Below are 72,089 nucleotides of genomic sequence, written 5' to 3'. Positions count from 1 at the left end.
GGGTGAAACACAGCCTTTCCCCTCATGCCTTTCTATCGAATTGGGCCAATGTAAGGCGGAGTTTCAACAAATGTTGAGTTGGTTACCCCAAACTCCCAGGGAAAAACGGGGGTGGGGGTGGGCAGAAGACATCCAACTGGAAAAAAAGTGACTATGGCCAACATTTCAAGGGAGAGAATGAATCAGGAGGGTGGGGTGGGCAGAGAAAGTTTCTGCCACTGCAAGGCTAGTATTTGAGGCTTGCAAGTATTGTAGTGCCTAAAATAATTAAGGACTAAGTGTCCTTGTCTCACTGCAAGATGAAGAACTCGAACTCCCAGCTCTGTGTTGTTGTTTTTTGCCACAGGTTTTAATTTGTAAATCAGATTGGGTATGCAGGCCAGACACAGGTTACAAAGTGTGGCAGGTACACAAGAGGTGGCTAAGTGCAAAGTAAGACATTGATCCAACAAGCAACACACTCTGTCTGCACCTTCCGCTTGAAGAGCAGGACAGGCCCAGCTCTTAAGGTGGCAAGCAGCCAGAGCCCCAGAACTGGTCAAGGGAACAGGCACGCGTTGAGTGGGTTGGATCTGTGAGCTTGTTCATGCCATCACTGGCGTCTCTGCGTCCCTGGAGGCAGAGGGGTGTCGGCCTCAGCAACTGATTTACTCTGTCACCTCTTTGAACACATAGACTGCCTATGTTAATCTGTATGTTTAAGTTAGGATTGATGCAATGCTTTTAATTGCTGTCGTCAGTGTTTATTTGCCCCCTGTTATATTTGCAAAAACAAAGTGTGTAAGACAGAGCTTGATAGTAGCTGCTAGTTTGTTTACCTGTGAGATGCTGATTTGGGAATAGCTTATGATTGTATAACTCAAGTGATCACACCACACGGTGCATGCACACCATTTGAATGGCAATGCTCATTGACTTTGGGGGCAGTGGCCCCCTCAAATATTTTCGGGGGTGAGCGAAGGGACCTCCGCCCCAAGGAGCTGGCCCCTATGTTTGGGGCCATACAGCACTGGGAAAACCCAGCCCGTCCAACCTGGGCAGAGTGGATGATATCCAGGGTGGAAGTAACAGCTCATGAAATGTGACTTGTAGTCGAATTAGATCGCTTGTAATAAAACATGGAGCAGTTTCTTATAACTTTGAGTAAGGGACGTTTTCACTTAAATGTCTGTGTCTCCCAGCACCTGTGAAAAATAACCACTACAGTTTGACTGTAACACTGTGTCAAAGCACGGAGCAAAGGTTTGCAGGAGGCCAGAGTGGGATTTTATTTTATTTTGCACGCTTGCATTGTCACAGGATTGAAAACCAATAAAAATATATGCTTTAAAAAACTGAACTGGAATGCACGGAGCTGCAAAGCATAAGGGGAGGGGGTTTGACCAGAAGCCTGCGCCAGCTGGCATTCCCTAGCAAGCGCTGAAAGCCACGCGGAGGGCAGTGCGAGCTCCCGGGTTACGTAACTCCGCGCTCCGGCAGCCTTACCAGCCGCGTCGGCTCAAAAGGAGCACAGTGCCCTCTGGTGGTTGCTCTGGATAACTGAGCATTTAGCAAGAGGAAAGCGCTCCACATTCCTCTCTGCCCGACCGTTTCTGTACATTACTAGATGCTCAACGGGCCACGCAGCCAGATCTGACGCTGGTGAGAGCAAGGCGGGGTAATGTAAGTGTCAGGACCCAGTGGAGCCTTAATGCAGGCAGAGGCTCATGTTGACAAGGAGCTTGTTGCAGGAATCCTCAGGCACCTGGGAATCCAAGAAGAGGTGTCAACAGGGCCCCTTCAGCCAAGCACTTCTGGTTGCCAGTTCTTGGAAAATCAAGACAAACATTGATTGATTGATTTGATTTGATTTGATTGAATTTAACTTCTTCCCTCTCAAAGGAGCCCAGGGCGGCCAATACATCAGTGTTAAAACCGTACAGTTTTTAAAAGAATAACTTATTAAATAATAAACATCTAAAACAATTGCATACTTCCACAGCAACTGCTTCCAGGTTGCAAGGAACAGAAAATGTTGACCTTCCCATTCCCCCATATGTAGCCTACGATACCAAGATCCCTAATTCCCAGACAACTGTATACGGAAATTCATTTCTTAATGCAAACCTCTGTAGGAGAAACATGCCAGTTGCACAATCTGAGCGTGTGGCCATGTTTTTCCTTTGCTATTTGCCCAGTGTTACAGCTCTGATCAGATTACAAATTGAAGGCTGAGATTATTAAGCCATGGGTATCACACTTGTACGCACGCACATGGAGAAGCAGGCCGGCCTCACCCTTAGGAAACATTTGCCTTTGGGCACCAGAGTCCACAGGGCAGTGATAATTCCCAGCTCTCCCTTGCTGCCTGATGTTCACATTTGGTGCTATCAGATCTTAAGCTGCACTCAAATAGAGACTGCCCTATGGATGGTCACATCATAGCCTTCCTCTGCCTTGCTAGCGTCACATCACAATTTGCACCCAGTCTCCTCTGCTAGCAGGGCAGAGGTCTCAACTTGGGGAGGCATGTTAAAGACCCCAGCAGAGAAAGAAGATACTTTGAGCCCAGTGAGGGTAGCTAGTGCAACACCCCAACGACTTCAGCCTACCCTTGCCCAGCCCCACCTGCCTGTTTACTTACCAGCAGGCCAGAGGGTGGACCTAGCTGCTAGCTTCCTCCTTCATAGGGTCTCTCCAGACTGTTTTCTCTGTGTGGGGGAGTGTATTCTACAACATATAATTAATAGTATATTAGTGGTAGATTTATACTGGACCACCTGCATATCATTCCACTTTACTAGTAGCTCTGCAGTGCTTCCCCCATGTTATTGCATTATTGACATCTTGAAGGACACCCTTGCACTATAGTGCAACAAAAGTGAGACAAAAATATTTTTCCCAGAACCTTTGGCATCATAAAGGTATAGGATTCCATCAGTAAGTACAGGACATGCACCGACTGGAAATGAAATAGTATGTCCACCACAAAACCTGTGCTAAAAGCAGGTTTCTGCATAGCTATCCCAAGACCTTCATGAGTGCACATAATCACGAATGCACAAAAAAGGACATCTAAAGGAGCCATATAGTGTTGCCATTATAGATGTCTATATAGGAATGCAGGCAAAATGAGAATTAGTTGGTTCCGCCTCTCATTGACTCCAGCTCCATGTATCATTGGCCTTTTGACCTGTCAGTTCCAATAGGCACCAGGCACCAGGCACCAGTGTCTGAGCCAACACTTCAGTCTAAACAGCTGCACAATGCAGAGCCTAACAGGAGTCAGGGAAAGATAAAGAAATGTCTGAGGTAACAGCCCACAGAACTTACAGAAATACATGATCTAATTTCACTGTCAAACAGGTCATAACTCCTTTTAGAGGGCAATCTGTTAACCATTACTGAGGATAGTAATTTAGTGTCCTGATTGATACGCTCTATTGGGCAGCAAGAGCCCACTAGAAGAGAGCATTTACCTGGTGTCCGTAGCGCCACGATTTTTGATTTCTGCCATATATCAGCTATGGTACCTCCATCTAGCATGCTGTTGAATTTCGTGAGCCATGGTGTGGCTTTATAGAAGTTGCTAGTGAACCCATGTTCCCTGGGTGATTCACCACTTGTGAGGTGTTTCATAGTGTTAATAAGACTTGCTTCTGAGTTGACATTGTCAGGATTGTGCTGTTTGTCACCTCCCCCCCCCAAAAAAAATTAGAAAGCTACAGACATCATAGTCTTTCCTCCCATGCAAGGTGCTGATAATTTTGGTTGCCCATTCCTGCACCAAACTCTAAGATATCCTTTTTGAGCTACAGCAACTAGAACTGTACACAGTATTCCAAGTGTGCTTGTATAAGGGCATTGTGCTACAGGCAGTTTTGTTTTTTATTCCCATCCTAATAATCCCTGGCATAGAATTCACCACCTTCACAGCACACTGGGTGAACATTTCATTGAGTTGTCCACCAAGTTCCCTTTCATTGTGAGCCACTGCCTTTTTGGATCAAATTGGCCTATGTGTGAAGCTATTCCCCCCCCCCCCCATCACTTTATTAAATTGACTCTCATTTGCCATCTTGCTGCTCAGTTCAGCCAGCCAGAGAGGTCTTTTGAATCCTTTGTAGCCTGCTTGCGTTTTCAGTATCCCGAATAATGTGAAAATTGAGATGCCACAGATGAAACTGTGTGGCCAGATGACTCATGGAATTTGGAAGCTAGGGCTATCATGATGACTATGTATTACCTCCAGGACCAGAGTCCGTAAGCCTCTGAATCCTCAGTGTTGCTGGGGAACACAAGCAGGAGATGGCTGTGGTGTGCTCATGTCCTGCTTGTGGACTTCTCAAAGGCACCTGGTTGAGCTTTGGAGGAACAGAATGCTGATGGAGATGGGCCTTTGGCCTGATCCAGCCCAACCTTGTTGATTATGTCTCTTTACTCCCCTACCTAGGGTGTATGGGGTGTTCAGGGAAGGGTAGTACCTCTGGTGGGGGACATGTCATGTTCCTTTTGGGGTAGTTTGTCCACCTTTGGTTCCCATCCAACGCAGCTCTCACCTTGTGGGTCCTGGAAGCTGTCAGCAAGTGACAGCAGCCACACCCTGGTAAACAGTTTTGACTGGCCGGCTATACCAGGTAACGGTAGCCAATGGATCTTAAACCCTCAGTGATTAAGGGACTTACCCATGCATGTGAAGACAGGCTCCAGCAGATTGAGTGGACAAGATCAACAGTGGGCCCAACACTCAAGAATGTGGTTTCTGCACGTGCTGTAGAGGGAAGCGAGGGGCAGAGGGGCTTCTCAACCTCAGAACATAACCCATCTAGGAGGAGGAAAACTCTGATCCTAAACCTCCGCTGCCTTGTGCAATATCTTCGGGAGAAGAAAAGGCTAAGGAGTAAACCCTACACAAATCTGAAGCGTTGTCCCTAAGATGGTTGGATGGTGCCTTGTATGCCTCCTTCCAGCAACTCTTACAGCCAAGCTGATGCCAAAAGCACTGCTCTGCTTTCTTTTGGACCACTTCAGTGAGACTGAGGGGGGTGGGTCTTGTCATCTGTGCAGCCCAGGACCTCCATCTATACTGCTCAGGCTTGTGCCCCAGGGAGGTCACCGGTGCTTCTAATGCAGTGGTTTGACTTCAACCCCAGAGGTGCACTCCAAGGTCTCTTGAGACAGGCGGGTGCCAACAAACTCCCCTATGTGAATTTCTTATTCCATTTCAGGACAGTTATTTACAGGGCAATCCTATACATGACTACTCAGAAGAACTAAGGCTGTCAGAATTAAATAGGGCTTGCTCCCAGGCAACTGGGGTAATGCACTGCCGACTTGTTTCTGGAAAGAAGAAATACATATGATTCTAGCATTCTTATCGAGCTGTGTTGATAGTACACTATACAAAGTCTTCACAAGGGGGCATAGTTCTACTTTGGAAATGTAATTGAAGTTAGGACAAGATACAGTACAGCCTCTTTGCATCAAGACCTACCAGCGACTGAGTTCTTCTGAGAACTCTGACCCTAGCTTTTGTTCTACAAGTGCTGCTCCCTGGAGGCTACCTGGCATGCAGGCATACAGAACTGCCACACTAACTCCACCCAAAGCAGCTCATGTTTGTGATTTTTACAAAGCTAACACAGAGAACACCAGCCACTTCATGATTTGCACTGAGGGCCTCATTCACTTCCAATGGTTGGACCATCACGTAACGTATGCAAGCAGGCAGGATGAGCTGGTTCCACTCGAATTACACACCCCCAGCAGTTCAGTGAGCAACACCTCAGAGGCCAAGTATTGTGATTCTTTCTGCCCTGTTTATAGGATCAAGGCCTCATCACAATATCCAGGTGATTCATGTTTTCTGTCATCTTAGGGCATTGCTGTACTAGTTGCGTTTTCATTTTCCCTTACCCCACAGAACAGGAGCTTATATTATCACCAAAGATGGACATGAGGAGCCTGTAGGCCCTTCCTCTTGGTACCATCTTCTTTCCCCTCCATCTTTCACATTTTGCATAGCTGTACTCAGTCCACCCCCCTCCATCCCAACACATAACATTCCCATTAGTACTGCTTTTTCTTTAGATGCCATCTGAGCATTAGACTTGTATCCTATTTCCACGTGTTGAATAGTCTCTTTAAATGTGAAGGTTCATTATTGTTCCACAAGATGTGTATGTCTTTAAGGGCCAGAGCAAATAACGAGACCCAGTTTTACAGCTGTGAAACAGTATAGCAGGTGCTGCTAAGTTGTGTTAATTAAGCTGTGTCAGCAATTGGTTATAGTATATAAAGAGCAGCACCTAGCTCTCTCAGTACCCTGGGGGATGGGTTGGTGGTTGGGTCATGCTTGTTGATATATTTAGTGTAAAAGGAGTTTTTGTTTTTATTATTAAAACCTTGTTAAAGTTATTTTTGAGTTCCTTGTAATGCGTGGTCGCCCCAGCAAGCTTTCTGCAGCGCAACTAAACTGCAAATAGCCAACACCAGGGGCATACCTAGGGGTTGGCAAAACCAGCCCCAACCAGGGACTCAAGCCAGGGGTGGGACAAGAATCACTTATCAGATCATGGAGTGTATGATGTATATATGCAAGATCAAATGCGAGAGAAGTTTCCCGTCCTTGTTGCACCATGGCACAAAGGTGTGCATTTTATTTATTTATTTGCCCTTTCTACTCACCTCACCCTCACTCTGAATGCTTTGAGTACTTGAATCACGTAAAATGTAGTAATTTCTACAGTAGCTATTGTGGTAAAGTGTTTTTTTCTGGCACCAGTGCAGATACAGCTCCTTGCCAAAGGTGCAAAGGACCCTAGGTAAACCTCTGCCTATTTCAGTTTTAGAAGCTGTATAAGGAGTTTCAGAACAATAGACGCTCCAGCAGCCAAAGCTTAGGGAGTTTTCACCTGACCATCTTGCCTAAAACAGTAAATATTTGTATCCCACTCATTTTCGGTTTTGTTTGGTACACCACCTTCTCTCTAGTAAGCTATAAACACTATGGGAACAAATGCTTTATTCCCTCTTGCAAAATATATGAACAGAGCAATACACCACCAAAGATCTAAGTAACAGTGCTGTGGAAAGTAGGGTGTTGTACTCATCTTCAAAATGAGGGGAAATTAAAGCTCATTTAACTACCAACTGGTAAGCTTGACACTGATACCAGGAAAGGTCCTAGAACAGTTAATTCAACAGTTGGTCTGTGCACACTTAGAAAAGGATGCTGTGATTATAAAGACCCAATGTGGGTTTCTCAAAAACAACTCATGCCAGATCATGGGTGTAGTCAAGCCGGGGCAGGGAGGGGCAGCGGCCCTCCCCCCAAATCAATAAAAAATACATAGGAAAGGTTCTTCCCTGCTCCCCTACGAAAAGGCTTGCTTCCCCCAACAAAAATCCTGACTATGCCCCTGTGCCAGATGAATCTCATTTCTTTCTTCTTTTATAGTTACAAGCTTGGTAGATCAGGGGAATGCTGTAGACATAGTACGGTATATCTTGATTTAAGTAAGGCTTTTGGCAAGGGCCCCCATGATAGTCTTGTGGAGAAGCTGGTAAATGTGGATTAAACAAGGTAATTGTTAGGTAGATTTGTAGCTGGTTGGCTGACCAAACCCAAACAGTGCTCAGTAATGGTTCCTCATCATCCTGGGGGGGAAAGTGACAAGTGGGGTGCCACAAGGTTGTCCTGGGCCTGTTGTTGTTCAACATCTTTATAAATGACTTAGATGAAGGTATTCAAGGGATGCTTATCAAATCTGCAGTTGACACCAAACTGGGAGGGGTAGTCAATGCCGCTAAAGACAGAATCAGGATTCAAGATTACCTTAACAGATGGGAGAACTGAACCAAAACTAAGAAAAAGAATTTCAACAGGGACAAATGTAAGGTTCTACACTTAGGCAGGAAGAACGAGCTCCACAAATTATAAGATGAGGAACACTTGGCTAGCCAGTAGTAGATGTGAAAAGGATCTAGGGGTCATAGTAGACCACTAGCTTAACAATGTGATGCAGAAACAAACAAACAAACAAAGCTAATGTTATTCTAGGCTGCATCAACAGAACTATAGTGTCCAGATCAAGGGAAGTAATAGTTCCGTTCTATTCTGCCTTGGTCAGACCACACCTGGAATACTGGGTCCAATTCTGGGCACAATTTCAGAAGGAGAGCAACCAAGATGATCAAGGGTCTAGAAACCAAGCCTTGTGAGTAGTGGCTGAAGGAGCTAGGGATGTTTAGCCTGGAAAAGAGGAGACTGAGAGGAAGTATGATAGCCATCTTCAAGCATCTGAAGGGCTGTCACATGGAAGATGGAGGAAGCTTGTTTTCTCCTGCTCTGGAAGGTAGGACTTGAACCAATAGCTTCAAGTTACAAAAAAGGGTATTTCGACTAAACATCAGGAAGAACTTTCCGACAGTAAGAGCTGTTAGACATTGGAGTGGTCTCCGTTAGGAGGTTGTAGACGCTCCATTTGAGGCTTTTAAGCAGAGATTGGATGGTCATCTGTCATGGATGCTTTAGATGAGATTCCTGCATTGCAGGGGGTTGGACTATATGACCCTTGGGGTCCCTTCCAACCCTAAGATTTTATTATTCTATTATCTGTCATTCCACATAATTTCCCCCCCACAATAATCGCAGGCTGTGGATATTTGCTGAGAGCAGGGGAGGTAAACTCTGAATCCAGCTTTTCCAGTGTTACAGGATGTTTGTAGGAACTAAGAGGCTTAACAATATCAAGAGCAGTGGTGCTCTCTCTCTTTCTTTCACAAACACACACATACATACATACACTTGCCTGATTAATCAGGTATTCAGCTTATCCCACACCTCTTTCTCTGGTCTGTAAACAAAGACACTCCTTAGAGAAGTATCACACACACAAACCTGGATCTATTAGAAAATCTAATTTGAGGCCAAGATCATCTTCCATTTATCCAGCCAGACAAGCATATTTCAAAATTCAAGCAGAGGCGGCCAACCTTCACACAAGGGACCAAATTAGTTTATCAACACACAAGTATAAAACCAGCCATCTGCACACCAAACTAGCTAGTTTGAAATCAGGTTATGCACTAGCGATTAACCAAATCCAAAATCATGTCAGCACTAGATTTAGTGAGTCACAACTAGTTCAAAGGCTTCCAGCAGGGCGAAATAAGATTTACACCGTCAGCATGAGCAGAATCTAGCTCTCTCTGTTACAGCAAAGAAGTGAATAAAAGTTATCCTTTCTGGTAAGATGCACACAACTAACTGCATGCTTTCTTCAGATCTCGCTACCAACCAGCTACCCTAGAATACCCCCCACAGGATAGCTGCCCTTACTTTTAAACCCCTTAGTAAGTCTGCAAAGTTCTCAGGACAGATCGCTATGTACACCCTCCCACTCTGCACCTAGCTAAGTAGTCTATAACAGAAAAGCTCCCTCCACCAGATGACTGAGTGAATGGCCAGAGCCCATCATCCCTACAGATTCCTCTGTTCAGATGTGGCCTCCAGTTCCAGCCCGAGCTCATGAAACCCATCTTGTTTGGGACAGTCATTTTGCCTGTGCTAATAGCTCCGCATCAAGTTTGCACAAGCCCAGCCCTTAAAATGAGTATGAGTGCCTGTGGGAGGGAGGGAGAAAGACCTGCTTGTTGGGCTTGGGACCTGCCAGAACTTAGTCACCCTTATTAATTTAAAGAGGAAGCCTTCGTGCCTAGCAAGGAGTGAAACTACCAGTAGATCCAGTGCGGGAGCTCAGCTGAGCCAGAGGGATGGGTCATGCCCAGCCTTGATAGAATTTGTGGAGGAACCTGTCCTCTAGCCACCTGGCATCACAGAGACTCAGAAGTCCTTGCTTCCTTTTAATACAGCTGCAAACACAATCCTGGTTCCTGAGTAGGGTGGCCAGCTACAGACAATGATGGGACTCCTGTGCCTTTAACAAGTGTGTAAAAGTGGGGATTTTAGCAGGTACATAAACACCACTTACTTCCACACAACTATTAATGGCATAGGAACCCTATCCCTCTTTGCACCTGGCCACCTCATACCTGAATTTCCGTCTGTGTTAGGCACCCAAGCAAAATGGGGAGAAAACTGAAACTGGCACATCTGCAGGTTTCGTTAGTCCAAGTGTTACTGAACTCCCAACTCGTATCAGCCACAAGGGATTGGGAATGACAAGAGCTGCAGTCCAACCACTTCTGGAGGGCCACAGGTCCCCCACGCTTGTTTTTAAACCTAACTTGTGAAACAAAGAGCAGTTTCCTATTTTAAAAGATGTCTACCTCGCCATTTCAGATGCCGTCCTCCTGCCCACATTTTTTTTGCAGTTAAATTAGAAATAAACTACTTTAGTTCAGATTTTTATTATTTGTCTGCATCAGATCAACAATCTTTAAAAGGTATGCATATAGAGAAAACTAACATTTTGCACGGTAGATTGCTCGATGGGCCCAAGCCAAACACACACACAATATTAATAATATAATACAGACAGGTGCAGTGCACATACCAGGGCTGAGGTCATTTACCCAGCCTATAAAAAAACAACAACAAAAAACAACAACAATACATTTACATCATTTTTAAAAAGAATTACAACTTGTTTGCAGGAGCTACATATTGAGAGGGTCCTTTTCTCTTTGGAAAGAAAGTTTCAAGTATAGCAGAAATGGACAAAAATGCCCTTTACAAAAAAATGAAAAGTAAAAAAGCTGCCATGGCAGTTGTAGGAGAGGGATTGCAGCTGCAGCAGTACCTGGCTTCATGATCATCCTTTGGAAGGAGACACCAAAACAGATTTTAAAAGGTTATCAGTTAATCAACCAAATCATTAGCCTTGTAGAACAGATTGCTTTCATGATCCAAACAGCATCTTTGCTTTGAGCAAAGGAATGGGCAGTTCAGGACAAATGATTGCAAGAACAGAACCATAGTTTTCAGTTGTACTTTTACAAAAATGTCACTAGTTAAATTCATAAATCTACAAGAGTCTTGGAGCATTCCTTGCCTTACACATTTGTTTAAGAAGCAAGCAAAGATGGCTTTCTTTCCCATTTACGAAGACAAGAGGTTGAAAATCATGTTACATTCTCACAAAGCACCTAGAGGTATTGCAACTAAGCAGATGTATGGACATCTTCTTGTCAGTTAAAAGCTAAGACAGTTTGGTTGCAGTACTATGCACACTTATCTGCGAGTAAGCCCTGCTGAAAAAAAGTGGGATTTATTTTTCAGTAAACGTATAGGATTGTACAGTTAGCCAGCCAAAGCACAATTCTATATAAACTTATTTAAAAGTGGCTCCCACTGCTTTCAGTGTGCCCTTGAAAGCAAAGATCGCATCCACAATAAATTTAGCTGGTTGACAGCACCGAAGTAGTACACATTTATACGGCAACTTTTTCAAGGTTTTACCTATAAATATGCGATATCTCAATTTTGCAGGAAAAAAGTGTATTTGAATGTTAAGGCCTTTTTGGCAATGCTTTAGCAGCATCCCTGAGCAGGACAAGGGGGAGGGGGAATTAACAATGCAAATCTAGGCATACTTTGGGGTTAATGGCTGGAAAAAAAGACAGGATTCCTCTGCTTAATAAAAGTTGTGTAGAAGATGTAAGCCTGCGTGACAACTTACAACTATTAAACTATACAACTAATTAAAGGTGCCGGAGTCCTGTCCTCATTTTCAGCTTGGCCACCTTAGAACACTTGCTAAACTCAATGGTGCTTTTTTTGAATGCATGGATTGTGCTGTTAGTCCCATTAAACTCAAATGGGACTTGCTTCTGAGTTAAGTATCAACAGGATTGTCTTGCACTACATTGGTCCTTGAAACCCTTCAGCTCATGCGATCTCCCAGAGTAAGTTTTGCCTTTTGTTCAGGGTTTATATTTTGGTTTTACAGCCTGTTCCAGAAGTGACCATTTTAGAAAAAAGAAAAAAGTTGACTTCCCCCTAGTCCCTTCCCTGGTCATTATATACATTGGCAAAACATGAGGTAACACCCACCCCCCAATCTATCTTTGATTAAAAAAATTTAGTATGAGATGCAGATGTTTTAATTCACTGGGGTAACTTAGTTCAAGCCAACCTTTTTGGATCTGTCCCTTTTGGCACCATCCCTTTGAACAAAAGGAGCCAGCAAGTTTAAATTTGTCCCTCTTTTCCTCAAGGATACCTACTACAAAAAGGTAGTTCGACAAGAGCAAGCATTTTACATTACAAGATAAAAAATAAAGACCATTGTACAGAGCAAAACATTAAAAAGTTAAACTCGCTTGAGGCAATTGACATAGTCTTTGAACTATGGCTGTGTGCACACTGAAGATTTGGAATGGGAATGGCAGAGATATGCTGCCACAATTATAGTGCCCACACACAAATATTTCCAGTGCAATTTTTCATATACTCTGCTGCAGTTAGATCTGTGTAACTATTCACTCTTAAATACACAAACGTTTTCCATATTGCCATGGATGAACCAACTGGGTTTCCTCTTTAAATATTAAAATGTTTTACTAATATATACATAATTTACCTCTTCCAATAAGAAAATATTCCATCCCTTCATAAATAGAGTTCAGAGTCTCTTTGCGTCCCTGCCCTGTTGTCCTGTCCCATCCCCCTCTTCTTCATCCCTACCACATCCCACCCAGGTGCCCCAGGGAGCAGGCCATGCTTCACACATGCCTCTTCATGTGCAGGGCCAGGTGATCTGATCGGGAGAAGGCACGGTCACAGAGGTGGCACTGGAAGGGCCGGACACCAGTGTGTTTGCGGTAATGGCGTGTTAGTTCATCTGACCGTGCAAATTTCCAGCCACAGCCTTCCCAGTTACAGTGATAAGGCTTCTCACCTGGAAAAACAGAAAAGGAGAGAAAGGTGAACTTTCTGGCCTGGTGAAAAGGAGTGCAAATGGCCCTGTCTCCACCCACCCTGGGGCAAACACTCGCCCAAATAAAAGACCAAGTGAGTCTATTCCAGGGAATGTGCTCTCCACTGATCTCACATCCCTGGTGAAAACTGGCCCCAACGATGTCCTACATTGGACATAACCGCTTTACATCAAACTAGCATTAGTTCAAACCTAGTCAGCGGTCTTAACTGGAGAGTTCTGTAAACAAACTTCCGGGCAAACAACAGGCCCAGGATTGTACTGCATGCGCCTTTCCAGAAACAATTTAATTCGCGGAATAAAGCAACAAGGCGCACTGGCGCTGTCCTGCCAAGCTCTGCTCCTGCAGCGTCCCCTGTACACAAGCCGCACATTCCTGGGAAGACAGGATTGGCCAAAGCACGCCCAAGTGTCATATAAGATCAGCCTGGCAGAGTTTGCTGCCAGTTTTCGCACACTCGGCGAGTCTGCCCCGCGTCCAGTTCTCCACATTGCTACACTCTTGTGCGCCCACAAAACACCTCCGCGCTTCCCCCGCCCCGCTCCTCCTCTTGGGGAGCCCTTCTCCGCGAGCCCGCTTCCCCACATCCACCCACCCGAGGCGGTCCGCACCCCCCACCCCCCTAAACTCCACTCCCAGCCCCGCGCCCTCCTGCCCGGGCCCTGCGCCCTCCTTACCCGTGTGGGTCCGCATGTGCGCCTTGAGATGTGAGCTCTTCGTGTAGGTCTTGCCGCAGCCGGCGAACTCGCAGTTGTGGGTGGCCGTGCGCTTGCGCGCCCAGGACCTGCGGCCCCTCTTCGGCTTGCACTCCTCCGGGGGCCCCATCGGGGCATAGTAATCCAAGACGGGCGAGTTGGGCGGCGTTACCAGCAGCCCGTGCAGGCCCTGGGCGTGCGCGTTCAAGGACTCCCGGAAGACGCTGAAGTGTCCACGGAACTGGGGCTGCATCTGCCCGGCAAAGTTGGGCGGGAAGAGGTGGGCCCCCCGGGGGTAGTGCTGGGGGGCTCCCATCTGCGCGTGCATGTCGCCGGCCACCTGGCACTGGGCCGCGGGGCTCATCTGCTCGCTGGGGAAGCCGGAGGGCGCGTGCTGCGGGAGGGGCGGCTGCTGGTGTTGCTGCATCATGGCCTGCATCAGGAGGGGCTTGTGGTCCAGAGGAGCAGGCCCCAGGCAATCGGGGCTGCCGCTCATCATGCACGACTGCCCGTCCATCGGCTCCTGCTTGACGCGCAGGTGCTCCATGGATAGGCCCCGAGCTAAGCCTGGGGGAGCGTGGGCCAAGCCAGGGGCGCGCAGCTCCGTGTATTCCCGCCGCTGCAGCTCGCAAGGGCCCGGCCCTGCTGCCGGGTGCTGTTGCATGTCCTGCGTGAAGAGCTCGGCCATGTAGCTGTGGCCCGGGCTGGGCATGTAGGACGCGGCGAACTTGTTGGAGGGCTGCTGGTAGTTGGAGCTGTCGCTGTCGTAGGTGGTGCCGCAGCTCTCGGGAGTCTCGGGCAACGGGTAGTTGGGGTTGGGGTGCGGGGGCGCCGCCACCCCCGTGGGCTGCCCGTTCGTGGTGTGCGCCAGGATGAACTCCAGGTCGACGAAGTTCCCTAACTCGTCCGCTTCCCTCTTGATGGTCGCGGCGCCCTCCACGTGGGTGGGGATCCTCTGCTGCTGCTGCTGCTGCGTGGATAGGAGCAGCGGGGTTATGGCGGGGAAAGAGTTAAGGTGCCAGGCGCAAACATGCTACTGGGGAGCCAAATCCAGACACTATTTATAGCACCCCCTAACCTGAAAAACGGGTTGCGCGCACCTTCCCTCTCCGATGAGTTTAAGGGCAGGGCGCGCCTGGCACTCAAATCACTTCGAATTAATACCAATCTGCTAGGCTCCACTGGATCCCACCCGGTCCCCTTGCTATGGTTCGGAGGAGCGGATCCTGCGTCTACACAGCCTACTAGTACGCCAGTCAGGAATGAGCCGGGATCGCTTCCTGATCTCTCCAAAATGTACCCATCTCCTCTTGGAATGTAGTTAATTATGGAGGAGTTAATTGACTTGACCCCCCCACTAGCCCCGCCCTCTCTCCGCCCCCGCCCCAATATTTGATTGGTTCCGCTCAGCGAGAAGCCCCTCGCGCTGGAATATGACTGGTACGCTCCGTCCTTTGCAGATTACGGCGGTCTTTACCAAAACGTCTCGCGGAGAGTTAAGTTTAAATTTCTCCGCCGTCAAAAAAACTTCATCCCTGCATCCTTTCCAAGTCCCACAAAAATATGTTCAAGGTGTTTTTGTTTCTAGCTAGCCTTTAAATTGTTAGATCGCCCAGAAATGATCGTGGGGACAAAAATACATTTTACACGCATATGCGTATAAGGGAGCCGTGACAACCTTTAAGAAGAAAAGGGAGATTTTAAGTGGAGTGGGGGGGGGGGAGAGCAATGCTTAACCACCTTCCTCCTCCACTACCACGCTTTTCTGCTCAAAATCGCTTTCCCCAAGAGCCTTTTTCGTAGGGACACCCATTCCGGCTTCAAAATGCCCCTCTCCCAAAGTTTCTTTATTAGACGACCAGAGCTTGCACGCGCCGCACTGCCCCTCGGGGTGCCTAACGCTGCGCAGGATCGGGACACAAATCAGGTAGGAATTCCAGTAACTGTGAGGGGCTAACTTTGCTACCGAACAATTCGGGCATCAATTCAGCCTGATCAGGAACTCCACCCTTACTCTCTGCACGCACTCCTGGACCAGGATAAAACTCGCTTATATACATTCTAGTATCCTGCCCGCGCTCCAAGAGGCTGAGTGCGGTATTTTAGCCTCACAGCTGTGAGCTGAGTTTAAGGCATGTGCCACTCCAAAATTCTTAAGATAATTTCGATAAGTTTTTTCTTTTTCTTTTTTTTAAGCGAAAACCTCAATAACGTTGGTGCCCCCAAACAGCTCAGGCAAGAGTTTTAAATTAACATCGTTGAAAAATCTTATTGCTCGCAGCCGATCCTGACCTGTGTCATTTTTATATGATCCAAGGTAGTTTATCCTCCTACGAGTGCAAAGACCAGGAACCTCCCCAGCAAAGCCAGGCAGGTTAGGAGTGGGGTGCAGCCTCAAGGCGCCGTCGCGCAGAGTTTCTAAGACCCCACCCCAAAATACACATCTGGATCCTGGCGGCGGCAAGAGGAGCAACGGGGATCGATTAAGAACGGGATAACTGTCCCCGGGTGCCAAGGGCCCCTGCCCCGCAACCCCTCCAAATAGTCTCGGAGCGCCATTCCGTTAATATTAGTTTTAAAGGACGGGAGGGTCTTCCTTGCGCCTTGCCCCTCCGGCGCTTTCCCAAACAGTTCCGTGCGCCCTCACCTGTACCATGTCGGGCTGCCGGTCTTCCAGCGGCACCAATCCGGCAAAGGTGGAGATAGACGGCAAGACAGCTTCCTCCACGGCTGCGCTCATCTTGCACGGTGGCTTGAGCGGGAAAGAGCTAGGAAACTGCCCCGAGTCCGGCAGCTCCCCTCCAGGCACTGAACGAGCGCTGAACTTCTGCAAGCGCCAAAAAAAAAAAGAAAAAAAGTTTCCTTGCGTTCCAGTAGTAAAACAGCTGAGCTCCCGTGCGCTCTGATTGGCCGAGGCGAACTACATATTCAGGAGGCTCATCTTTGGAATTTATTACAAAGGAAACGGCCACGCCCACTACAAAGGTCTCGGCTGTAGTCGAAGCTCGTTGACAAGCAAATGGAAATGAGCAAGAAAATCCCATTCTTGGTAAAGGAAGGGGCACCTTCCCACTTTTTTTTAGATCCAGAAGCAGACCTACTAAGCAAGCGGTCTTTACTCTGGAGCAATTGTCACGGAATGCTTCCGGTAGGCACTTCGTAGGAAATCGATTCGGAGAGAGCAGCCTACTGTTCGAGATCCACGGTGCTCTAGTGATTAGTTAGTGTCCGCCTGGGTTTGCGGAGAGGCATGTTTAAATCCCCACTCTGGCCAACTGGCGATGGCTAAGAGACCACGCAGGAGGGGTTGTTGTATACGAGGATAAAATTGCAGTGTGTGTATGAGAGACAGAGAACATCAAATGCTGTACCCTGCTTTTCCTAGAAGGAGTGGTGGTGTGTGTGTGGTCGATAAATATGAGATACAGCTTATAACTAAAGTCAGGATCCAGATTCTATGGGAAGCTGCAGCCTTATCAGAACATGACTTGTATCATGATCCTATGCATGGAAGCTTGGACGTCATTCTTCATGCATGATTGCAAATAACAGAAGTGCAGGTGGTGGTTGCCCAGTTAACTGTAATAGCAATGTCAGGGAGTTGTGTTTTGCCTCTGAACATCTCATGAAGCAGAGAAGAAAACAGCTACAATGAAGGACTGTAAGAAGATCTTACGTGCCCCCACCCCAATGTCCACAGCTGAAAATGGCATAGTTCCAAAGAACATACACCAACACCCATTAAAGCCCGCAGTTATGTCTTATGCAGTTATGCTGCTTTATACTTTGTTACATTGTATGTCTAAATTAAATTGTTTTCTTCCTTTCTATAAGGTGTCCTGATTTTTCTTTTTAAACTGGACATCCTATCAGTATTGTTCATAAATTTTAAAAAGGGTATGAAATAAGAAAGGCAGATCAGGTGGATGAACAGGCATGTTTATCTTAGAGTGTTAGAAGGAATATTGAAAGTCATGTGCAGAGCTCAACAACCTATACCCAATCAAAATGTTTCACAGCAGACTGAAATCCCCCTTAAAAGTTCACAGAAAGGCATTCCATAACTGCCCTTGGACTCAGTTCAGAAATCCAGAGATGCCCATTGTAAAGGGATATTAGGGGTCTCTAGAAATACAGTTCTGCTATTCCTCTTCAGTAATTTGCTGTGGAAGTAGCATCTATAGCAAATGAGTTCTGGTTCTGATGCATGATTTTCCCTCTATGGAAGAAGGTAAGAGGAGAAACACACAGGGTGATAGACATAATGTTTGGCACACAATGTGTTTCATGGGTATCTCCACAAAAAGAATGATTAGAATTGAGTGAAATAATTTAAGAGAAAGGTCTGACTTCCAAGTTTAGAAACCAAACGGGGCAAATTCTTAGCCCCGCCTCCCAAAAGACAGCAGAAGGGAGATGTCACAATAGTGAATGAAACTCAAAATCATAATGAGATCAATCCTCTGCATGATTACTCAGAAGTAAGCCCTTGAAGCCTGTCAATGAGTTCTAAGCATAATGTGCATTAATCATCCTTTATATGCAAAACCAAAGTCGGTAAAAGTTCTGGGTAAAACTGGGACTTTAATCTATATGTGTGATGGTGTGTAGAAATCAAAGATTGAACATTTTTGAGCAAAAATGATGTGTGGTATCCAACGAGGCCATACTCAGAGTAGACCCATTTAAATTAATGGACTTGAGTCTGTTGTGATTTTGTATGCTATGTACATATTAACAGTGTTCTGCGGACAGCTCCGTTGGTAGAGCATGCAACTCTTGATCTCAGGTTCGTTGGGCAAATGATTCCTGCTTTGCAGGGGGTTGGACTAGAAAACCCTCCTGGTCCCTTCCAACTCTACAATTCTATGATCTCCTAGAGCTATAGAAAACAAGCTGTTGAAATTAAACAATTAAAATCATTTTTAAAAATAGACAATCTGCTGTTTAAATTACTCCTTCCTTTCTTCCTTGCCTCCTCTTATGTATAAAACTGCTACTCATATCACTTGAATGATGCTCTGTCTTAAATCCCAAACCTATTTTTTCTGTGAAGCCTTTGACACAGTCTCTATTTCCTATTGCAATTAAGCCTAAATATGTGTAAACTAGTAATGCATATTCTTCCCTTATTTACCCTGGCTTCAAGTTACAAAGAAAGGAGATTCTAACTAAACATCAGAAGAAACTTTCTGATAGTAAGAGCTGTACGACAGGGGAATAATCTCCCTCTGGAAGTTGTGGACTTCCAAGGAAGGATCCTTGGAGGTTTTTAAGCAGAGGCTGGATAGTCATCTGTCATGGATGCTCTAGCTGAGATTCCTCCATTGAAGGGGGTTGGGCTAGATGACCTTTGGGGTCCCTTCCAGCTCTATGATTCTATGATTCTACATGCCCCTCTCCTTTCTCTGTTGTCTCCCTGTGATAGATTATAGATTATAAACCCTATGGGCAGAGACTTATCCCTTTGTACTCAATAAAGCCTCGTACACGCTGGTATTTATATAAATCTTCAACAAAATGTTGCATCGGGGAGTGCTCTAGGCAGTCAACCTTGGGTTTTAAAAGCCAGGATATTATAGATTTTTAAAAGTTTCTATATCATTCCTATTGAAAACAGTTGCTTTTTGTTTTATGCTCAGTGGATAATATGTTGTCCATTTATCTTCTAAGATATTTAAAAAATATTTGCAAACTCTTCAACATATCTGTCCTAACTTTATTTCCCCTAAGATGGACCTGTTGCCCAGTTTTGTTAGCCTTTCCAGCTAGGAGTACTTTTAGACCCTTTGCCACCTTTGTTGTTTTCTTGCAAACCCCTTTGTTGCCTGTTAGCAATTTTTCTGAACTGCAAGTGCCTAAATGAATGCAATACTCCACTTGCAACCTTCAGCTAGACCTGGGTGAGTACCATGTGAGTCTTAATGACAAAGAACACTTACTTCACTTATTCTTAGTCTTAGAAGTGATGCTTCTGCTGATAACAGAAAAAGACATTCACCATATTTGTCACAGAATCGTATTGCTGACTCATGCTTGGTTTGTTATCCGAGCTAACACTGATACAATTTTCAGCACTCTTGCTGCCTGCCTGGTTGTTCTCCTATATTATTCCCAAACATTTGTTTCTTCTTTGCCACTTCTAACACATATCCCACATCTAACAGATCTGCCTTCATGTTTCTTGCTGTCTTCTCATTTTGGTAGTTTATTAGCTGGGTTTTGAATTTTGAGCTTGAGCAAGTGATAAGGCTTACATTTCTCTCACACCTTAGGACTGAATCAGACTGCAGGGTCATATTGATTGGATTAGGGTTTTAGAGCAATATTAGCATCCCAATACTGAAATTACATCCATTAGCAGCATGAGATTGCCTGAGGCCACAATGCTAACCAAAATGGAAGTAGGGAGTAGAAAGGTGTGATTGGTAAACTATGGAGTAAATAATGGGTTATTCTAGGCCTACAGATCTCGCATGTCAAGCTTCTTGAAGACCTAGCTCAAACAGGGGTTGAAGGAGAAAGTTCACAGATTTGTTGTGATGATCACATGAGGTGGGATATAATAATAATAATAATAATAATAATAATAATAATAATAATAATAATACAGTGGTACCTCTGGATACGAACAGGATCCATTCCGGAGCCCCGTTCGCATCCTGAAGTAAACACAACCCATGTCTGTGTGTGCGCGGGTTGCGATTCGCCGCTTCCATGCATGCGCATGATGTCATTTTGACTGCGCATGCACGAGCGGCAGAACCTGGAAGTAATGTGTTTCGTTACTTTTGGGTCACCGAGGAGCACAACCCAAAAGCGCTCAACCTGAAGCAACTTCAACCCGAGGTATGACTGTCTAACTATAGCCCAGGTTCATATCAGAATACTCTAGCATGTTTGCAGTTCCTCCAGATGTAGTATCATCCACAAATTTTATAAAGTTAAATGTACGAGACCCAGCAGTACTTCTATGGAATGCCAGTGACTGTTTATTTTCAGAATCATATTAATCAATTTGTAACTACCATAGAATCACAGTACAGTCGTACCTTGGATCCTGAATGCCTTGGCTCCCAAACAAATTGGCTCCCGAACAATTGAAATCCAGAAGTGAGTGTTCCAGTTTTTGAATGATTTTTGGAAGCCGAACATCCTGCGCAGTTTCCGTGGCTTCCAATTGGCTGCAGGAGCTTCCTGCAGCCAATCAGAAGCCGCACTTTGGTTTCCAAACATATGACTGTATCGAAGAGTTGGAAGGAACCCCAAGGATCATCTAGTCCAACCCCTTGTAATGCAAGGATATGCAGCTGTCCCATCTAGGGATTGAACCTTCAACCTTGGCATTATAAGCAACACACTCTAACTAATCTATCCCAGTTACTCAACCTATCCATTCCTACCTCTTCAATAAAGTAGCAGAAGACAATAGGAATGTAGTTTGGATTCATTAAGGCTTTGGATGTAAGCTTGAGGAAAGTGACATAAAAAAGTAATATAAATTCTACTTTTTCTGCCGCTTGTTTAGCATGCCCAGAGCTGAGCCCACCTACAAGAGGATGCGTGCACATCAAGTTGTAGAAACAACACCTGCATTTCCCTATGTGAGGAGATGCACAGGCTTAGTTTTAGGTGTCAAAACCCAAGTGTTTTGCTTGTTTTTCCCACCCCCTGAACAATAGTTTTAAATGTCTGAAGCAACTCAGACAACATAGCAATAAATGAAATAGGGAGGCAGGTGGTTGCTGCTGCTTCCAGGACTAGAACAGGGCCTCCCATCAATTATCTCTGACTTTCTGTTCATGTGTAAACTCATATCTAGTAATAGGAAATGCAAATATGCCCCTCCCCTCCGTGATAAAAGGTGCAAAAAGCAACATGTACTACACACATATTCAATAAGAGAGGAAATGTGAAAAGGTAAATTATTCTATTTGCTTACTACACAAGTGTGGGCACATGACTTCCCTATGTATATTATTTCCATTCTCTGTGTTAGGGCATCCCCACACATGACTTCATAATTTGAAGTATTGTATGAATGCCTCTGTAGTTCATGAATGGATCCTATCCTGTCTTGGTTTCTTGCCTACCTGCATGACTGATGGGGGAAGTTACGAGAATATCCCCTGATTTCACTATGGGGATGCCCAAGGGAAAGTACCTGCTTATTCTAATTACCTCCTCTGTTTCTGCACTGCAGCACCAGACTGGCAGTGCAAGCGCTGCTGCATGAATATGGCCTTACCTGCCAATCTGAAGCACATTTTCTTGGAAGAAGCCTAACAAGTGTCAGCTGCTACAAAATATTGCACTGTATGTATGCATACACCATACAAGAGATACTGACTTCATTTGCATACATGTGTGTGTGTGTGTTAACCTAACGCTCATGTCACAATAAACCAATTAGCCCTTAAACTGCCATAGCACCCTTGGTCTTATTAATTTTAATTACACGAGAATGCCTCAGAAATTCTCTGCATTGGAATGTTTATGTTTCAGTCCTGATCTGGTCTTCAGAGTTCCCTTCTTTTTTTAAAAAAACAACAGCAACAGACCATTCACTTCCAAGTATGGAATTTTTTTTTTCTAGATAACTTGAGTGTCTGCTGGTGATGTTCGTTGTATATTCCAAGCAGTGATAGTTTTATCACTGAGTACGGGGTCTCAGCTGCTGCCTTTTCCGTGAGGTACAGTAGCTGTATATATGTGTGGCAGGAGAGAGATAATTGGTTTTTTTATGATAGAGAGAAGTTTGCAAAAATGTTAAATAAGCAGCATTGTGAGTGGGAGAACCCTAACAGTGGTAGAACCTTTTTGTGATCCATTTGAACATGCAGCAAGCACATCCCAAATGCAGACAGGGTTAAATGTTGTACAGAGTCCCTGTGACCAGTTAGACAGCTACTACTGATCTCAGAATATCAACATTAATTATTTCAGCTCTTCTGGCACTGGGTGTATTCCTTTTGACAAGCTGGGGCTTTCCATACCCTGGGCATGAAAGGCAGGCTCCTTCTCATATGAGCTCTGCTTCACCTGCCAATGTGCAGGATAGTTGGAAGAGTGACTGTCGCTGGGGATATCTTGGCAGGTTCCCAAACAGGGCATGGGCCGGCACACAGGGTGGTCTTCAGGCCCTTGAAGAACTACACAGGACTGTGCCAAGTAGCGATGCAAAGTGTCTTCTGCTTTCCCTCTTTAGCTGGGATCTGGCTTCCAGCCACTCAGTACCAAGAAGCTCCTTAGCTGTTGAGTTTGTCGAGGAGAGATAGGTCTTATCTCCCCAAGCCTCTTGCCAAGACAGGGTTTCCCATATCCAGTTACCTTTCTAAGAACTTTGGGTTGATTCTGCTGTTTGGATAGTGCACAAGACAATTCTAAGTAAAGTGGATGCACTAATAACCATCAGGAGAGAGGCACACTGGATTCACGAGCCTGAATCAAAAAGCTACTCTTCCAGTTACTCTCCTTACCAGACCATAATTATCCGGGTGGAGCAGGACAATAAATGGTTGCCTTAATCCAGAAAAGCAACAACTATGCAAATCTCTCCCCAAGAGATGCAGCACTCCTTCTCAAGGCACATGCCGGTCTCTACAAGGAAATTGGCTCCACACTATCCCTGTTGCTCATCTTTGTTTCAAGCTCAGAATTAATTCACTGACAGTGGCAGTGCAAGACCTTGAAGGCTCTTCTGCCTTCAGGGTAAATTCAAAAGAAAACAGGTCTCTAACCTGGTGAGCAGCAAGCTGCTTTGCTTTTGCTAAACCTAATTTTTGTGTATTAAAGTGACTCATTCAGCCAGTGAGCAAGGCACAAGCCTTAAGCATATTTCTGTCCCAAGAGTCAAGGATGTGGGGAAATGGTGTAAACAGCACAAAATGAGCACAAAGCTTTGGCATCAGTTTGGAGGGGATCCAAAATTTCAGGGTTACACGTTAATGAAGCTGGTTTGTTACCTACAATCATTCATAGAAAATGGAAGCTACAGCACAACTCCTCTTAAATTATGCAACGGGCAACCAAAAATCTCCAGTTTAACCAGATGCTTCAATAAAAGTGCCATCTATAGAACAGTACCTTGATGTATGGTGTCATTGGGGGTGGCGAAAAAGTGAATTTGAGGTGGTTCATGACACCAGTCAAGTTTGCAAAAATCTACCATTTGCCCGATAATAAATGTTGGAAATGTAAAGATAATGAAGGTACATTCTTTCACCTTTGGTGGACGTGCCCAAGGATTAAGGCTTTCTGGGAGATGATATATAATGAAATGAAAAAGGTACTTAAATATACCTTCCTGAAGAAACCAGAGGCCTTTCTCCTGGGCATGGTCGGCCAATTGGTGTTAAAGAAGGATAGAACTTTCTTTATGTACGCGACAACAGCAGCAAGAATACTCATTGCAAAGTATTGGAAGACACAAGATCTACCCACCCTGGAAGAATGGCAGATGAAGGTGATAGACTATATGGAATTGGCGGAAATGACTGGCAGAATCCGAGACCAGAGAGAAGAGTCGGTGGAAGAAGATTGGAAGAAATTTAAAGATTATTTACAGAAACATTGTAAAATTAAAGAATGTTAAAATGATGTCGGAATGAAATTAAGTGGTTTTAGCAGCAATGTTAAAAAAGAGTATGTAAAAATGGATGGTTAACAGGTGAAAATGTAAAGTTATAATATATTAAGATAAAGAATTAAGATAAAAACAAAGAGGGAAAGGATTTGCTGAAGTAAACATTTGAACTGGAATACAAAAAAGGGAGGTGTGAGGAGGTCTGGGAAATAAGTGAATGAAAGGCAAGATATTGAAAGATGGATTTACTTTTAACTGTTTTTATTTCTTTTTCTGTATTTTGTATCTTTTGTTTCGTTTTTCTATTTTTATCTTTTTTATTTCTGTAATCTTTTTTGAAATTCTAATATAATTTAAAAAAGAGAGAGAGAGAGAGAAAGTGAATTTGGATAATGGATATTAAAGAGAATTTGATAAATGAGGTTTGGGGAATGAGATGTTGAAGTAGAAAAAGTGAGCCAGTGTGGCGCAGTGGTCAATGCGTCAGAGTAGGACCGCAAAGGCTTGGATTCAAATCTTTATGCAGACAGTGGTGAAGGTCACTGGGTGACTTTGGACTGATCTCTCTCTCTCTCAGCCTAATCTGTTTCACTGGGTGTTGAGAGAACAAAATGGGAGGAGAAAACTATGTACAGTGCCCTGAAAATTTTGGAAAGACTTAAATGTAATGAATTAGTTTTAAATATAAAAGTGGTGTCACCACTGCAAAAGCTGAGAATGCAGTTCTAAGCATAATTACCTTAAAGTAAGTCCCTCTGAAATCAACTGGATATTTCTTGAGTATGTAAAGTTGGTTACATGAAGCTGCAAACTGGGCGCAGGGAAGTATGGTAAGCCTTACCTCAGCCCCTGGTTTGAGCCTTACCTCAGTCCCTTCGGCCACCTGCTATCTCTTAGCTTCAGCACCATCGCCTCCTCTCTGCAATATGGGGATAATACATAATATTCATTGACTCTGCAGAACTCTTGTTATGAGGATTACTGAGATGCTATTGTGGAGCATGCTGTATTGCTTTTTAAAACACACACCCTGCCACTAAGTTAAAAATGTGCAAGGCAGCTTACAATGATTTCAAGGAGACTCACACTGACAAGTTTAGCAATACTGAAATGCTAAGTGTGTTTCTTGCAGTGGTGGCCTCTTCTGAAAGGGCATGTACACACACAAAAAGAAGGTCCAGAGGCAGAGCAGAGGTCTCAGGTTCAGTGTCTAACATCTCCAGGTAGGCTGGGAATACCCACTGTCTGAAACCCTGGAGAGCATGGATACAGTCTGACTTGGTATAAAGCAGCTTCTTAACTTCCTGTGAGATGAGGTGGGCTGAGGAGCAACAAGAGAGAGTGAAGCCTTCTGAGTGTAAAAGGTAAAAATGTTTTTGGTTGTGTGTTTTTTAAAAAATCCAAAGCAAATTAAATTTTGCTGGATTTTGTTTTATTCTGCTTTCATCAGCTGCTTACGTCTCCCCACCCACAATTTAATTTCTGCTTACATATTGTGTTTTGTTTTTGTATATTTTCAAAGCCAACCCAAAGGGATATAAGCTGTGCTTAGAAGTATGTCTGAACCAGTAAGCTCGGGTTTGGACAAAATACTAAGCTGAACCATAGCTTAGTTCTGGCTAGCATGGTGGCAGCAGGACCAGGAAAGGAGAGCTGCAGCTGCAGTATTCAGTCAATGAACTCACAAGCTTGCTCATTTGTTCTCAGCTGTGGTTTGGTTTAGCATCACATGCAAGCTGGACAGGCATCAAGAAAAATGCAGAGAGCAAAACCAAACCCTGTATATGGCATTTATTGACCTGGGTAAGGCCTTTGACACTGTAAATTGTAATATCCTGTGGACTGTCCTTCTGAAAATTGGCTGCCCAGATAAATTTGTGAATATCCTTCAGCTCCTCCATGATAATATGATAGCAACTATCACAGATAACAATGGCTCTCAAAGTGAACCATTCACAGTGGTATCAGGTGTTAAACAGGGTTTAACTCTATTCATTATTTTCATACCCATTGTCAAAGGGAAACTCCCCATTGGGTAGAAATCATATACTGAACAGATGGGAAGCTCTTTAACTTGAGTAGGCTGAAAGCAAAGAGTAAGATTACCATAACTTCCGTTATAGAGCTTCAGTATGCTGATGACAACGTAGTGTGTGCTCACCCAGAGGATGACCTCCAAACCATCCTAAATATTTTCGCAGAAGCTTACAAAAATCTTGGCCTATCACTCAACATCCAAAAAAACCAAAGTGCTGCACCAACAAGCACAAAAATCCCCTCTGCAGTGCCACAAATCCAACTCAATGGTGTAATGTTGGAAAGTGTCAATCACTTCTCCTACCTGGACAGTTATCTTTCCACAAGGGCCAACACTGATGCCGAAATTCAGCATTGCCTGAGCTCTGCGAGTGCAGCTTTCTCCTGATTGAAGCACAGAGTGTTTGAGGACCTGGATATTCTCAAGGAAACCAAAATGTTTGTTTACAAAACTATTGTACTACCAACCTTGCTGTATGATTGTGAAATATGGACCACTTACAAACACCATCTCCAACTCCTCGAAGGATTCCATCAACGGTGTCTCCGTAAAAATTTACATATCACTTGGGAAGACAGGTGAACTAATGCCATTGTACTGGAAGAAAGATCACCAGTGTCAAAGCAATGATTCTTCAACATCAACTTCATTGTACTGGTCATGCTGTTTGGATGCCTGAATACTGTCTCCCAAAGCAACTACTCTATTCTGAACTTTAAAATGGAAAGCGTCATGCTGGTGGTCAACAAAAGAGGTTTAAAGACTCTCTCAAGGCAAATCTTAAAAAGTGTAGTATAAACACCAACACCTGGGAAACACTGGCCTGCGAGTGCTTCAATTGGAGAACAGCCTTTACCAAAGGTGTCAGGGGCTTTGAAGACGCTCGAACTCAGGATGAAAGGGAGAAATGTGCTAAGAGGAAGACACGTTTGGCAAACCCTCACCATAATCAGCTCCCGCCCAGAAACCTATGTCCCCACTGTGGAAGGACATGTGGATTGGCCTCCAAAGTCACTTACAGACTCACTGTTAAGACCATGTTTATGGAAGACAATCTTACTTGGCTACGAGTGATCGCTAAAGAAGAAAGAAGACACAGTTGGCATGTGGCCCGTGACTGTTTATCGTTGAAGGAATGCAGCCCTGAGTAGAAAGAAAATAGCCTGTTGGTGGTCTATTTGAAAGGGGTTTCATAGGGGCCAAGGTATAAAGTTACAGAATCCAAAATAAGGTGTGTTTTTCGATTATGATCTCTGGTTTGTGTGTTCCGTAGAACTAGAGTACCTTCATGTTCCATGAAGTTGGATTGCTGCAGAATAGGAGACATAATTAAATGGACATTATTTAATTATTTGATGCCTAGAAGCAGGTGAGCACAAAGGTGTGCATTTCTATGGGTTGTACCTTCCAATCAGCTCTTGCACCAGAGTTTTTAGACTTCAGTGAAAAAGAATGTGTAATTATTCCTCATTTCCCAGACCAGGAAACAAGGAAAGGATGTGAACAGACTTGATCCAAGTCACTACCAGTAAGGAGTAGTCAGCCCCTAGACTTTTGGTTTGCCATGAAACACACTGGGTGACCTTAGGCCCATTCACTCACTTTCTCAACCTAAACTACTTCACCAAGGCTAGAATAAACTGGGAAAATTTACATCCATGTATACCACCTTGAATTATGTGGAGACAAGAAAGTGCTTATTTGTAAAATATTTTGCTAACAGAGCAACCCCGACTTCTCAGATGAACAGGGTGAGGTTTGCCCATGGGTGCCTCCCCAGCAGCAGAGATGAGTTCCACCAGTGGAAAAGGTGCATCTCTAGAGCCAGCCATGTTCCCAGTGGCAGTGGCTGGCATTAGGCCCCCAAACAGGACATTCCCTGGGGTTGAGACTATGGCAGGATAGCCTATGGCCAGCCTGGAGCTAGTGTAAGCAATTCCACCGATTAGAACCAATGGAGGAGGGAAGAAGAAGAAGAAGAAGAAGAAGAAGAAGAAGAAGAAGCTGCTGCTACAGCAGCAGCAGCTGTAGGGAGGGGGTGAAGGCTAAATAGGCCCACCTTCCATCTCCTCAAACAATCCTGGCTAGCAGGAGTCTGCAGAGCTTTGGAAGTGGTGACAGAGCTGCCGTTTCATACACATACAGCAACCCTGCTTAGGGTTGCACTCAAATTCAAGGAATTTGCTGCCACAAGAAGCAGTAATAGCCACTAGCTTAAATGGCTTTCAAAAGAGGATTAGCCAAATTCTATCAACAGCTATTCCCCATGATAGTCCAGGGTCTGAGGCAGTCTACCTGCTGGAGGAAAGATGGAATTTTTTAAAAATATGAATAGTATTATTAGCATTCATAGCAGTAGAACCTGAGCTTACATATCCTACTTGGGACTTGCATACACCAGAAGCTGCTCTTCCCCAGAAGCGTTGGCCTCTAGGAGTTTGATTGTAGGGAATGGGTCACTTTGGGGGCGGGGGAGGCCCAGTCTCAAGTGCTCCACCTCCATGACTTTGGGTTTCACACACATACAAAAGATTTCTACATAGCAACCATTTCTCTTTGCTTGACTCACAAGTCCTTCTTATCTTTGAAATGGGTTGGGTACTTAGCATTACTGGTGATACAAAACCTTTCGAAACAAAAGATATTACTTGGGTTCATCTACTGCCATTATAGTCCCCTCAGAACAGCAATTAACTGTCTCTATGCCGTTGTTTTTAGCCAGCGTTGCTAACTTAAACTTTATGCTCTGAAAGAATAGCAGGGCCTTTTGTGAGCATTGTCTAATTGTCACCTTTGAGTCAGTATAACCAAACCACATGTAAAGGCGGGCGGGTGTTCACATCATAAATGTGTCTCTTAAAAACAAAGCAAAGAAAAAACTACTGTCACGTAATATCGCACTCCCCAAAAAGAACTGCTTGAACTAACCATTTATCAGGTGTAGATTAATACAGCCACAAATGCTGTGCCTAGGCAGTGGGGTCAAAATGAAAGTAAAAACAACTAGAAGAAAATGAAATTCAACCTAGAGTGGCCTCAGATTAAAGGGAGATTCACTTATCAAGGCTTGGCAGGTCCTTCCCTTGGATGGAAAGAAAACAATCTTATCAGGAGCAGCATTCATTTTCATTTGTAAGGAGTTTCAGAGGTGGTGGGGGAACTCCAAACTTTGCTCCAACCCAGGGTGGTAACACACTCCTTTAGGGGGAGAAACAGATTGAAGTCCTGAAAATCAAATTATGTATGCAACTAGCTTTTCTGGAGGCTATTTGATTAAATCATTACTTGATTAAATCAAGTAATTGTTCTGATGGAATTTACCTGCAAGTTCAGTCACTGTCGTTGAGAACCATCACTATATAAGAGGCTAATTAATCTCTTTCCTCAGCCTATTCCAAAGCTATCTCATAAGTGTCTTTAGGATTACAGTCCTGCAGTTGGTTCAATCTAGAACTATTTAAATAAACAGGAAAATAAATGGGGATTTCAGTTGGACTCATGTGACTGTAATGTGATTGGACCCCGGGGCTTCCAATAAAAATATTTGTGTGAAAATTCTGGGCACATGCTTATCAGAAATTAAACCAAATTGGAACTAATTTTGTACTTATTCAGTTTGTTTCTGTCAATTTGTATTCAAATGGTACAATAATAGAGGCTAAATAAGAGTGTCATTCTCTCCTTGGGACTAGAGAGAAGCAACTTAGTGAATGGGTCCTCCCAACACTTGTGCCCTTCTAAAAGCAGTTGCTCAGTTATCCTGCACGGTATGTATACAAATTAATAATATAGTATTTCATAAAGACATTTTTTTAAAAAAAATCAGCATCCAGCATCAGGTTGGAAAATATGCCTCTTTAGAAACCTTTCTCTTTCCCCCGACTTTCTTATTTGTATTAATTCATAAAACTGAAGTTAGAATGATATTTAATATTGACTATTCACCCTGCTAAAGAGAGTTGTATAATCTACACCTATTATAGTCATGAATCTCCTTTGAAACCTTTAATGGTTACAGACATACAAAATATCAATTAAAAATTTCCATACTAGAAAATTACAGCCCCACCTATTATTAGGAAGAAGATTTATTATTATAGTTATTTTCCAGGACTATAAAAGGCAAACAAACTGAAATGGCTAGAAGGGCACGAACTCTCCTTGTGTCTGTGTATTAGCGTGCACACACACACACGTTCAACTGCAATGCAATCAGACCTCTTGGCATTATGAACTGAACAGACATTACCAAACATATAATTAAGGCTACAGTCTCAAGTAAACTTACAAGGAGTTCAGACATTAAGCTGTATGAGACTTACTTCTAAGTAAACAAGGTTATGATTTGATTATAAGGGTACAATCCAGATTCCACTGAAATCAACTGGAAAACTGCCATCGATAGCAGTGTAATATGGTTTCCCTTTATGTCTGTGCTGCCTACCCAGGCATGCACACACTTTCATGCAGAAGCACACGCATGCTACAGCTACTTGGACTATTCTATGTTGGAACTTTTTCACTTTGATCATGTTCCTTGATGCAGTGGTAGTTCTGCCACTTCACTGCGCATCCCTTCGACTCTTTGTTATAGAATTCACTGGCCCTGTGCATTTCTCTTTATATACCCCTGTTATTTTTAACTCTGCCTACGCAAATCCCAGATCCGGAATGAGCTGCGGCTCAGGGCCAAGGGGAAATGGACACGGCACAAATTTCCTGCCCTTTTTACCTCTCTTCCTCTATAACATGCTAAGAACAACTTTATTTTCTCCTACTCTTAACTTTCACTGTTCCAGGAAAGCTTGCTGGCAGCCTAAATGAGTGTAAGAAGGAAGAGCCCCCAGGCTCCGAGTCCTTCAGATGGAGAACAGCTTAGCCCAGCCAGGCCCTGTGATTGTAGTGTCTTCAAGGGATGTTGAACACCCATTGGATAAGGGATCTGTCAGGACAAAAGGTCAGCCTGTGAAGCAACAGGTACAACCTGCATATGCACTGTCTCCAGGCCAGGCAAGCCGCAGGAGGAAAGCACAAAAGAATAGTCAGACAGATGTGCACACATCTAAGGGAGCAGGTGCATTTCAACCTGTCCAAACATATGAGTTGCCTTCCACCCTGCCTAGGCCACTTGCCATCCCAGCTGCTTCCCCAGTTGGATGGAAGGTGAACCCATAGGAGCAAGCTAGCTTTTGTCTTCTCAGGTTAGGATATCTCTTCATCACATTGAGATAATCGCTGTTAATGGCATATTAACAGATATGTCCATGATTTGCAAGTAGTCAAATTTGCAAGTAGAGGCAATATGCAGAAAGCTTGAAAGAGGCCATAGCAGATGTTATCTCTTCGTTCAAGCACTCCCATTACCAACCCAGATATCAAAGTTTTACTACTAATACTGTTCTATAGTACATTTCAAGAGCTCTGAGTACTTTTTATATCTCATCTTAGTAATTCTTACAACCACCCTGGAAGGTAGGCCAAGTATTGTTACTTTCATATTACGCTGACTAGAGTAGTGTCTTTGTACTACTGCATAATTTGCCATGCTTTCGTCAAATCCACTGCATGGTTATCTTGAACCATGAAGTCTTCATAGTTGTCACACTCACATCGGTGGGTGTTATATATGTACACATTTGCCTGCTTGTGATACGTTAAGCCAGTGGTTTTCAACCAGTGTGCCATGGCACCCTGGGGTGCCTTGAATGGTCGGGGTGCTGCGGGCAACACTGGCCTCTGTCCCTCATTCCTTCCCTTCCTCCTCTGATGCCCTCTCGCGTCTCGACCTCCCAAAGGCTTGTGTGGCTGCTTGTTGCAGCAGCCCTGGCCATAAGCTCCCCAGGCAAATGGTGCCTCTGGGAGGCACCCCTCTTTTTTGCAGCTCAAAGACCAGGGGTGGCTGTGGCGGCTGCCCAGAGGACTCCCAAGGAGAGAGGAGAGGAGGCTGAGGAAACAGGGGCAACATAATTGGGCTCCTGAGCCCCGCAGGGCTGACACAGGAAGAATGTAGTTGGTCAAGGGAGCCATGGACTCAAAAAGGTTGAAAACCTTTGCCTTAAGCCTTTAAGATAATAAGGGGAGCCTTGTGAATCAGGCCAAAGATACATCTAGTCTAGCATCCTGTTTTCTCAGTGGCCAGACAGATGCTTATGGGAAGCACTTGATAATACACAGAGGTGAGCCTACTTAAAATCCAAATTTTAAATTAAAAATTAAATCAAGTGAATTAATCACATTCATTACTTGATTAATGTCTGCCACCCAAATTGAGTGCAAATATACATATGATATCTGTAGAACAAGAGTGGTAACCTTTTTCAGACTATGCAGACGAGACTGTGTGAACTGGCTATTTCATTGTAGCCAATAGCTCACGTCAACTGAAGGCCCCCCACAAATGTCACTGTTCATGTGAGTGTTTCCAATACATTATGTCATGCAGTCTTGAGCTGCCTTAAATCACATAGCTCAAAACTAAGTATGTTTACTCACCACTGAATTCTGTCCATATCAAAAGTAAATGGGCATAGGATTGCAACCTTATCAACGGGTGTGTGTGTATTTCACTCCAAATCACACTGTTACAGGTGTATCACACCTGCTAAAACAGCATTTGATGAGATTACCAGAGATGGCTTAATGCAAAGTTTAAAAAATAATTATCATGACACTATAGAGTTGTTGGAGGATAGGTCAACCATGGCTACAAGCCAAGAGGTTTGGTTCCAACTCCACTGTCAGAGGCAGTAGGCTTCTGAATATTGGTTGCTGGGAATGGACAGTGCATGAGAAGGAAGAGATTGAGATAGAGATGCATTCTGCTATAATGCCTGTTTTTCCAGGGAGCTTCAACAACTGAAGCTGGGAGCTTTTATAGGAGCTGAAGAATCCACCCATTCCTGGATCTCAGCCAGACCCTAATCTGGACAGGTTTCTCCCTCCTTTCAAGTAGGCTCATGTGCAGCTAGTGGTGGTTCTGGAGCTTCTGTCTAGCTCCCTGTCTCTTCCGCTGTTGGGGGAGGTGGGCAGTGGTGGGTCTGAGAGCCAGCAAGAAATCCAGGTAGCTGGTATGCGGACCTCCAGTCCTGGGGTAGGATTGTCCAGTTCTGATGGCTCCTCTGAGCCATTGGCAGTATGGAGATATGCTAGGGTTCTGTTGTCCCTGTTCCTCATCCAATGAGATCTCTGGTTCCAGGGCTGGGCAAATATGGCCCCTTCCAATCCAGAAAGCATGGAAGCAGAGTATCTCCTACATTTTTTTTGGAATTCTAAATGGCTTCTGTTTGTGCCCGTTGGGAGAAAGCAAGAAATCAGCAGAGTGCACATTTACCACACCATGATGACCGCCTAGTCCTGATTCAGTTACTGAAAAAATGAACAGAAGGCATTAAAATCCTCAAAAGGAGACTTGACTGGCAGACATTCTTTCTGAATCTATTGCCTTCTCCTCCAACTCACCTCTGTGTATTTTGGTAACACTGGAATGCAGTTTCACAGCCATCTTTTAATTAACAATGAATTATTATCTTATGGTATCTGGGGCATGGAAGATTCTTACCTCTTTGCGGTTAAGGTGGCAGATCAATATTTAAATAAGAAGGACCTTGTGGAGTTTTCCCATGGGATTCCTTTATGAAGATGGATCTTTGCCATGGGTACCTGTGAGTAGCTAGAAGATCATTTGTTCTATGGAATTGCTGAGTCTCTTAGGCAGTTATGTGGCAGTAGTGTGCTCTATACTGCAAGCCATAAAGCAAGGCACACCTGGCTTTCAAACTCAGTAGCCTCTTCTTACTCACCTGCTAGAGATGAAGGCTGTGCTGAATTGCAACAAACGGAAGCTGAGTGAAACACAAGTATATCCCTTACCATCAGGGATGGCTAACCTGTGACCCTCCTAGTGTTGGACTACAGTTCCCATCATGCTTGAGAATTAGCTATGCTGTCTGGGACTGATAGGTGCTGGAGTCCAACTACAACTGGAGGGCCAACTGGTTAGCAACCTCTGCTGTACATTTTCAGTTTCTCTACTGTTTTCCAGTTGCATGAACCCAATAGTTGCTGTGAAAGTTCATTCAGCACACAGGGAGTTAAACAATCACACAATATTAACTGCTCAGCTTATAATACTCCTACAGGGCAAGTTATCCAAGCACACACCCACACTATATGTAAAAAAGTTCTTTTAGATAACAACGAGTAAGAAAAACAACAACCCCAACTTAATATCAGACATGTAACATATGCTCGGGCATTCTGTTTGCCCTTTGCAGCACCACACACACACACACACACACACACACACGAGTAGACAGCCTTGGTCAGGCACAAAAAGTCTAGAAGGAACAATATCCTTCTCCTGATCAGGGAGCAAGCCGCTTTCATGTTGCATTACGTAAAGCTTCCTCCCTCTGTTCCAGGAAGTGTCATTTAATTATCCAGCTTTCATATTGGTAAATAGGTTTGCTACACATCACAAAAGGGTTGCAATTTTTGGAAGCAGGTTTGTTCACTGTTCAGATTAGCTAATCTCTTGGGGCTCAGGTTCCAAAACAGTTTCGGTTGCTAATAAGCAAGGAAAAAAATTAGGGACATGCTTTTCGTCTTCTTTCTTTTAAGAGATCCATTGCTGTTTTCCTCAATCTCTTCCCACTTTCAAGTGCTTAGCAGGGAACTTTGGAGTCTTCATCTTCATCTTCATCACCTTCTGCCCATACTAAAAAAAAAGAATGCACAAATATATGTCACTGAGTTCATTACCTGAGATCAGTCCCTTTCTTCAGTTTGGGCCATTTTATTCAGTTCTACAAGTGTGATTGGCAATAAAATGTGGTTGTATGGAGGGCTCCCATTCAGATTTCTAGCCAGCTAGGCAATATTTTCTACGATACTCTATTTAATTTTGTTTCCCTGGTTTTCTATTTTTCCCCACCATTCATCATTAGCTGGGCACTGAGCATTGGTCTGTTTTGGGGTTATAATTTCCCCAAGACACCCCCCTCAAAAAAAAAAAAGTTGTTGTGCTTCTGCAAGTTATGAGATTTCCCCAAGCCTGCTGAGTTCTCTTATGCATGCATTATGCCATTTTTAGCTATATAATGCTCAACATTTTTAGAATATGTTCACTTGCCCTAAAATAAATCATCTTATTCTCTCAAGTAGTGTGTTTCTCCTTAAAATATGATAGGTGTTGTTAATAAATGATTATTTATTAAATTTATATACCCCGCTTCACCTGAAGATCATGGGTGGTTTACAGTATAAAAACACAAAAATACATAACGTAATAACAAATAAAACAATAACAAAGCAATGAGATGGCATACAGTTTGTTTAATCATTCACTGTTAGTTGGCTTGCCTTTCTTGCTGCAAGAATGCTGCTGAGATGTTATGTTGCTATTTGCTTTTGCATTCTTGTCAGTTTGATTTCCAGCATCCGGTTTGCGTTCTTTGAGCTAGACTTTTATAGCAGGCAATTGCTGCACATGTAGCCTGTCCCAGAAGAGGACAACCATTCAAAACCCTTAGTCCTGCTTTAATTCCAAACATGATACTCAGGCACTTATTGTAAAAGGGATGCAGTGGCAGGAAACTTTACCAGTTGCTGGGGATCATGAATGGGAGAGTGCTGTTGCACTCATGCCATACTTGTGGGTTTCCAATTAACATCTGGTTAACCACTGGAAGAGCACTGGGAGGCTCTCTGAAAGAGTGTCTCCTCCCATGTCAAGATCAGCAAGGGGTTTTTGTGACTTCTCCCAGTCAAGGATATATGAAGTGAGGGGCCCAATAGCAGGGCCTTTTCAGTGACAGCTACAAAACTCTGGAATGACCTCCCTATGGAAAAACATCTTGCTTTGTGGTTGCTTTAATTGAGGAGACAGGTAAAGATGCAACTTTTCCACCACTGGAGAGGAAGTACGATATAAAGTATAGGCATTGCAGAATGATGTAATTGTTGGAACAGCTGAATGTTTGCTGATGTTACTTTAGTTTGCTGTTTAAATCACTTTAATGTTTTATATTAGGTATTTATGAAGTCTTTAATTTGTAAACTGCCCTGTGTCCATTTGGTAAATGGTGGTATAAAAATCTGTAAATGAATAAACAGAGTGCTGGACTAGTTGGTCCTTTGGTCTGTTCTTAACTGGTATATCCCACGAGCCAAACACAATTGACAGATGACAAATTCATCTTACGACTCACTTCTGGCCTTCTGGCATTTTTAGCTTTAGCCAGTCTTCCAAATACTAACATTACAAGAAGTGGGAAACTAGCAATATACAAATTCCATGGCCCACAGGTTTCTTTCCAGTCTTTCTCTTGGTCCAGAAAAAAAGCACCAGTCAATCTAGCTAGTAATATGCAGAAAACCCAGCAGTGACAGCATTATCTATCCCACTAAAGTTTTTTTTGCAGGGTTACATTAAGGCTAAATCACTGAGGCAGGGTCACAGAGATAGGAGGGACCTACAACAAAATGTTGTAGTAGTGAATGCTCTTCAGGTTTCCAGCCAGACATACCTTCCTTCAGGGTACTTCACTGTGTTCCACATGAAGGCGTGTGCACACAAACACACACAGGATTCCAAATGACACAATATTCTATTGTCAGTCCTCACTGGTCTGTTTTTAAGGGAGTTTGTTTCATAAAATTTATATGCCGCTTGTTTTGGGGGGGGAAACCCCTCAAAGCGGTTTACAAAAGATAAGTTGGCCACTTAGGTTTTTTGGTTTTCTAATTACTTCTGCACACCTTGAGGTACTTCCTTCCTCAGCAATGCCGATGCCTCCCTCTTGTTTCTCAGTGCCTTCCTTTGGGCTGTCAGTTATCATCATCAGAGGTGGCTGTTAAAAGGAGAGCGTATCTTCTATCTTAGGACTGCCTCTTGAGCCGGACAAGTCATGCACTTGAAATTCTCCTCACCCCCCTGCACAGCGCAGGAGAAAAAGATGGTTGAGAGTCTGAGGCTTTCATAGAAGGCAACAACTAGATGACTAGAAACATGTGAGGAAAGCAGCCAACAAATATTTACTTTCACAGAGGCCTGATGCTCTTAAGAAACATTTTCTTAAGAGAAGTCTCTCAAAATTCAAATACTTTCCTCCTCACAGTTTGCTTTCTCAGAACATTTTCCATCATCCCTCATGGTCAGGTTGATTGGATATGTTGTGTGTGTGTTTTATATGTATCTTAAAGCCACAACAAATATTGCATTAGGGTTTTTTTTTTTATATGTATAAAAAAATCCTTGGCTGTTGAATAGCAGGTGTGGTCCTCACTCCACGCCAAAACCAACAGTCACCGTGTAGCAAATAACCCTATGAGCACAACACACACACACACACACACACACACACACACACCAGAGAGATGTCAGTCAGAGAGAGGAAAGCAGGCAGGCTTCCTAGATAGGACTCATAGGCTGTGTACACATTACTGTTTACTCTGGTTCAAATGCACTCCCACAGCTGGCTTTTGAATCCGTGTACACACGACGATACTCATGATACTCACAGCTATCCTGTAGTTTCTTGGAAAATACTGATGTTTGACGTGTTTCCCTTCAAATTAGCTACAAAAGGAAAACTTAAGCCAAATTCACTTCCCACTTAAGCTGAGGTGTGTACATTTGTGTGTGTACAGATAACAGCACATGTACAGATAGCTGGCACATGCATGAATAGGAGTTTAGAGATGGTTTGCAGGGACAGGGTAACTGAACAGGAAATGTACATTGGGTGAAGACATCTGGTGTGCACAGCAATGTGCAAATGTGACTTGAAATGCAGTGGGGTGGGGGATGGACAACCTACCTGTATCTTAAGTTGCTTAATGTGTGTACATGTTACCAGATTAACGTGCAACAAGGCTGTTTTTCCCTGCTGCATTCCAAGTTGCATTTGCATGTCACTGAGCACATCAGAGAGGGGGTGGGGATGTCTTCACATGATGCATATGACCTGATTGGTTTCTTTGCCCCTGCAACCCCCTCCCCCGGAATGCCTATTCATGAACCGGTGCATACACAATAGCTATCTCAAATATACACACCTCTGTTTAACTGCGAAGTGAATGTAGCTTAAGTTTTCCCTTTAGATTGAAGGTGATTTGAAGGAAAACACATCAAACAGCAGCATTTCTCAAGGAGACACAGGATAATTCTGCATCATGGGTAATAATGTAGGTACACAGATTCAAAAGCCAGCAGTGGGAGCACACTGGAACCAGAGTAAACAGTAATGTGTACACAGCCCACAGTCAGTTTGGAGATGGTTTGGGGAGAGTTAAGGACTAAAGGTAGAAGCACAAGCTGGTAAAAGCTGTCTTGGAAAACTGCATTGTGAAGTCTTTCAGGAAATCGCTTGTATTTTTGTGTTTTAAAGTATGTAGGTGAGATGGAGAAAATGGAAGTGCCATGCCAGAAAGCTCAGTTCCGCTTTTCCTCAGAATCAGCCTTCAATTTATATCAGTATCAACAGTGCATAGAGGCATCCAGGATGTTGTCGGTGCTTTCCAAGCATATGGGGACAACCCTTGCTGTTATCACCTGCAAATGATCACATCCATGTATGTGCTGTCCAAACAAAACTAAGAGTCAATACCACCCCAACCTTTGCCAACCTGGTGCCCTCCAAATGTTTTCACAGCAGGGTGGTTCTGTTCTGGCTGGGTCTGATGAGAGTTGTAGTCCTAAACAATTGGTTGGTGAAGGCTGCCTAAACTCTAGTAGTAACATAGATTTGGTTCCCCATTTCACTCACCAACCTGCAAGCAGTAGGGAGAGCATAAGTTTGTTTGTGTGAGAGAATGTGTGTGTGTATGAGAGAGAGAATAAATTAACTCATTGACTGAGAGTGTGATGGGTGATTAAGTGCTCAGCAGCTAATTAAGGCTAAAATCTTATGCACTGGGAGTAAGTTTAATCGGACACAGTGGGACTTCCTTCAGTGTAATCATGTTTAAGAGTGTGTTACCTTCTTCAGAGAGGATAATGCTGTTATAGTACAGTCATTAACATGTTTAATCATTGTAAAATCTCAATGTATTCCATTGGGCTTATTCTCAGGTAAGAGTACATAGGATTGTAAATAAAATCTGCTGCAGCAAAAGTGGCTGTATTATCATCAGTTGCAGCTGCTGCGAATGGACACCTTGCTAATTTCTACAGTTCAAACTGCTGTCAGACAGATAGCCGATTTAAAGTTAGAAGCTTCACAGCTATTGTGCTGTACGCAACTATCTTTTACTCAGAGTAGACCCATTAAAATTAAAGGAGCTAAGTTAGTCATGGTCATAAATTTCAATGGATCTACTCTGATTAAATGTTAGTTGAATACAACTCATTATCAGCAGCTCACCAGATGGTAGTAACTTTCCGTTTTAAACTGTTGCAAACTGAGCAGGGTTCAGCTACAAGCATTTGAAAGTAGAGACGTGGCGGGCTTTGCAAATGGTGCGGTAAGTACTAGGCATTTGCACTGCTGGTGAAAATCCAGAAGAAAAGCACACACACCAAACACTCAAGGCAGATTAGAGTACATTTAATTGGTTTTGGTGGAACTCACTTCCATGGAAATGTGTCTAGGACTGGAGGCAGGTGAATGAATACTGCTTTGTGTTTCTTCAAAGGCAATACATATAAACCCTCATCTAAGTAGGCTTGTATCCTCCTGCTTGCACTTACATAATTTTAGATTCCTGGGTGCACTGTTGTAGATTTCTTGGAAAGATGGTGGGAAGGAATTGCTCTTTAAGAGGAGACTGCCACTGTCAGAAATGCTCATGGCAAAGGGGTGTGCAGAAAGCCCTGAGAAGATTATTTATAAACACAGCCCTGACTACTCCTCTCCAGGTATTTGCCGGAGGAATTGCACACCCTGCTGCAAACAAGCAAATATTAAATCTGGGGAGTACCAGGCATGTAAACACAGTCCTCTGGTGGGGCAAGCTGCCAGCCAGTCTCAGTAGCAGGCAGGACGTTTCCTGCGTAAAATGATTTGAGTCCTGAGGCACTGGGATTTTGCTGAAAATGTGTGAGGGGGAGGAAGCAGATTGTCTTTGCTCTGTGTTGAAGGGGTCAAGCCTAGTTTAGGGTACAACATATGCATTGCCAGAAAAGAGGAACTGCATCGCCTACCTCATAGAAAACAATGGAGAACACAGACTTGTATAAAATTTGCATATGCTAATGTATATGCATATGTGCACATTTAACAGCATTTCCTGTCATTTAAACAGAAATGCAACCATCTTACCATAGTAAGGACAGGGATCAGGGGACCTGTGTCTCTGTTCAATCAGCTGTCTATGGGATGTTGATCGCCAGCTTCAAGGCCTCTGTGCTCACTTCAGTTCTTTATATTTAAACCTGACTTGGACTGGGCAGCTCTTCCAAGAGGACGTCTTAAAATAGAGGACTGTGCTCTTGGCAGTCCTTCAAATAGAGGACTGTCCTCCATATTGTAGGACACAGGGACACCGTAAGGCTGCCTAGTTGACAAGGCTACATTTCAAAGTGCTGGCCTTAACATCTGAAATCACTGTATGGCCTGGAATCAGTGCACCTCAAGAATCAGCTGCTCCCACCTAAACCAGGCCAGATTTTGGATCCTATTCAGAGGCCCTTCTTTGGGCCCACCTGCCTTCAGAGACAGGACTTTTTTGTAGTGGTGTCCTGGCTTTGGAATGCCGGCCTTATGGCATTCCATAATGATAACTTTGTTACCTTTTCAGCATCAGATAATGACCTTTCAATTTGCCCAGTCCTTTTAGATGCTGTTTTAACTCATTTAACTCATTTAATCATACTCAGGCCTATAGTTTTATTATCTCAACAAACATGAATTCAGTCTCACAACAATCCAAAGGGGATACTTATAAACTTTCTAAAGCAAATTGTTCCATTCCCAACCCAACAGAATATTCTTTCCAATAGTCTGTTCCACTGGAACAGAGAAAACTACCTTCTTAAGACCATTGATCCATTTAGTTCAGTGTTGTCTATCTGGCAGTGACTATCAAAGGCTTCAGAGAGGAATCATCCCAGACCTACCTGAAGATGCCAGGGGCTGAACCTGTGACTTTCTGCATGCAAAACCTGCCCTCTACCCATGAACCATTGCCTCTCTACTAAAAATGGTATTCCTAGGCACTGGCAGTCATTCCTATAAATACTAACTAGACCCGACACGATGTGGCTTCTGAGATCAGAAGAGATGGAACTTGGATAGCTGCTTTATATTGAATCAGACCGTTGGTCTAGCTAGCTCATTGCTGTCAACCCTGACCAACAGTGTATTTTCTGGGTTTCATTCAGGGAGTCTTTCTCATCTCTTCCTGGAAATACCAGCGATTTAACCTGGGACTTCTGCCTAAGCATTATTTCATGCTCATGGGTGTGGCAAACAGTTCTCCAGTCTCTCTATAGCCGCCTGCTGCATTTGAAACTGCTTTCAGTCTTCTTCCACTTTTAGTTTCTTTCCTCTAAATAAAGCATGCTGGCTGGTTTCTTCCACCTGTTTCTTTTGCAGCCTTTCTTAAAGCATGAAAGGGGCAGTCACTTGCTAATACGATGCTCCTCTCAGATGAGATGCTGCTCTCTCTGCTAGAGGTCCAGCGCCAAGGGCCTTCTGGCGGTTCCCTTGCTGCGAGAAGCCAAGTTACAGGGAACCAGGCAGAGGGCCTTCTCGGTAGTGGCGCCCACCCTGTGGAATGCCCTCCCACCAGATGTCAAAGAGAAAAATAACTACCAAACTTTTAGAAAACATCTAAAGGCAGCCCTGTTTAGAGAAGCTTTTAATGTTTAATAGGTTATTGTATTTTAGTGTTTTGTTGGAAGCTGCCCAGAGTGGCTGGGGGGACCCAGCCAGATGCGCGGGGTATAAATAATAAATTATTATTATTATTATTATTATTATTATTATTATTATTATTAGCCTGAAGTTGTTTATTTTCTATGGTGGCCGGGGAGGCAGTACTTAAGATATAAACTTTTGGTATTTACAACTTTCTAGCAGCAAGTTACTAAGAAGCTACTTGGTCAACATCTTCCATTCAACTCAAGCATCATTTATATGCAGTCACACCCCGAAACGTAAAACCTGGCTGCACACTGATGCAAAACACTACAAGTCATGGCACACAGCCAGGGTATGGGATTGGGGTAGTTCCCAGGTTCTGGTATAGGTAGGGCAGTGTTACCTTATGGCCATACTCCTAGAATCATTCAGAGGTGAGTCTCGTGATGTAGCACACCCAGGGGGGTGTGGCAGGCAGACGGTGCACTCTGTAACTCTGCCAGTCTCAAAAGACTGGTGAACTAGAGCAGGGCACACACCCTGCATACAGCATTGTCTGACCAGGGAGGCCCATGTTTTATTAATGCGGGAAGGCCCTTGGTAGCAAGAGATGCTATATTAAAAGCCTTCCTTATCTGGGGATTCCTGGAGCAAGTCAAGGCAGCCTAGCTAACTTTGAATCTTGCTATATTCTTTGTGATTCAGTTGAATGTATAGAAATTTAATTAATAGCAATGATAATAATGTGAGAAAGTTCAGTTTCTGTCATGAGAGAACCATATTCCACCAAGCACATTGACTGGACTAGATGTTACTAGATTTTAATTTGTACGCTGCTTTTCCACAGAAGGGATTGCATCGAAAGCGTCTCACACAAACAAGAATGTCAGCACTACGTGATAAAACATGTTAGCAAACACCCGTAAGCATTTCAATGACATTTCATTTCAAAACAAAATACTGACATTTCAGTAATATGGCAGTAAGTCATGGGAAAAAAATAAAATCAAAGAATTACCTGTCATCTCTGATAACTCTGAAAAGAGATTTTGTATGTGAAAACTTGTATTTGTGTTTGGCAAATGCTGGTAGGGGAAGGGTTGTGGCTCAGCTTTAGAGCACATGCTTTTTCATTCAGAAGGGCCAAGTTCAATCCCTGGCAGCTCCAGGAACGGCTGGTAATAACCTCTGTCACACTCTGGTGAGCAGCCGCCAATCAGATAATTCTAAGCAAGATGGACCAATTGTCTGACTCAGTATAAGGCAGCTTGCTTAAGTTCCTGTTGCTGTTCTCTAACCGAAACAAACAAACAATTTCTTTGCATATGGTGTTTTAATCCCTCGTTTATCCTCCCCACCTCTGTTCCCTCAAAAAAACCAACAAAAAACAAACCTAAGGCTATTTCTTCAGTTATCTGTATTATGTAAATCTACATCCCCACCCCCCGCAACTCTGTAAGTTATTTACAAATGCTTGAATGGCTTGTAATCTTTTCCTCCCTTGTTCAAAAATAAATAAAAATGATTTATAAAAAGGAGAGGGGGGAAATCCTTCAAATGAAGTACAGTAGTCAACAACAACAACAACACCTCAGTACAGTGGTACCTCGGTGTAATGGCTTTAGGGGTTGCTTGTGCGTAAATAGCCGCCGCTCTGGGCTAGGTTGGCTGGTTAAACCATTTCTCGCTGGACAGCCATCCACTCCGTGGATGTTCAGTCGCTGGCAGAATCCGTCAGTGGGCGTTTCTTAAACCTTTTCCAACATAAAAGTTGTTTGACGCCCAGTCTCCTCCTACTCTCCCTGCGCGGAAGTCTTCTGTGCAGGGAGGGCGTGGGTAGCGGAGGACCTGCGCTCTCCCCGCTGGTGTCCAGTGAAGAGTCCCGGAGCCTGCTCTCTGCTTCCCCCATTGGCCCCCCTCTATCCCTGGTGTAGCGCTGATTTTCTTCCCTAACAGGAGACTTGCCTCTCTCCCTGCTTGGCCCCTCTCCAGCATCATTGTGGGGCCTTGCCTCCTCCTCTAGTTCCGATGGCAGTTCCCTGACACTCGGGTTACATATGCTTCAGGTTACATACGCTTCAGGTTACAGACGCTTCAGGTTACAGACTCCGCTAACCCAGAAATATTACCTCAGGTTAAAAACTTTGCTTCAGGATGAGAACAGAAATCGTGCTCCGGCAGCACGGCGGCAGCAGAAGGCCCCATTAGCTGAAGTGGTGCTTCAGGTTAAGAACAGTTTCAGGTTAAGAACGGACCTCCAGAACGAATTAAGTACTTAACCTGAGGTACCACTGTATAAAGAAGTGCCACAACAACAGAGAGGGCCTCAACTGGAGTTTGCAAAAACACAGTAATGAAGAGGTTTGTAAACCAGCTTCCAGCTCCCTTTTTATTTTTACCTTTGACACTGTGGCTACCCCTTAGACAAGGGACATTTTCAGTATCTTAATCAATTATCCCTCTCGTCTCATGATGGGACATGGGATTATACCTTCATTTTCTATAGGAAGACAACTTCAGTGTACCACGGATCATACTAGAGAAGACACTCAGAGAGAGAAAAAGAGAAAATTACGAAGAGGCTGGGATTTTTTTGTTTATTTATTGGATTACTTGCCTGCCCCTCACCATAAGGTCCAAGGATGGGTTGCAATGATAAAATAGTATGTACAAAATTAAAAACAGTTAAAACAATTTACATCAGGATATTAACTATCAAAACCAGTTCAAAGTGGTTTTATATCAGAAGAGGAGGGTAGGTCCTAAAATGTATACTGTATCTGTCAGACACAGTTTAAGACTAGCAAGTCCTGCTATTTCTAGGGGTTGAACTATGAAAGATCTTGATTCCATTATTCTTGTCAGGGGTGAGAGAAATTTAATGTACAGCATAGCAAGTCAGTGGTTCTGCCATTAAAGGTAAAGGTAAAGGTACCCCTGCCCGTACGGGCCAGTCTTGACAGACTCTAGGGTTGTGCGCTCATCCCAGCGCTGTCCGCAGACACTTCCGGGTCACGTGGCCAGCGTGACAAGCTGCATCTGGCGAGCCAGCGCAGCACACGGAACGCCGTTTACCTAAGCGGTCCCTATTTATCTGCTTGCACCCGGGGTGCTTTCGAACTGCTAGGTTGGCAGGCGCTGGGACCAAACGACGGGCGCGCACCCCGCCGTGGGGATTCGAACCGCCAACCATGCGATCGGCAAGTCCTAGGCGCTGAGGTTTTACCCACAGCGCCACCCGCGTCCCTTCTTTGCATATGAAAACACTATGAAAAGTGCCCCAAAGTAGCAAGAAACTCTTCAAATGTTTCTCAATTTAAGTTAAGGCCTGAAATGTGTTAATTTAGAAAAGTACTGCTAGAGTTGTCTGATGTCCTATTTTTAAAGGACAGCTCCTGATTTTAGAATATCACACCCTCCTACTCAAGATGCAGCGAGGGGAATAAATCACCCTCTAGTTCCGTACAGAAGCTGTCTTTATCCTCGTCTTAATTTAGTAGGAATAGGTTTCTGCGGCATTGCAGCAAGGGGGAAACAAACCAACCTCTAATGTTGCCTCTCCAGCTAGGAAGGCAACATCTTTCTATCAGAATATAATGGAGATTTCCACCTCTCTTCAGTCCAAAATGATATAGGACTGAAACACTACCCTACCCAGCCAGGAATCCAGGCAAAAAGAGGATTTTTCCACCAATATTTTAAATAAATCAGAACACCACGAGGTATTTTGCCTGGACGTCTGCCCTCCTCATGCCTCATTGTTTTGGAACAATATGAGCAGTTTATCACATGTTGTCTTCTAGCCATACAATTCCACTTGTCCATTAAAAACTGCATTGTTTGGAGGGAAAAATTATAATCACAGCCAGCAAGGCTGGGGAAGACAGATATTGTGTGGCATTTCAGCTGTTGCACTTTCAAATGGAATCAGGGGGTCCTGCAGATGTTTTCCATTCTACAATGCTGGTGATCTAAAAGGAATCCCTCCCTCCGGTGTTGTAAAAACAAAGGATTTGAACATCAAAGAGTATAGAAATGAAAGGTCACATGAAGAATCAAGGGCAGTTCTGGGATCCAAATACCTCCCCCCTTCTTCAGAGGTGGTTTGGCTTCATAGCAATACCACTTTCCTCACCTGATACCTCTAGAGGAGGGACATATCATAGCAATTGCTGGGCTGAGCCAGAACAAGTGCTCATACCGCAGAGAAATCTTTCTCCAGATCTAAAGCACTCCTGAAAAAATGAGGTTCCACGTCCAGTCTTTATCATCACCAGTTTAAAAAGGATCAGGTAAGGGTTGCTTCCAATCAGAGGAGATTATTATGGGCTAGATGGACAAAAAGCCTGACCTGGTAAAAGATAGTTTCCTGTGTTCCGTTAAAATAAACATTTGTTCTGTTAATTTTAATTTTGGTTATAGTGTTGCATGGCACCCCAGTCTCTAGTAGTGCAAGATTCCAGGTGTTCCAGACCCTTACCTAAGGTTCATGTTTCCTTTTGGACTGTGGTGTCTTTATAATATATGCTTTATTTACACATCTATACAACCTGAGCCTGCGATGGAGGGGTTCACAGCATCAACACCCCAAAAAGTTATTGTTTCTCCCATAACCACAGCCTTGGATTCAAATAGAATCCAAACATTTCTCTCATACTTTGCCCCGACTTTCTCTCCAGCTTGCTGCTTTCCTTCTAGGTCACATCACTGCTACTTTCAACTCGAAACTCTGGCTTTGTCTTCTAACTAATCACGAGCAGCCCCTCCCATTTTCTGTCTCACACAGAGCCCTTTCCTCCATTTCCCTTAATGGCCCATCACCCAGGCTATCACCTCTACACAGGAAGCTAGTGGCTTATATGTCAAAACTTGCTGGATCCAAGGGACAGGAGAATCTCACATATAGCCTTCTTCTTTGGCAATCACTTGTAGCTGAGTAAGATTATCTTCTATAAACACAGTTTTAACAGTGAGTCCATAAGTGACTGTGAAGGCCAATTCTGGATCCACATGTCCTTCCACAGTGGGGACATAGATTTATGAGCAGGAGTTGATCATGGTGAGGGTTTGCCAAACGTGCCTTCCTCTTAGCTCGTTTCTCCCTTTCGTCCTGAGTTTTGAGCGTCTTCAAAACCCATGACACCTTTGGTAAAGGCTGTTCTCCAATTGGAGTGCTCGCGGGCCAGTGTTTCCCAGCACATAGCCTACTTCCTCCCTAACAAACTCATAACAATATTATTATCCATTGCTGGATCAATGAATTTCATGGGAATAGTTGGACTCACCTATTTAAAAAGTCATTTTATACATCCTAAAGTAGCTATCTAGCTTTTTAATTTGTTGTTGTTTTCTGTTTTGTTGTTGGTAATTAATTAATTGCATGCATGTAGAGTGACAGCTGCTCTAGTGCTGTGCCTAAGATACATGAGTTGCAAAGTCCTTCCCTAATTTGACTCACATCCTTGCCTTGAACTTTCTCCCAAGCCTTAGGCTAACCCCTCTCTCTTTCAGTTACAGACAGCCCCACTCCCATCTACAATGTATGTGGATTCATGATATCCCTGCCCAATCAATGCGGTCTTTGAGAAAGTCAATTTTAGCTGTCCCCCATGGCTTGTATGCACCAGGAGTCCTGCATTCTATATTGTGGGCCCAGGTTTATGGAACTCACTTCCAGTTGAGGTTCCAGACAGACCCTCCCTGTTGAACTTCCAGTACCTATTGAAGATTTTCTACTCAAACAGGTATTTTAACAGTATCCTGATTTTATAGTTTTGAGCGAGTTGTTACTCCACTTACAGATGATTGTAATGAAGCAGTATATAAATTGTCAAAATGAATCAAATCATCATCATCATCCTTACTGGGTTCATCAAGATAATGTATGCAAAGTGCTTTGAACAGTCAAGACTAGAAGTAGGAATGAAGTTTCTCAAACTTTGTGAGCTTCTTCGTGAGCTTCCCTAAATTGTATAAAATTTGCTTGATGTGTCCTAAGTGTATGTACTCAAAAAATATTGGCTATTATTCAAACCAACATTTGATAGTATTCAAGCCAAATATTAGAAAAAGGAATATCAAGGGAATGCAATTTCCAAAGAATTTTTTTAAAAAGGAAAGGAAAGTAACACCAGTGGAATAACTCTGTTAGGGCCAAATGAAATATCAGAAATAGTGAGCAGGTTTTCAAATTTCCCAAAACTCTTTTTCAGGCTAGGAAATAGACACATTAAACAAAAAAAGCAACAGTAGGGGGAGATAAAACTGGAGCGATGGAAAATCCTCTGTCTGCATTTTGCCAAAGTCTTAAAGACAGAAGATTGGTGCTTTGCAGACTTAATTAGGTTAGACCTCTCCTTTTGAAAGCAGAAAAGCCAAGCTATCAATTATGCAGATCTGTCTCTAATCTGTTATTCAGATTAAGATCAGACCAGTTAGTAGCTCATGGCAGAGTCTCTTTGTGTGCAACAGAGGACTGGCTAACGATGGTAGTACTTTGTGATCAACCTGAATGTTAAGTCAAAATATGTGAGGAGGTGTTAATGGGGAAATTCTAAACAGCAACTGAGTAGTGACTCAGCCCAGTAGGAATGCTTTGTATGGATGCTGTTAGGAACAGTGCTGGAGGCCCAGGGGAATCTCATAAAGTGCAACCCTAAACAATATGCTCATAATTAAGTCCCATTGATTTCAATGAGGCTTACTCCCAGATAGGTGTTTATAAAATGTCTGCAAGTTATATCATAGTTTCCCTGTGTGACATGTGTGACGGCACTGATCTTAGTAACTGGGCAGGTTGTTAAGGAAGAAGGCACTATTTTAGATATTTTAACTCTTTTGTGTATATGTAGTATAAGCATCTTGAGTTGGGCTAAAAAGCAAATTGACAAGCTGAACAGAATACTTAGTAGCCAGATAGGTCACCTGTTCACAGTCTTTCTGAGTCTATGCTGAGATGTATTGCATTATTCAAATTAGCATATGCAAAATTTATGTATATTATTACTATTATTATTATTATTAATGAGTCACTTTCCATGAGGCACTTTCCCCCCGCAAAGGCCCACTCTTCCATTATCTCCTGAGACAGACACATGCCAGCAACAATGAGGCATCCCAAAGTGATTTAAAATATCTATGTCCTCTTTTCTTCTTTTTCATTTTTTTATGATGCATTTTGTCTTCTTTTTTGGTGGTGTGGAAGTAGCCACTGGGTTCAGTTGATCATTTGCATGTGATAAATACTGCAGCAATGCTTCCAGAATGTAATTTCTTTTTCGTTGTCTTCTTCCAAGAGAGAGACAGGCTTTTACATGTCATAGGCATGTGGGAAATCGGTACTCATCGAGTTCCATCTCACTCATTTTGCCTACTATGATATGAAGCTGATCAGCTTAGCGTGGTTTAGCATCCCAAGTAGGCTGATTTATATCTCCAAAATGAAAGTGCTGATTATGTCAGCAGGGCCAGCAAAATACATTGTGCTACTTGAAGAAGAAGAAGAAGAGTTTGGATTTTATATCGCGCTTTATCACTACCCGAAGGAGTCTCAAAGCGGCTAACATTCTCCTTTCCCTTCCTCCCCCACAACAAACACTCTGTGAGGTGAGTGAGGCTGAGAGACTTCAGAGAAGTGTGACTAGCCCAAGGTCACCCAGCAGCTGCATGTGGAAAAGCGGAGACGCGAACCCGGTTCCCCAGATTACGAGTCCACCGCTCGTAACCACTACACCACACTGGCTCTCAAGGCAGGTATATCAGCCTCCTCCTCCTCCTTTGAGAGGTGTTACTTACATATATGTGCTGGTGCATTAGCAGTGGTGGCACAGGCATTCAAGACTTCAAACAACATTTGCAGAAGTATTCCACCTACATTGTCAGAGACAGGCCAGTTGCTGGGAACAAAAATGGGGAGAGCACTGTTACTTTCAGATCCTGCCTATGGGCTTCCATTAGGCATCCAGCTGGCCACTGTGAAAACAGAATGCTGGACTAGAAGGGGCTTTGGTCTGATCCAGCTGGGCACTTCTTATATTCTTAATGGCAAATACTGAAGTTTCAATGTAGCAAATAGTGAAATTTTAAACAGCTATTCTCTAGGACACCCTTTCACACAATTGCATTCTTTGGCTTGCAAACAAAATGGCAGCCTATTGGCCAAATGTTGCATAGGCAACATTCCATAGAGCACTTTAAGAGCCCTGCTGCCCTTTGCTGCAGCAGCCAAGTGGTGGCTCTCCTAGAGGCCACACCATAATGGATTGGGGGTGGGGGCAGCAATAGGCAGCAAGCCATCAGCAGTTGCAGCTCACAGCCCCATGGGCAAAGCAACAGCAGAGGGGCTGGGGGGCACTGATCCATCACCTCTTACCTCTCACATTGCTTAATGAGGGACCCACCCTATAGGCCAGTCTTTAGATATTTCTATAGTAGAATGCCTAAGTACTTAGTTTCTATGTACTTAGTAGAATGCCTATGTACTTAGTTTCTCCTTTATGATGGTTATGTAGCAGTTTGCCCTTTGGGGCTGTTTAGGTCTTGGTGTGATTAATGTATGTGATGCCAGATTGTATTTTCTTTATTCCGTGCTTTTATGTACAGCTCTTTTATTGTACTGATTTTAGTGTTGTTTTGTATCTATTTTATTGTATGGTGCCATCTTTTTTGGAGGTGCAAGTCCTGTGAGAAAACCTCTTCTGTAATGGCCCCCAAACTTAGAATTCCTTTCTTATACAGGTGCATCAGGCACCATCTCTTTGCAGCTTTAGCTGGTGATGCACCTGTTTTCCTTGACCTTTCTCTGTTGAAATGTTATTGTCAGTGCCTCTCTGGTTTTGTAATGGCATCACACTGCAGTTCACTTGGCCACAGACAGGTGCTTTTTGCGAAATACGGTGTGACCACAAACTGGGCTCTCAGAGCTGCTGGGTCATCGCATCAGAGTTGGAGGGCAAGACAGAGGCAGTTGGGCAGGTGGCCCCTAGAGGCTTGCAGAGGTTTGGCAAGTGGGAGGTGTTTCTTTGGCAAATTCTATTGGGAGGGAAGGGGCTTTGGCAAGGAGTAAAGATTGGGGGCAGGTGGCTTTGTAAAGTGGAGTTGATGGGGGTATGCAGCGTTGGGGAACAAAGCAAAGAGGGGCCACAGCCGCTAGTATGTATGTGTGTACAGAGAGACAGACAGACAGACAGAGAAAATGTTATGCTGTTGTGGGTGGGGTTATTTGATTTGTTTTGTTGAACTGTGTTATATTTTGTATTCTTCCATGAAAAGTTTGACCTGCTACATTGGAGTGTGTCAGGCTGCTGTTAAAGCTGTAGGAGCAGAACTAAGAAGAAGCGAAAAGAAAAAGTGGCAACCTTCCTTGGATGGGGAAAACCCAGCAAGCATCCACGTGAGAGACCCTCCCAAGGTGAGTGATGCATCATCAACATAAACACCAAATTAGAGGCCTGAGCCTGTGGCTGAGACAGCCCTAATTACAAGTGGAAATGAGCCTTATAAAAAAAATAAGAACATGACAGGGTTTCACAATCCCTGCAGCAAAGAAACCAGGAAGAAAAGACAAAGGGTTGCAGGTCCACATTTTTGTCTAGCAGGAGCTTCTTTCAGATATTTCATTGTGCTATATTTAACAATGAATAGTAGATTTCAGTTACTATCAAGGGTAATTTATATAACTCTTTGGAAACGTGCAAAGAATTTTAGCATATTTATTTTGCACTGCCCTCAAAGTAACTTTATGAAGTAGGTTGCTCTTCCCTTTTCACAGGTAGGAATAGGTTCTTTTGTTCACTGTATGAATTCTAAATTAAATTGCCGCTGTCATCTGTTGCAATTCATTTAAGGATCTCTTCTTAGGTGTAGTAGATAAGCTCTTGGTGAAACATTTTGCATGAAAAAATAACCTGATAAATAGAAAGTAAAACTAGACGAGTAGATTTTAAAAAGGAAGAATAAATAATCTAATGTTATTTGGTAGTCTAATGCCAAAATAAGAAGGGCTTACAAGACAAATGAGCAAGGAACCTGCTTTCTACATAGCAAAATCTTTAGGCCATCTTTTTTTAACTTCTGCTCTCTATTTGGAAATCAGACTGTCTGCTGAATACAGGAAAGTTGCCTTATAGAAAATTGAACTGCTGGTCCAACTAGCTCAGTATTGGCTACACTGATTGGCATCAACTCTCCAGAGTTTAATTCAGACCTATTACATTGTTTAGCCACATAAGGAGACAAAAGGCTTTCCCAAATATCTGTTTTATTTAACAATAAATCCGTTGTCACTTTTTACAGGGGTCCAAAAAATAGCAAATTTATTTGTGGACAAACTGCATTTTTACCAACAATAAGCTGCCAGCACATGCTGTTTCTGGGCAAATTTCCCACAACCATTTTTCTCCATTACAGACTAGAACATCATGTGAAATGTGGTTGTGTCTGTCATAGGAGCCTTTCGGTGTATGCCAGTGACATCATGACTGACCAGTGACATACTCTTCCATGGCTCCGATTCACTCCATTTTCAGAACTTTTAAAAAAGGTTGTGTAGAATTGAAAATAATTTTCCAGAACATTCCAGAAGTACTAATGTAACTCTTCAATAGTTTGGAAACGGAAAAGCAAACAACAAGACTATCTTCACCCCACTGTACCCTGTAATTTTGCAACATGTTCCTGGGCTTTTGCATAACGAGGGGATGCGCTCCCCTCTTTCCAGTGCTGGAATCAGTGCGTATCTACTGAGGGTCAATGTTTTAAAAGCCTGAAGGAACAGACTATTTACTTATTCTACCACGTAGCTATCTTTAGTGCTGCAAGGCTATTCAGTGCCCCCTTCAAAAAAACCCTGTGTGTATAGGTTATTGTGCCACTTTACTGGAGCTAAGAAAATAGAATCCATTTTCTGCCATCTGTAACGACCCAAATACAAAGCAGAAATGAGAGCAAAGTGCAGTATGCTATGCAGCTGAAATTGGAACTGTAAGATTATGTGAAAACATCACAGACTTCATGTGTATCTGATGAAGTGGGCTCTAGTCCACTAGCATTTATGCCACAATAAATTCATCAAGTCTTTCAGGTGCCTAAGACTCTTTGAGGTTTTGCTGCAACAGGAATTAGTATGGCTACCCTTCTGGGAAATATTATGTGTTTGGCTCATAAACACAAATAGCAGTTTACAAATGCTGTTCTTCACTTTGAAGCTGATAAAAGTTCAGTATCTCACTGCTTCACTTTAGCCAATACAATGAGAAGCTACCGTAATTGGCCACATGCCTCTTTCACACGCCCCTCTTCAGGCAGCTAAGTCTCACAAGAGACAATCATGTTGGTCAATGCTGTAATTAGAAAATTATTGTGCTATGACTAGGCCTATGTTCTGGACAATCAGGGCCCTCCCTAAAATAAAGAGAATGGATCGTGCCAGTTGCAAAAGAAATGGACTTTCACCTATTGTCTGATTACACTTCTTAAATATGACGGTGATGACTTGTAACTTTTGTGTGGGACTCTTTCCCCCCTTTCCATTCCAGGGATGGGTTGGGCTACACAAGCAAGCATCTTGTTCACAGACATATCTATACAGAGTTGAAGGATTAACACCCCCTGCTCCTATCTTCATTACCACCTGCTGCTGAAGAGCCTTGACTATACTTAGGTAAACCTGCAGGGGTTTAAACTAGAAAACTGTACATGTATCTTTAACTAAAAGTGAGAAATCAATAACTGCATCTCCTACCCCATTTTTTTCGTTGGGGTAGGTGAACAGGGAGACAGAAGAACCAGCTAGGGTACACAGTGGCTTTCACCCTTTTTTTGCCCTAGGATGTGTAAAGGTATGTATCCTATCTCTGGCATAAACTCTCCAGTCTCACCTGAACGAACTGGAGATAAGATTGGGTCAAGAAACAAACGTGTCAAGCAGGGCAAGTGTGGCTTGTAACACAATGCTCCAGCAGCATAGAGTTTTCCAGCCAGACAGCCATGTCCTCCTTCATGATACTCTGTTGAATAGTATCTCTTCCATTCCCCCTCCCATTCAGTCTTATCCCTCCACCCCAAGTCAGTATTTTATGGCTACTGAGAATGTTCAGCCTTTTCCCCTAATAATTTTATACTTCTGCAAACCTTGGGGTTTCAGCAAGTCTCTTGATACGTCCCTCTTGTACATGGATGGTGCAATTTCTACTACATAAGAGATCCACACTCCTAGATTTTGGAAACAGAGGGATTCATGACCCACTAAGCAACCTATGAATATTGTCGATAAATATAATTTTAGTAGCAGAAACACTAAAGGGCATCGTGGTATGTCTGGTTTGTGTCACCTGTGCCCCATGATTCTACTCTGTTCTTGGCACAGCATCAACCATGATTTATTGTTATCTTTCTTTCTCTCTGCCTCATTTAATATGTTCCTTTGGTTTGAGCCATTTGGCTACTCAAGCTGTTTCCTAGAATATGCTCCCTGTCTTGCATCAGCAGTCTCTTGGATGAAAGGACACCAAGGAAAGGAAGTAAAGTGTTCAGCAATAAAGATGCTGCTGAGGAATGTTCCTTCATTACCATCTAATTGAACGGATGAGTGCTGAGGTCAATGAATACTTTACCTGAGAACTGGTGTGTGTGTGTGTGTGTGTGTGTGTGCGCGCACGCACACACCTTTTTCTGGGGAATTCTGTAGGCTGTCTATGTGGTGCTTACAAACAGGTTCTATTTGTTTGTTTAGCAGTTACCATTGCTGTGTGAGCCACTTAGTTTGTTATAGTGATAGCACTTAAATGACCCTTCATTCTGCAGAATTAGAACCTGAACTTCCTGGTGCACAGCAGTCAAATAAGCACTGGCCTGAGGACTTTGCAGGATTCACTCCTGTAATAGTTGTACGTTTTGTTTTATTTTCATCCCTCCTGGATTTCTGTGCATCTTTCTTTTTGTTTTGGTTTCCAGCTGTTGCATTAAATGCTAAGCTTCTGGCGGACACACCGTCAACATGAGCTGTTCCTTGTTGTTTTATTTCAGTTCTGATAAACTCAGTTAACCTTATCCTACTTGCATCATGAACTATGGGCACTTCCTTCTCTCTGGACCATGGCAGCTGTATATAAGTGCCAGTGGGGCAGAACATCAAAGGGCATGCTTGGATCTGCATACTCATGGGCAAGAGACAAGGGCAAAGAAAAGAGCTGTCAACCTGCCACAGAGCTGTAAACAACCTCCAGTGACACCTGCCCATTAGTGAAGGAGACAGTGTGGGAGCTGGCAACCGGAGTAAGGCTGCTCCCACACAGCTGCATGAGTAACATACCTGAGTAATAACAGCATCCGAAAGGAAACTCACTGCAGCAGGTGTGGCTCATATCCCAGGAGGAAAGGAGCACCTTGCACCACATGCCTCCTGCAAAGTCCCCCTAGAGAGAATAACTACAGGGAAGACCTAGACCAGGGGTAGGCAACCTAAGGCCCAAGAGCCACAAGTGGCCCATGGTGGTCATTTAACCGGCCCACGAGCTGCCCCCGAACCGGGCTGCCTGCTCGGTGAGCCCCCTGCGCTAAACCGGCTCAGCGTGGTGCAGGGACTCACTTCTGTGGCACCAGAAATTGTGTCTGCACATACACAGATGCCGGAAATCGCAGATGCGTGCACTCACACCTGCGCACAATCCGGCCCACAGAGGGATCTCCACTGGAGTGAACCGGCCCAGGCAAGTTAAACCTTGCCGACCCCTGCCCTAGACAGTCACAAGGAGAACTATGCGTCTTGGGAGCGGGGACTTAGTAACTGTTGCAGCAAAAGGGTGACCCAGAAAAATGTGAGGGGGAGGATTTTTAAAAATTTCCCACATTGACATATCAGATATATTAGGAGTACCATCAGCAAAAGCATACAACCTTTCCAGCTCAAAAGAGAGAAGCCTTTAACCCTTCTTCAATAACAGGCTTGCTCCATCCTCCATGTGACTGGGTGTGGAGACTTGGGGGCATGGCAGGGGGTGCCACAACTATGATGTAGAAAGGAAGGCGAGAGGTGGTGGTGGGGTGCTGAATTTTAGCGTTGCACAGGGCGCCACTTGAATTTGAGACCCAAAGGTCCGCCGCTGTTTCGAGCCCCCAATAAATGCTGCTGAATGTGTGAGTCACAGCTATTCTGTAACAATAACAAGATTCGAGAGATTAAGCATTCCAATAAACATCCTTTTTTTTTTAAGGGAACTATTACAGTTAGTTTACTAACACACCCTGTTTTGGAAGCCAGTGCAAGACAGGTTAACTATTGTGGAATAAATTAGAACAGTGTAGAGGTGGTGGTGAAGAGCCTTCAGAAATGTACAATGGAAAGAGGGTTTATGGCCAGTGACCCCAAACTTGCAGCAATCTATGGTCTACCTCACAGGACTGTTGAGTGTGAAATCTGATTACCTAGAAGCAAGTGCACAATCGTAAGTTAAATTAACTTGTCTGGAAAAGCCTGTAGGCATCTCTGATGACAGCTCTAGAGGTATAAAAGAGAATTAAATTAAAGGATGTGGAATGCTCCCTTTAGGGAAGGCCCTTTAGTTCAGTGGTGCTCATATGCTTTGGATTTTAGGAAATCTCTGGTTCAGTCCTGGAATCTCCATAATAAGTGATGAGGAAAACCTCTGGCTGGAGAAGAATGGCTAGATGAAAAAGAAGACAGGACTTCTGCACTTTTAATACTTGTGTATAAGAGGGAATTTCAACAGGTGCAGGTTTTTCATGCAAGTTTAAAGGCAAAGATATAGGTATTCCTGACAGTTAGGTCCAGTCACGAACAACTCTGGGGTTGTGACGCTCATCTCGCTCTATAGGCCAAGGGAGCCAACGTTTGTCCTCAGACAGCTTCCGGGTCATGTGGCCAGCATGACTAAGCCGCTTCTGGCGAACCAGAGCAGCGCAGGGAAATGCCATTTACCTTCCCACTGGAGCGGTACCTATTTATCTACTTGCACTTGATGTGCTTTCGAACTGCTAGGTGGACAGGAGCTGGGACCAAACAACGGGAGCTCACTCCGTTGAGGGGATTCGAACCGGCAACCTTCTGATCGGCAAGCCCTAGGCTCTGTGGTTTAGACCATAGTGCCACCTGCGGTTTACATCTCCTGAAATTTGGTCTTACATACAACTATTAAAAGTGCAGGAAACCTGTACTCTTTTCCACCTGTCTTACCCCAGCTACTGATCACAGTGGGCAATGCTGGGCTAGGCGGAGAAAGCATGACCTGGTATAAGGTAACTTCTTGTACCCCTTGGTAGGAGAACAGGGGTATTACCAGAGCATGCTCGTTTTCATTTGTGAAATAGTGAAGGGTAGGTTTTGTTAGATTCCGCAACCCCAAATATGAATACTCATACTGCTTAACTCAGAGGAACCTTATTCTGTGTAAATGTGCTTGGGATTATTTTGTAAGTGTGAGCTGCTCTGAGTCAGGAAGTCCTCAGCTCAGCTACAGACATGTTAAGGCTGCAATCCTACACACACTCTGTGGAACAATAGGATTTATTTATGAGTAAGCATAGGATTTTCCTATTTACAGTGCATAGGATTACATTGTAAGTGGTTGCAGGCAAGATCCTGTTTTAGTTCCTACACCTGCAATATAAGGGGAAGGGATATGGTAGTAGTCTAAACCTTATAGGGCTGTTGTATGTGAAGTTTCTGACTACCTAGAAACAACTGTGCAATATCATATTCAAGTAACTTGTTTGGAAAGGTCTGTACACTTCTGTCATGGCAGTTCAAAAGGTCTAATAAAAGAAGGTTAAAGGATATAGAAAGACATTTCACACAGAAAATTATATTTAGAGTGGTACCTCGGGTTAAGTACTTAATTCGTTCTTAACCTGAAGCACCGCTTTACCTAATGGGGCCTCCTGCTGCTGCCGCACCGCCGGAGCCTGATTTCTGTTCTTATCCTGAAGCAACGTTCTTAACCTGATGCACTATTTCTGGGTTACCGGAGTCTGTAACTTGAAGCGTATGTAACCCGAGGTACCACTGTACACCTCATAAATGACAATGTTGATAATAGACTCATAGAGTTGGAAGGGACCCCAAGAGTTATCTAGTCCAATGGCCTGCAATGTAGGAATCTCAACTAAAGCACACATGACAGATCTGAAAAGGATTCAGAAAAGGGCCACCCCAATGGTAAAGGAATTGGAGTAACTCCCCTATGAAATCAATTATAGCATTTGGGGCTTTTCAGTTTAGAAAAAATGTGAGAAAAAGGAGACTTGATAGAGGTGTATAACTTTATTTGTGGCACCGAGAAAGTGGATAGGAGAAAAAAAAGAAAGTGAATAGGGAAAAGATAATATTAGTAGGACTGGTCCAATACATTTTGCCACCTGAGGCAAACCACAAAATGGTGTGCCCCACCCGGCCAGGGAATAAAGAAAGAGTGAAGAGCTACATCAGCAACCAGAGGGAAAATCAAATCAGCCTTACCCAATGGTTGAACTGGGACTCAAAGGCCACGGGAGGTGGGGGGGGACCACTCTGAACCACGCAGGGTGAGTGCAGAGCCTAAGAGACCCCAGAAGGCAGCCCCAACCATTTCCCCCTTAGGGGTGGGAGGAGACCAGCAGTGCCTCCTATTGCCAACACGCCACTTTGGAAGCGGCCTGGCAGAGGGCTGCTGAGGAGGCGGCCGGTGCAGCCTCCAAGGAGTGTGCTGCCACCCCCCTCTGTGGATCCTGCCACCTGAGGTGGCTGCCTCACCTGGCCGCATAAGTGAGCCTGCCCTGAATATTAGAACCCAGTTGCTGGGAATCACAAGTGGGGAGACGGCTGTTGCACTCAGGTCCGGCCCACAGGCCTCCCAAAGGTATCTGGTTGGCTCCTGTGAAAACAGATGCTGGACTAGGTGAGCCTTTGGTCTGAGCTGGTAGAACTCTTATTATGTGTTTAGAAAAGACGCACAAGTAACATAGGCAACATACTTTTGTTTCTTGCTCCATTTTGTTTCCATAACCATCATGTGCTTTCATATAATGGCCTCAGCCTTAGCCTTAGACCAGGCGTCAGCAAGGTTTATCTTGCCTGGGCCGGATCGGTCCCACGGAGATCCCTCAGTGGGCCGGATCATGTACACACGTGAGCGCACACGCCCATGATTTTCGGCGTCTGCATGTATACAGATGTGATTTTCGGTGTCTGCGCATGCGCAGACCGATTTTCGGCACCACGGAAGTGAGTCGCCGCGCTGCGCCGGTTTAGAGCAGTGCAAGAGCAGGCGGCTCAGTTCAGAGGTGGCTCGTGGGCCGGTCAAACAACCTCTGTGGGCCACTTCCGGCCCATGGGCCTTAGGTTGCTGACCCCTGCCTTAAACTATCCAGGGCTTCTGCACTTTTATGCAGAAGAGAAGAGGGCATTTCAGTAGGTGTAGCTTACCATGCAAACTTACATTTAATTAAAGTTGATTAACATGAACTATTGTGGATGTAGGATCATCTTTTTCATCTTTCACCTGGTCGCCTTGCTCAGCCTATAGCAACCAAACAGCAGTCCAGAAGCTACTAGCTGAATTCAGATCAGATGCATTTAGCCTTCCTATCAAACTAGATTGGTTTATTGTGCTCTGTTGTACTTAGGATGTTGAGTGATCCCCACTGCCATGTGTGCATAAGGTCTGACTAGGAGGATGTGAGCCAGCCCTTTGCTTCCATCATTGTTTCTGTCTCTGACTGCCAGACCAGATTTTAATAGGTTCGTTCATACCACAGAACGCCGATCTAGAATGGTAAGGTGTTTTTATTAGGCAGTCCTCTATTTGAAAGATGAAGAACCATAAAAAGGGAGAGCAGGGACACTGAAATTGCCCATGGACATTAGCACCTAATGTCAGCAGACTAAGCAGGTACCCAGGTGACTTGGTCAAATTCTTGTCTGCTATAGCAAAATGTATTGGATTTTGATTCAAATTATAGCAATTATTTATAAAATCTCCATCTCTACCTGTAAAGTAGCATATGGAAATTTTATATAAATTTCCATATGCTACTATATATATCTGTGTCCTTCTTTTAGGTGATTCATTTGCTTTTTTCAGTGATGTGTGTGTGGCTGCCATACATTCCTCTATACCTATCTGTCAACAGAAGCTATTTAGATTCTATTTGCCTTTCTTTCCTGTGTTGCTTCTGGACGAAAGGTGAGATGTCAGTGCCCTGGACAGAACAGTTCCTAGTTGCGAGATAGAGAATCTGCAGTACAGTATGGGAGCTAGTTCAAGTTTGGTGGCACCTTTTTCACGCTGTCCTTCTGTTGCAACTCCTGCTTTCCAGAATTTGTCAGCTGTGGCTGTAAAGTTGAGTATAACAACAGACCTAGTTAAAGAAAGGTTGCTAGGCTATGTGATGACTCAAACCTGAGCTGGCAGAACACGTCTTGGGCTGGTACCGCTCACTTGCCCATGCATGTGAGGGAGCAGTGAGTGGCCCCAATCCCTGCCTCTCCCAGGACCTGAGCTACCTTTAACTTCCCTTTCTCCTTTTCCTGCATGAAACCCTAGCGCTTGGGCTAGGTCTGGGCCAGACCATCTAAGTCAAGCAGACCATGATCCCTAGTGGGCTCAGGGGGAAAACCCATGTCCATGATTACCTGGATCTGATGCCTTCAAAGCAATGTGATGAATGAGATATGTTCTAACAGCTTTGCAACATATAGCCAACTTCCAGGAACTGCTATATTTTTCCAGAGTTGCACAGAGTTGATCAAGCACTATTAACTATGTAATTCTAAACATGCCTACTCAAGAATAAACCACACTGAGTTCAATGGGACTGACTCTAACGTAATTGTGTTTAGGATTGGAGCGAAAGAGATCGACTGTAGCTCAGTTCAGACTGGAATTTAGAGCGAAACAGAACAAAATGTATATTGAATTCTAAAATTACTTTAGTGGTTAGACTTTGAACATTCACAATTTAAGAAAGTGGCCAGAAAAAGTACAAAATGCCTGGTCTGGTTTTGCTGATTTTGCTGCCAGCGTGGTTTAGAAGTGGGAAATGTTATATTGATGTTAATATGTAGTTAATGGAGGGATAGTGTACCAAGGGGTCGAAATCGGGAAAAGAAGAAAACCTATTCTTTGAATTTTCAGTTGTTGGCAAGTTTGTCTCTGCCAGTTAGTTCTTTTTAGAAATCTCAACTTGTTCGTACCAATTTCTCTACACTGCCAGTTACGTAACAGAACCCAATGCAAGTTCACACTATTGTGTAACATGGACCTACCGAACTGGACCACATACAAAGCATAGATCATTATCAGTTATTAATATCTGCAGTCCCAGCAACTACCTAGCTGCTTGCTGCAGTCTTATTCAATGTCCGGTGTACCCAGTTCCTTAGGAAAATAAATGAACAACAGCTCATAAGGAGGGCTCTCTCCTTTTTCTTCATGCTGGTCTCCGACTTGGTTTGCTCATGCCATGCTCTTTTCCATATTCCCTTGTCTCAACTGAAATGTATTTCATATTCAGATACATTTGTTGTCTTTGACAGCAGCACTCATGCACAGTCAAACCAGGAAACTGAAACAAGAATGACTAGATTGTATCTTAAAACTGGTTATTTTCCAATTAGAAAGCAAGACCCAGTAATTAACTCAGAGAGAAATTAACCTAAGGATGGAAATTATGTTCCTGCTACAAAACATACATCAGATAGTCAACATGTAGGAACATAGAACAGATGTTTCTGTATAAATAGGACTATAGAACAGAAGTTTCTCTAGGTTCTACTAGCGGGGAGTGCCCTGTGCTTCCCAGGAATTTGTAGAAATGAAAAAAAAATAGTATGATTTTTAAACAGTGTAATTTGTGAGTTTGGGCCATCTTGGGAGTTTCTACCATCTTGATTCAAAATGGTGTCTGGCATCCAAATGTTGATGAAGTTCCCCACCCCCCACCTTGGAAACCCTTGTGCCACGTTTGGTAATGATATCTCAAGAGGCAGCCAAACCTATGCCAAAAAACGAGCAGTCACACCAAAGCGATAGTTCATTCTATCTTGTTCCAAAATGGTACCTGGGATCCCAACATCAATGAAAACTGCCTCCCCCACCTCAGGAAGCCTTGTGCCGAGTTTGGCAACGGTGGCCAAACCTATAGAGAACAGATGGACAGACAGAAGAACCACTTTCCAATATATATAATACATTTTTATTTCTGTACACTACTTAGGTATTCCCTGAATGTTTATAAGTTCTGAAATAAGTAAAATGAATGAATGAGGCGTGCATGCCAGGAGTTAAAAAGGCAGAACCGGAGGCAGCGCTTCAGGGAATCATGCGGCTGCATGCCAGCAGTCAAGATGGCGGAAGCAGCAGCAGCACTGGCCCTGATGACATCCGTGGAAGTGCGGCACCCAGTTCCCTGCCCTCGCCTGGCTCAGAGCTTCTCCAGCAGGGCGGGCAAGTGGGACAAGGACCTGGGGGCCCCAGGGGACACCATCACCACTGACCCAGGATACATGAGAGGCCATGGAACATACCTGGGAGAAGAGAAGCTCATTGCCTCTGTGGCTGGTGTTGTGGACAGGGTGAACAAGCTGGTCTGTGTGAAAACTTTGAAAACGATATACAATGGCGAAGTCAGTGATATTGTGGTTGGACGAATCACAGAGGTTCAGCAGAAACAGTGGAAAGTCGAGACCAATTCCAGGCTGGATTCTGTCTTGCTCCTTTCATCCATGAATCTTCCAGGAGGGGAGCTGAGGCGGAGATCAGCAGAGGATGAACTGGCAATGTGAGATTACCTGTAGGAAGGGGACCTTATCGGTGCAGAAGTCCAAGCGGTGATCTCTGATGGTGCTGTATCGCTGCACACACGGAGTCTGAAATACAGAAAGCTTGGCTAAGGTGTGCTCATCCAGGTGTCCCCTTCCCTCGTGAAGCAGCAGAAGACCCATTTCTATGATTTTAATTGTGGGGCTTCCGTTATCCTAGGCAACAATGGGTTCATCTGGATCTACCCAATACTCAAACAGAAGAATGAGGAGACTGGGGCATTCGTCACGAACCTAGAGCCAGTGCCCTTGCCTGACCGTGAAGTGATTTCCCGACTCCGGAACTGCGTTGTGGCTCTGGCAGAGCAGAAACTGATGCTCTATGACACCAGCATCCTCTACTGCTACGAGGCCTCCCTTTCTCCTGAGATCAAGGACCTTCTCAAGCCAGAGGTGATGGAGAAGATTGTGCTGAAGACGCGTCAGAGACTGCTGGAACTGGAGGGGTGATTGGAGAGGGAAAGTGGTGAGGCAGTGATGGTCCTTTCCTTTCAGGGATCTAGCCTCCCCAAGGTTCTTTTTTCCAGTGTGAGATTTCATTACAAATCCCATACCGAATAGAAAAAGGGGAACTGTGGAAGCGATGAGAACTTTTGCTTTAATAATCTTGGTATCCTTTGTTAACCTGTGGCCCTCCCAATGAGGCTGGACTACAGTTCACACACCCCCAACCACCAGCTGTACTACCTGCAGGGGCTGATAAGTTGGGTTCCAGCAGGATAGGAGTCCAACAGCTTCTCAATGGCTACTGCTTCCTCAGCCCCTGACCTAGCCGAAATGCAGCATCACAATCCTCTACATGTCGTCAGCATTGTAAAAAGCATCTATGATACTGTGGATGCTTCAAGCTATGTGTGTGCATGCGGGGGGGGGGGTTATTTCTTTCTTCGTTTCTTTTTTTTTTACTGGAGATATTTCAATAAACTTTAGTTGTTAAAAAATAATAATGAATGAATGAATGATGTAAGGATAAAGATATCCCAGATGGGGATAACTTCTAGTATTGACCTGCTATGGGGTGGGGTGGTGGTGGTGGTGCATCAGATTAACCCATCTCATCTGTCTCTTTTCAGCCACTCTTTTCATTCTTTTCAGTACTTTCACGTTCCGAACTCCAGGGCCTAGGCAGGCTGGGTCATCCTCTTATATACCTGCTGGGATTGACCAGGCATCTGACTCTCACCTGAATCTCATAGCTCTCCTGTAGCTGCCTCTGATTAGTTATCATTAACTCTTTGGGGAAAATAATTAGCATCATACGTCATGTGCATGGAAGTTGCCAAACCAATTAACCAACTAGAAGGATTACTGTTAGTAGCACCAGTTTTCATATAACTTGATATTGCTGGATAGTTTTGATGCAAAAGCATTTTTAGTTTGTTGTTGGGAACTTCAAGGTCCCTGCTCTCCCTACTTATGCTCTTTGTACTGGACCTGGAGACTCCAACAGAGAGCATTCCATGTCAAGAAAAAGGGCAGGCGGGCACTCTATCAAATGACAGGGCAGGAGTTACACGGAGCAGGGCCTTTTCACTGGTGGTGCCCATTGTATGCCTCACTCTTCCACGACTAGCTCTCTTTTGGCCTGTATTTTGGAGCTTTATAATTTAGGAAGACTTTGGAAGAACTGGTTGACAAGTCTTATCAGTTGCTGACGTATGAGCGGATTTTATTTGCTGCTATTCTGTGCTTCTGGTGCTCCAGGGTTTACACCAGCATAATAGAGTTGGCCAGGATGCCAGAAGGGATACAATTTATGAGCTTTCTCCATTATCTGCACAGCAGGGGGTGTTCAGTCAACAGTGCAAAGGCTGAGCTGAAGCATTCCCTGCTGGTTACATGCTTTCAGCAATAGGGGGTCGCGGTTTGGTGGTACCCAATTGGTTAGCTTTCAGATTCTATTTTTTTTTTTTTTTAAATAATTTTTATTACGTTTCTTTTCATAATTTTGACAATTCAATACAATACAGAAACACCCAAATACAAGAAACAATTTTTGATTTTTTTAACAAAAAAGAAAACCATTGGACTTCCCCACACCTTCCAGATCTGCGTTCTTTGTAGTAGCAATATCAGCAATTTGTTACCTTATTTCAAACCTTGTTGGAACTTTCCATTATTATGTACCCATATTCAGTATATTGTATCTTAACTTTGTTACCTTTTAAAATAAACATAAAATGTTTGATTCACCTTAACTTCTTTTCTCATTTGTCATTAATTTTACCATTTGCTTAATCATATTTGCTAAAGCGTAACCTTTCCAAAAACATGCACTGTCTTAAAGTTCATACAGCTTATAGTATTTTTGCAAATAGTCTTTAAATTTTTTCCAATCCGCCTCGACTGATTCTTCATCCAAATCTCGGATTCTGCCGGTCATTTCAGCTAGTTCCATATAGTCCATCAACTGCGTCTGCCATTCCTCCAACGTGGGTAAATCTTGTGTCTTCCAATTCTTTGCGATGAGTATTCTTGCTGCTGTGGTAGCATACATAAACAAAGTTCTATCTTTCTTTGACACTTTCTGGTCTACCATGCCCAGCAGGAAGGCCTCTGGTTTCTTGGGAAAGGTATACTTAAATACCTTTTTCAGTTCATTGTAAATCATTTCCCAGAAGGCCTTCACTTTTGGGCAGGTCCACCAGAGATGAAAAAATGTCCCTTCTGCCTCCTTACATTTCCAACATTTGTTATCAGACAGGTGATATATCTTAGCTAGCTTGACTGGGGTCATGTACCACCGGTATAACATTTTCATAATATTTTCTTTCAGGGCACTACATGCCGTGAATTTTATCCCGTTGTTCCATAACCTTTCCCAGTCTTCAAACATAATGTTATGTCCGACATCCTGTGCCCATTTTATCATGGCAGATTTAACTGTCTCATCCTGTGTATTCCACTTAAGCAGCAAGTTGTACATTCTCGATAATACCTTAGTTTTTGGTTCTAACAATTCTGTCTCCAATTTCGATTTTTCCACTTGGAAACCAACTTTTTTATCCAATTTAAAAACCTCTTGAATTTGAGCATAATGTAACCAATCTCGCACCTTATTTTTTAGTTTATCCTTACTCTGCAGTTTCCAGTTGTCTCCAATTTTTTCGATTATTTCCCAATATTTCGGCCAGTTAGCTTTCAGATTCTAGAGCTCCCTATTGGTGGCTCTTAGGTAATTCACAAAATACAAAGTCCATTAATAAAACACTGTTCATTCATAAAGCAGTAACATTGCTACATATTAGGTGTATATTTCAGCGGTTGAACGTATAAGTTTATGGCCATGCTGTAGTGTAGTGCTTATGTGACTGTGAATAAAAGGTGGCTGGGCTCATTGTCTCAGGGTTTGGGGGGGAAGAGGTGACAAAACTGATTTCCAATAAATGCCCCCCTTTATTTCCATAACAAGTCCTTGAGTCTGTACTCTGAATGGTGACGCCAGGGACCTAGAAGGTGCAGGGCTTGTCAGTTCAACCCCTGCACAGTCTCATCAGGGCTGACCTTAAGGCAATTGGAGCAACTGGGCCAAATTGGGCCCTGCAGACCCCTCCTAAGGGGGCCCCTGCACCAGGGCAATCTAGATGGATTTTATTTATATCTATAAGATTTTGCAGACTTTGGCTGTGAACTGGGGCCCTAAAAAAATTTTAAGTTGCGCCCCACTGCTTTAAATTGGGCCCCACTGGCTAGCCCTAAGTCTAATAGTTGCTGGGCCTGAGTTGCCCGGCCCTTGTATGAAGTCTTGGGTTTACAATTTTGGGAGAGGGGAGACTGCAGGCTGGTGAGGCCCCCTAGATTTAGAGGCCCGAGTTGTCCTGCCGTCACATGAAGTCTTGGGTTTGCAATTTTGGGAGAGGGGAGACTGCCCACTGGGGAGCGGGAGGGCTGGTGACGCCCCCTAGATTTAGAGGCCCTAGGCTTCCGGCACTGGTGTCTGCTACAGCCAGAACCATCCTCTCAGAGGTAAAAAGCAGTCAGTACAAATTGGTTGGGGTAAACTGTTGAGGCTTGGCGTGCGGTTTCAGCCCTTTTCTCAGGGTCTCCAGGGAAAGGAATAAAAGCTCTTTGAGTTTCACAAACAGAGAATGTGTGAGTCATAGGGATTTTAGACTTGCCCTAATTGCTTAAAGACAATTTTCATGGCACTGCCTGCACACAAAATATAAGAAACCTCAATGGAGAAAATAAAGGTAGGAGGTGCTAATAGAGCCCCCTCCCTTTGTGCCCCTTAGTTTTTAAATGTATTTGTCTCCTCACAGTGTCATTATCACACAGACTCTGGGTCAGATTCAACTAGTGTGAACCAATGTGGTGTAGTGGTTGGAGTGTCAGACTAAGACCTTTTGGTCCCTCAATTTTGCACAAAACCAGAAAACTGTACAAGAAAAGCACATTTAAAAATTGCGCACCAGATACAGTACTGCACAGCAGTCTGAAAAGTGTGTGTTGAGATTTTACAATTGATTTTATTTATTTTCATTCGTAACTACTTCCGACATGCTCTTGGATGGAGGAGAGTAGCTTTATAAGTGTATTGAATTGACGATTGCCAGACTGTGTGCTTTTGTGTACTTTCTGGGCACTTTCACTTTCACTTCCTGTGACTTTTTAAAAAAACAAGGTGTACATGCCTGTCATTACTAAATCAGTTTAATAGAATCGGCAGGCAAGAACAAGCGCAAAAGGGAATGCCTACTGGTATGAATTGGAACGACCAAAGTTGCTCTTCATATACAAATTTAAATATTTGGGGGGGGGGGAATGGATTAACAGCTAATTAATGCTCAGTTGTGGAGTGGGCAGGCCCTCTGATGACTGATTTGGCCTCTTTGACTGATTTGGCTTTTTATTTACCACTGTGTGTATCTTTTTTCAATTGACCACTGACTTGTTTCTATTTGGTTTTATATTGATATATTTTATGTGCCATTTTGTATCCATCTTGTTGTAAGTGGCCTTGTGTTAGATGTTCTTGTATAATGTAAGGAAGGATGCTTCTGTAATGCTCTCATAGTTGACAAATATATTTCTTCTTCCATTCATGGCAGGGCAATACTGTGCTACATTTCACCTGAGAACCACTGATTGGGTTAGGGGTGGCTTTGCTCATGTATGCACAATAGAGGGGCCTAACCTGTGGGCCTCCAGATGTTGCTGAACTACAGCTCCCATCAACCCCTAGAACATTGGCCATGCTGCCTGTGGATGATGGGAGTTTGACAACTTCTAGAAGGCCATTATTAGCCACCTGTGCGATACAGATTACTATCCAATTAGCCTTATAAGGACTTCTTCCCTTTTCAATAATTGCTTCATCCTTTCTTTAGGCCTGTTGAACTTGTTTACTGTTGATTAAATGCCCTAGATAGATAATGTGGTTCCCTCTGTTCTGACATCATTGGCTCCCTTGTCTCTGGCACAGAGGAGACATTTGATCTCATTTGGCATAAGGAGCCCATTCCATCACCTGTCCTAACCAACGATTGCTTCACACACCCCTTCAGGTGGAGCTTGTCCATACTTCTACCTGTGCTGTGCTTAGGTTTGCCTCTTTTCCCAGGGAAAACCCGCTCTTTAGTGCTGAATTGGAGTTAGTGTCAATCAGGAGAAAACCTGAATTGCTGTTTGCTCCGATTGAGCACTAAACAGTGGTTTTCCCTGGTGGAACGCAGTGGGGCAAAGTAGCAGGGCAAGAGGAAGTGTGGGTAAGCCCATGCTTGAAAAAGACTTGTTCTGATGCAGCTCAGATGCTCTTTTTTGAAACATAGTCACATTGCCAAGTCCTTACCATCTCCTTCTCTTAGACAACAGAGCTCACTGCACACTTTGACAAAACACATGCACATCTACAGACATTTACTTCACACCTGTAGAATCTCTGTATTTTTTTTTTTTAAGATTTACCAATTCCTACTTGCCCCAAGTTATGTTCCTGACATGCACATTGTTCTGTTTCTCTAAGAGTTGCTTGCAGTTAGTAATGGAGTCAAGAGGCTACTGCATTTGAAAAGGATGCTAGCTATCAGGACACCAGCTATTAACCATAATAATTGCTCTGAACCCTGGAACCATTCCGAGTGACCCTTTAACTCCATTTCCTAGTTGACCAATGTTTGGAACTACAGATGGATCTTCCAGTGATCTAAATCGATTTCAGAACAACCCAACATGGTAATTTTGGGCAGATTCCTGCATCTCAGGGAATTGGACTTGATGACCCTCGTGGTCCCTTCCAACTCTATAGTTCTATAATTTTATGATTCTACCATTGTTAAATGGAGTGAACTGAGAACTGGTTGGAGCAATTGTAGTTCCAGCAGATCTCTCTATGGAAATCAAAGTGGTAGGATACCTAGAGAAGAAAAATGCCATAGCATTTTGCTGTGTGCCTACTTGTAGCTTTCCCACACAATCAGAAAACAGCACAATAAAGTTGTTTCCCACTTGTTTTGCACAGTCCGTATATCTACCCCATGGTGGTACTTTTGTTATTCATTCATATATATATATATTTAGTTAAAATATTTATTTCTTTTAAACAATTTTTTGAGAATTGTTGTGGCAGATCATAAAATAGTAAAATACATATAAAGTAACAGCTGCCAAACACAAAACAAAAACAGAAATGGGCAGATAGTCTTATCTGTAATTTTATCAGCTATTGCACTAAGTAATAGCATCTAATTAAACATTACCCAAGCATTCATGCCCTTAGCATGTCATATCCCTCTAGCCAACTTCATTTTGTCAACTTTCCAAATAAATCTATACTCCAAACCCTTTTATACCAGTATTTTTTGACAACTGTTTCTGAATCTTCCAAAAATTGACCTTCATTAGTTTTGCTGCCATTAAAAGTTATCAACACTTTAGTTTTCAAATTCTTATTGCAACTGGAGAAAAACTTTTTAAAAATTCTTCAGAGGTTGTGAATGCTTTTGTTATACAACTCCTGTGCAGAGGTGCTCATATAATCTTTTAAGTGGCGAGTGCTAGAAAGTATCCCTTCGCTTTTGCAGCAATGTCCCTACTCCCAATTTTGTGAAAGTTTTGTTTATATACTTTGTTTGCCCTGAACAATCTTTTGGAGGTGTTTCACTCCCCTTCTACCGCATTGGAGAGAGATCAAGACTGCTTCCATTCTAGGCATTTAGTGTGGAATTGCCATGCTCAGTTCACTCATTTTTTACATCTATACTATTTTTCCTTGGCCTCTTCCATCTTTTCGCAGATTACAGAAAGTTTGAGTTTGCCCCCCAGAAGTACAGAAAACTAGTGCAATCTCCCATAGCATAACTCTTCCACCTTTTTAAATGGGTGGAGTTTCTACATGGCCAGTTGAGTATCAAGTAAATGAACCTATCAGCTCAGAAACATTAATTCCAGTCTGGCTTCAAGCCTGGTCATGACACTAAAACTGCCTTGGTCACTCTGATTGATGACATTTTTCAGGAGCAAATGACATTTATGGCGGGGGGAGCACAGCGAGACTCTACTTGTTCTCAGTCTCTTGGCGGGTTTCCTTCTGGAGTGTAACTAGGGGTTGGGGGCACTGTGTTTAAGTAGTTCCACTCCTACCTTTAGGGTCATTTCCGGAAAGCAGTTGTGGGAGACTACTGTTCTGTGCCATGACAGTTGTCCTATGTTGTCCCACAGGGCTCCATCTTGTCCCCCATGCTAGTTACAGGTAACATTTATATGAAGCATCTGTGAACCATAATCAGGAGATTTGAAGTGTCAGCAATGTACTGGTGACATCTGGCTCTATCTCTGTGTTCCATCTGAATCAGGAGAGGCAGCAGAGACATTAGACCAGTGCTTGGAGGCGGTGATGGGCAGGATGTGGGCCAATGAACTGAAGTTGAATCCAGAAAAGGCAGGTGTTATGTGTCCCAAGTTCTCATTTCTGGGAGGTGGGGAAATGGCCTGTCCTGGATGGAGCAGGTCTGCAGCTTGGGCATGCTCCTGGATTCAACACTGTCACTGGAGGCTCACATGCTAGGGTTGCCTTTTTCCAGCAGTAGATGGTTCACCAGCCACAGCCCCTTTTGGAGAGAAATGACTTGGTCCCTATACTCCATGCTCTGATAACTTCCAGCTTGGATTATTGCAATGGGCTCTTTGTGGGTCTGCCCTTGAAGACAGTTTAGAAACTGCAGTAGCCACTTTGGCTGAAGATCTAGTTAGGTAAAGGTAAAGGGACCCCTGACCATTAGGTCCAGTCGTGACCGACTCTGGGGTTGCGGTGCTCATCTTGCTTTATTGGCTGAGGTAGCCGGCGTACAGCTTCCGGGTCATGTGGCCAGCATGACTAAGCCGTTTCTGGTGAACCAGAGCAGCGCACGGAAATGCCGTTTACCTTCCCGCTGGAGCTGTACCTATTTATCTACTTGCACTTTGACGTGCTTTCGAACTGCTAGGTTGGCAGGAGCAGGGACCGAGCAACGGGAGCTCACCCGTCGCAGGGATTCGAACTGCCAACCTTCTGATTGGCAAGTCCTAGGCTCAGTGGTTTGACCCACAGCGCCACCCGCGTCCCTTTGAAGCTCTATTTAGACCTCGCCTAATCCCAGTTTAAAACCAGCTGCATTGGTTGCCAGTTTGTTTTCAGGCCCAGTTCAAGGTGGTCACTTTAGTGTTTAAAGTCCTAAAAAACTCAGGGCACAAATACCTGCAAGGCTGCTTCCTTCATGACCACCTTCCTTCACTACAAATCCCCTTGGGTGTTAATATTGGCAGAGGGAGCCCTATTGGTCCTTCCACCACCTTCAGAAACTCGGGGTGGGGTGCCCCAGGAGAGGGCATTCTCTGTGGCAGCCCCAAAGTTGTGAACCCCATTTATTTATTTTTAATCAGTCTTTTAATTAATACCTAAAAGCTTTTCTGGCTATAATATTTTTTAAATATTAGTGAAGTGCTATTTCAATGAAGGAGGGCTATCACGCAACAGCATTATAATGCTATAATTTAAAATATGCTTTAAAAAAATTAATTGGTCAACACCATTAATCATCTTGCTAAAATGGCAGTTACTGAAAAGGAGTTCCCCACCGTTAAAAAAAAAAGTTTTATGGTATTATGACGATATGTTATTTCATTTAAGCAGTATTTCATTAATACAGTTGGAATAACCATTTTAGAACTAATTACAATATTGATTAAAATAATATTGATATAGTAGCTCCCACTGTAAAGGCTGCAGTGAATGTGAGATGAGTTTCAAACGTCTCCTCCAATGAAGTGGACCTCTTCCTTCCACACCATCATG

At 43.7% G+C, this 72,089-nt stretch overlaps 1 protein-coding gene, 1 long non-coding RNA gene and 1 pseudogene across 4 annotated transcripts; 2 read left to right on the top strand and 1 right to left on the bottom strand.

Moving 5' to 3' along the window:
* Positions 1-10,337: 10,337 nt before the first annotated feature.
* On the bottom strand, positions 10,338-17,333 carry KLF17 (KLF transcription factor 17). 2 transcript variants are annotated; one of them, XM_083618227.1, is made up of 3 exons: positions 16,228-17,333; positions 13,563-14,544; positions 10,338-12,845 (listed from the first exon to the last, which is right to left on the bottom strand). In XM_083618227.1, the coding sequence occupies exons 1-3, from the start codon at positions 16,318-16,320 to the stop codon at positions 12,670-12,672; spliced, it is 1,251 nt and encodes a 416-aa protein (XP_083474353.1). In that variant the 5' UTR covers positions 16,321-17,333; the 3' UTR covers positions 10,338-12,669. The 2 variants fall into 2 exon arrangements, with proteins under 2 accessions (XP_083474353.1, XP_083474352.1); XM_083618226.1 differs by having other exon boundaries at positions 13,563-14,547; positions 16,228-17,137.
* A 10,023-nt stretch (positions 17,334-27,356) lies between these two features.
* Positions 27,357-53,343, top strand: LOC310765212. The gene is made up of 3 exons (XR_014549486.1): positions 27,357-27,407; positions 51,277-51,415; positions 52,414-53,343. It is a non-coding gene; the product is annotated as an uncharacterized lncRNA (long non-coding RNA).
* Positions 53,344-62,344: 9,001 nt separating this feature from the next.
* On the top strand, positions 62,345-63,359 carry LOC310765252 (exosome complex component RRP4-like; annotated as a pseudogene). The gene has a single exon. The product of its transcript is annotated as an exosome complex component RRP4-like (transcript).
* Positions 63,360-72,089: the final 8,730 nt, after the last annotated feature.

Source organism: Podarcis filfolensis (assembly GCF_964270895.1).
Source record: "Podarcis filfolensis genome assembly, chromosome: 6".
Taxonomy (NCBI): Eukaryota; Metazoa; Chordata; class Lepidosauria; order Squamata; family Lacertidae; genus Podarcis; species Podarcis filfolensis.
This window is presented reverse-complemented; position numbering and strand designations above follow the sequence as displayed.

Excerpts from the sequence above, each read along its gene's own strand:
- KLF17 (XM_083618226.1), bottom strand. The coding sequence starts at position 16,320 with ATGAGCGCAGCCGTGGAGGAAGCTGTCTTGCCGTCTATCTCCACCTTT. Across the intron at positions 14,548-16,227 it reads GGCAGCCCGACATGGTACAG|CAGCAGCAGCAGAGGATCCC; the intron begins GTGAGGGCGCAC and ends TCCACGCAGCAG. Across the intron at positions 12,846-13,562 it reads GCACATGCGGACCCACACGG|GTGAGAAGCCTTATCACTGT; the intron begins GTAAGGAGGGCG and ends CTGTTTTTCCAG.